Genomic DNA, 71,611 nt, shown 5'->3' with positions numbered 1-71,611 from the left:
AGCAGTGAGGGCCTGAATGCTCCGGTACCTCTTTCCAGAAGGCAGCAGGGTGAAGAGTGTGTGTGAGGGGTGTGTTTGGTCCTCCATAATGCTGGTGGCTTTGCAGATGTCTGTGATGGAGGGAAGAGAGGCTCCAATGATTTACTCAGCTGTTCTCACTATCCATTGTAGGGTATTGCGATCTGATACGGTGCCGTTACCATACCAGACAGTGATGCAGCTGCTCAGTGTCTCTGTAGAAGGTGATGAGAATGGGTGTTGGGAGATGGGCTTTTCTCAGCTTCCGCTGGAAGTAATGACACCTCTGGGCCTTCTTAGTTATGGAGCTGGGGTTGAGGGACCAGGAGAGGTTCTCCACCAGGTGGACACCAAGGGATTTGGTGCTCTTGACGACCTCCACAGAGCGTCCATCGATGTTAAGTAGACAGTGATCTCTCTGTGCTCTCCTGAAGTTGACAATCATCTCTTTTGTTTTGTCCACGTTCAGAGACAAATTGTTGAATCTATAATAGTCTGTGGTCCTCCATCAGTTCACCTCTCTGTATTCATCGCTCTTGCTGGTGAGACCCACCACAGTCGTCAGACTTGATCATGTGATTCGAACTGTGCATTGCTGCACAGTCATGAGTCAGCAGAATGAACAATTATACTGTCATAGTCTGCACATAATGACTGAGCAGTAGCAATGCCAAATTTGGTAGATAATTGAGAAAAACTTGCAAATTGTCCATCTGCATATAATTGCACAAAAGATTTGAGACCCTTAGAGTGCCAGAAGTGAGCCCGCAGACCAAGGCTCTTCCTAACCTGAGACCAAATTTTAAGAGTATGATGGCTATTATTACTATTACTATTATTATTACTAGGTAAAGAGAGCCTCGCCTCTGTCAGTGCGCCCCAGGGCAGCTGTGGCTACAATGTAGCTTGCCATCGCTAGTGTGTGAATGTGTGTGTGAATGGGTGAATGACTGAATGTAGTGTGAAGCGCTTTGGGGTCCTTAGGGACTAGAAAAGCGCTATACAAATGCAGGCCATTTACCATTTACCATAAAGACAAAGAAAGAGGAAGTGATGAGCCTGAAGTTGCAGGTAAATAAATCTTCCTGTTTGAATGAGACTAAATGGCAATGACGGTTCAAGGTAGTAGTGTCTCCATTACAACATACACCTGATATTTGTGGATTGGAGATCCAGCTTAAGTCTTTGAAGAAGAGCTCTTCTCAAAATTGATGTTTATCATTTCAAATAAATGAGGTTATTAAGGAAGCGAGAGATTTAAAAAAGGATTTGGGAATCAGGATGGGAAGGTAAATGGACTGATTCTTATACAGCGCTTTTCTACAGGGTGGGCCATTTATATGGATACACCGTAATAACATGGGAATGGTTGGTGATATTAAAGTCCTGTTTGTGGCACATTAGTATATGTGAGGGGGCAAACTCCTCAAGATGGGTGGTGACCATGGGGGCCATTTAGAAGTCGGCCATCTTGGATACAACTTTTGTTTTTTAAATAGGAAGAGGGCCATGTGACACATTAAACTTATTGGTAATGTCACAAGAAAAACAATGGTGTGCTTGGTTTCAACGTAACTTTATTCTTTCATAAATTATTTACAAGTTTCTGACCACTTATAAAATGTGTTCAATGTGCTGCCCATTAGGACTGGGCCATATCATACCGTTCACGGTAATACCGGTATAATGTTGGGCAACGACAAGAAAATTAAATATCGCGATAGAATTTGGGTAAAACGCCAGGCGCTGTGCCTTTGTTTTCATACGCACATGGCGGAAAAAGTGTGCCAGCGGCGACGGAGAATGAGGAGGGCGAAAGCGGATCGTTGAATGAAACGGATGAACCAGAAGTGGTTTGTAAAAATGCTGCAGCTTCAGTGGTGTGGAACTGGCAGAGGTGGGTAGTAACGAGCTACATTTACTCCGTTACATTTACTTGAGTAAGTTTTGGAAAAAAAATGTACTTTTAAAGTACCTTTTTTGCATGATACTTTTTACTTTTACTTGAGTACATTTGTGAAGAAGAAACGATACTTTTACTCCGCTACATTTGCAAAATTCGACTCGTTACTTTTTTTTAATAATTAATTTCACACATTGGATAATACTACTAATATAAATTATGGATCATGCCGCCACTGGAGCTACCGGTAACTCTTTCACCAATCAGACGTAGCCATGCGGTCACATGACCAGATATAAAATGGCAGGCCAAGTAGCCCAAGCCTTTCAACTTCCAAAGACGGACAGAAGAAATACATCAAAAAATGGCAACCGTCTCCGCTAACACTGAACAGGACAAACACCCTTGGCCGCATATGCAAAGCATGTTTCGCTTTAAAGGAGTACAAAAGGACAGCTATATAATGCGATGTCTTCTGTGTGAGCCAAAGCAAACCGACGTTTCAGTGTCGGTTTGCTCAACATCTAACTCAACATCTAACTCAACTCAACTCAAACCTGAGGAAACATGTTTTAAGTTTGCTTTAAATTCCTTTTTTAGCTGTGGTTAAGTGGATGTCAGTCTTACAGCTGCTGTGTCGAGCTTGATTCCTTGAGAGTCGGTGTACTACAACTTTTTGATGTGTCCATAGTCCAACACACATGAATTAAATGGCTGAATTTTGCCACCTCAGTATGCAGTCAAGTACCATAGAGTCTTGCTAATGTCCTAACAAGCAATAATTCGGCGTTTCGCGGTGAGGACATGTTTAATGGTTTCAGGACACTGGTCCTCGAAGACTGGAGCTTGACACCCGTGGGTTAAAGAACCACAGTCTTAGGTCTTGCCCATATTAAAAATGAGATGATTTAAAAAAAAAAAATATGCACATATCCAGAATCACTCCCTTTCTCCTAGAAACCACATTAGTAATGTTGAAATCTCCCAATTCTTTGAATCTTTGGGCTGAAGGAAGGACAATACTCGGTGTATTTATGCTCAATCAACAATCATTTATTTCCATACAATTCAACACTTAAGAGCATAAGGACCATCATGATGGGGAGACATGCCTGAAGAGGGTCACAGCAAGTCTCAAAATGGTGACGGGTTGCTCAGCTTTTTATAGTCTCTAGTGGCCCCCATCTAGTCGTAAAAGCCAAAACATCACATTCTTTCTCTGTTACAGCGCCTAAGTTATGACCTCGGCAGTTGTCTCTCTGCTTTCTGTAAGGTGGGGGTGTGGAATGTGGTCTGTCTATCTCCCCTATCTTAGACACAGATTCTCCTGCTTACAATCTTCTCTTCATGATTCAACAATTAAGCATGTAACACATTCACAGCAGATCAAGGATACAGAGTGATGCACACTTATCTAATAAACTAATAAGTGAATATGTTCTGTTAACTCAAAAGTATAACGAGAACTAAACTACATACAGCTCACACACTCTATATTAAAGGGTATAATATGATCTACAGCAGTATTCTAATTCAACTACTTTGATTACATATATAAGGTAACATATAATAACAGAATAATCTAATAATTCCCCCTTTTGATCTCTTAAAAGAGATCACTTATAACATGCACTCCAGGGTCGCAAGGTCCAGTTCTTCTTGGTCCTGAGGCCCTCTGTCCCCCTTTAACGGGTGGACCATATGTGGGATGACCTCTGTGTTCACGCAGTTCAGATGCAAGCAAAGTTAGATTTACGACCATAACAGCAGTTACAGATGACACTCCCATCACTCCCCAATTCTCCCACAGCTTTATTTTGGTGCTCCAGTTTTCCACCCCCTTTTTAAAGCCACCTTATACCTTTCAAACGTACTTAGACTAGAACCTCTGTCTAAGGAGCTTTTAACCTTTATTTTTATTGCTGCAGCTACCAGTGTCTTCCAGTTGGGTGATTCTCAGCTTCTTTCTTCAACCTCCGGGGTTAGACCACCCTTTAGTCATTGCACAGTTCTGGGGATTATTCTGCCCCGATTTCAAACAAGGATCTGTGTGTTTTGGGGTCACCACCGTGTCCCCCTTTTTGCCAAGAGGCTCTTGAACCTCGTTGGTCTGGTGTTCCTGGTTTTCGCCAACCCCTTCATGGTTATTGCTGTGTTTATGGGGCGATCGTGGCTCAAGAGTTGGGCGTTCGCCTTGTAATCGGAAGGTTGCCGGTTCGAGCCCCGGCTTGGACAGTCTCGGTCGTTGTGTCCTTGGGCAAGACACTTCACCCGTTGCCTACTGGTGGTGGTCAGAGGGCCCGGTGGCGCCAGTGTCCGGCAGCCTCGCCTCTGTCAGTGCGCCCCAGGGTGGCTGTGGCTACAATGTAGCTTGCCATCACCAGTGTGTGAATGTGTGTGTGAATGGGTGGATGACTGGATATGTAAAGCGCTTTGGGGTCCTTAGGGACTAGTAAAGCGCTATATAAATACAGGCCATTTACCATTTACCATTTTATGGGATCCATCTTCTCCAGGAGCCCAAACGCCATGACACTTGACCCCAGTTGCTGTCTCGGCAGTCCCTACATCTGTCTCTGCTGTGAAGGGTCCTCACATCTCCGTGTCCCCGTCTGGTGTCTGTTCCTTTCTCTGCAAGAGACAGAAAACCAAAACACCTCTCTCCCTAGCCTTGATAATCTAATATTGTTATCCATTGTTGTTCTAATGATTCAAATTTGGTTTAAAATATTATGTTCAGGACTCTTTGACCCAGGGACTTATTCTAATCATGATCTATGTGTGTGTAAAAGAAATCAAAAATTAGTGAACCATTTCTAAGTCTAACACATTATATGCTTAAGTTTTACCATAGCTAAATTATTAAACACTCAAATAACGTCATAAGATGTTCATAAAACCATTGTTTGATGTTCGGACTCAACTTCCCCCTTTTTGACACACTCCCATGTGTCAATTCATTGGAGCTAGACAATTAAAAGAGAAGGTTAGTGACATCATATCTCAGAAAGTATCAGAAATTCTTCTCTCGAGTACCGTTGCTCCAGCCTTGTCATCCCAGAGGATCCTCAATCCCGGAAATTTCCCTTCTCCTCATGTAATAAAGTCTGACATCCTTCCATGCCCTGGTAACTGGTCCATCCAGAGCTGTAACATTTTGAAATGTACATACAACAAGCCAAAACACACCTTGGTCACACCAACCCTTTTCTGCCCTGAAGATGTCCAACGCCATCTTAGTCTGGACCAGGGTTGTAATAGTTTTGCAATTTTCATTAGTTTTTATTTTTATTTAGCTTCGACTTCAGATTTTCAATTTTATATCAGTTTTAATCAGTTTTTACCACTTGTTTGCTAGTTTAGTTTAGTTTTGATTAGTTTCAGTTATAGTTTTAGTTGTGTCTGCAATAATTAAGTGTAGCAAAATCCCAGTCCCATCATATCAGTCATGCTCTTGTGCTTGTCCTTGGATATTGTGACTATTAACTCTTGCAGCACCGGGTGCTCCTAGTTTTGTTCAAGTGAATTTATAAACTTTGTGAAGGGAATTGACTCCTCTGCACACTGGAATAAACATAATCAACCTGATCCACATTTTACTGCGTGTTATTTCACCATCTTATTGATTCAAATGCTCCATCCTTATGTGGTTTGCGACATTATGTTTATCCACTCTGTCTCTAAATGTTTGAAGAATTTTCAAGTTTGGGGTCAAATTTTAAGAATTTGACCATAAGTGAAAGTTATGGTGTCATCACCCCCGTCAGGGCTTACCTTTCCCAGTTGTGATGATATTCCTCCCTATTCTTTGCAAATACCCCCTGTTGGTGGCGAGAAACTGTTGGTGTGGTCAAGTGGGTGCTATAGAAACAAAAGCTCAGGACAGAACAGTTATCAGTCATGTACTTCATACAAATTTTGCATATGTTTTATTTCATATTGATCCTCTGAGTGTAATGGTACATTTTAATTTGAATTTATCCAAACTAAACACAATATTTTCTTTATTTACTTTGCTCTTGTTCTTTTGCAGTACCACATCCTATCAAATGTCCCTGTCAATTATATTCTACATTTAATAACTTACTATTTCAAGTGAGAACCTAAATCACGTGGACCAATGTTCATTATTGCATATCTCTATTCTGAATGTGGCAAGTCATTCATAGGTATTGTTAAAGTTTTGGCGATTTTCCTCTATAAAATTTAATTGACTTTTTACAGTGGCCTGCTATGGTTAATAGTAACATATTCCAGTCATGAGTGATATCAATAGTTTTCTCCACTGTAGCATTTGGCATTCCCAATAATATAACATGATACCTTAATCAAAACACAGCTAATATAGCACAGTTTTCTTAATGCAAACAAGAGTAACTCAGCATTACGAACCCAAGAGTTAAGTCTGCAGTTCCACACTCTCATGTGAAGCCACAGTCTCCTCCTCCAGCCTCTCTTATCCTCCTGCTCCTGAAAAAACAAAACAAAGCGAAGCATCCACCCTTCTCTTGTCTGCTGGGTGAATTGTTTATTGGCATTTATTAATCCTAAAGTTGATGCAGTCATTGTCTCAGTATCAAGTCAGTCAAAACTTTTAGTCGTCAGTCCATCACAGTCCATTCACATGCATACCTCCACACCCATTCATACCAGATTTTGCTGATAATGGAGTCTCTCGCGCACCCTATTCGAGCATCCATCATCAGCAAGATGACGTCATCATTTTAAAAGGAAAACAATTCCTTGTTGTTGTTTTTTTTTTCTTTTTTGACCGGATTGACTCGGTGCAATCCTTTTAGATCAGTGTTCCCTATAAGTGAATTTCTCCCAAGCCAATTACAATCATGGAGAAGCACACTTTGCAACTGTTTACAGTAATAATATTTCATAGCGCTTTAAATTTCAATCTTTCAGGCCTGGTTTAAAGAGCGGATTGTTAAATCATGAACTCACAAAATATCAACATATCACCACCGGTGGATCACACCTCTCAGATGTTTTTTCTTCAGTGCACTGTAACAAAAACGAAAACAGACGTAACCAACAAAATACTAATAGAAATAACACAAACTAGGGCCCGTTGCAGACATGTCCAAGCATAAAACTATCCCTCTCTCGCTTACGAGAAAGAACACAAGCCAAAGCTCACTGATAACATCAAGCTAGCGCTAAGCAAAACCAAAAAATCAACCAGAAATTCACAGGAACGTTTTGCTTCCTGCCGGGACAATATTGTGTGGGGATGAGAAGCTCAGGTGCCGTAACACCTTTTGTTCCTCCTTGAATTAAATTTCAATCACAGAAAATGCCGTACTCCAACCTAAACTTACACTATTAATTCATCATTTTTCACTCTGTGCCACTGTTCCTCATCAGGGCTGTGTGAAGCACAGCAAAGAATTCAGTCAAGGCCTTGAGCCATAAACAGACATCACGCACAGACATTGTTTTCATAACCAAACCGTTTTAGACCTTATTCCTAAAATCTACATAAATGCCCTCTGAGTGACATATAACACATTCTAAGTAATCAATGGTAATCAATGGCTCCTCATAAAAATTATGCATTGGGATGTTTGTGTGCAGCATTTTGCATATCAGCATAAGCAAAGCATTCTTCATTGCATCAGCGTGTGCATGTGTATGTGTGTGCATCACTTCTCAGTGAATCAGCATTCCAATGTGTGTGTGTGTGTATGTGTGTGTGTGTCATTTCTCACTCACTCAACGAGTGCACGTGTTCATGTGTGTATTTCACTTCATTCTGAATCTGTGTGTTTGTAGACGTGTGTGTGTGTGTGTGTGTGTGTGTGTGTGTGTGTGTGTGTGTGTGTGTGTGTGTTCATCACTTTCCTGTTCTGGTGTTCTGGGTAAACCACGGCCTGAAGCGTGCCCTGGGGTCCTGCCCTCCTCCTTTTCAGTTTGTTTGCGACCATTGCTGCTGCTGCTGCTCAAAGTTCAGTCCGTCCTGGTTCTGACCCCAATTGGGGCAGTCCTTTTTCCAGTGTCCATGCTCACCGCAGGTGAAACCTGCATCTTCTTCTGTGTTTTTTGTCCATTCTGAGGTGCCTTCCGACCTCAGTTACTCCTCCGGTGTCGGTCACGCCCTTTTTGCTGCCCAATCATCCGTGTTGGTCCATCACTGTCCTGCACAGTGTAAATGCAGCGTTATCAAGGTCAGCATTCTTTTGCTCGGCCTTACTTTTCCTTCGGGCTTGGCGGGCGTCTTGTCACAGCTCTGTCAGCTGACGCAGTCTGGGAATTTTCCCCCGTGTAGTGAAACGGGCCTTAGGTTTAGTGCCCTCTGTCTCTGCTGCATGAGATCACATTCCTGCAGCACTGTTGACTTTTTCAGGTCGTTGTTGTGGGTCCAGCTGTTGCAGCATTTGGTCAGGGTCACGTATGGGGAGAGCAGGAGTCCAGTCAGCCTCGGCTTTCAGGGCCAGCAAAGCAGCCTGTAATTAAACATATATAGAGAAAAACAAAAAACAAAAACAGACAAAAACAAAAGCAAACGAACAGGAAAATGATGTTGTGTTGGCTGTATTACAACGAGAGGGGAGAAACAACGGGGCAGGCCCTGTGTCAGCCTTCTCTCCCCCTTTTTTTTTTTTTTTTTCTCACCATATAATCCACTCATGACCCACCAAGCTGACAGGACAACATGCACCTTGCTAAAATTCTTAAGATCATGTTTAAAAGCCCAAAAAGAAATTTTCTTTCATTCAGTAATCACTTGTATCAATCAATCAGCAGAAAACATGTCACAATTTGAATCTTTTAACCCCTAAATTTGTCATGTCTTCACTGGTTGGTCAGACCAGTGTCTTTTTCTTTGAAGTTAAATTGTTGTCCTGCAACCCAGAGAGTTTATTTGTCAGTAATGTATTTATCCTTTAACAACAGATGTATGTTAAGTTTCGCTGCTTTAGCCTTGGTGGAAAATCTTCACATGTTCATGAGTGTAAGCTGTTTCTTCATTGCATGTGTGTGCATTTGTAGGCAGGCAGGTTAATTTTATCTTTTCTCAAACTAGGCGTTACCTTAAAAGGAGCCTTTCTCTCAGATTTCTCTGCTTGTGTGTGTTTTTGTTTCACCTTTTTGTTGTGATGCTCCGGACGCCTTCCCAACCTCCACAAGTCCGTTGGCCCCAATTTTATGTGTTAAAAACTTCTCTTAATTCCTCCTCTAATTCTCTCCTTGCTGCTGTCTGTTTCACAGCTGCTGATTCGTGCTGGGTGTGGTTCCCATTACCTATAATTTTGCTTCGGCCGCTGTGCTTGTGGGGGCAGGTCCGCAGCTTCCTGTATTAACACACTAAGAGATTTATTTAATTTCATTTTCATCACTGTTAAACAGATAAGCAGGCAACACGCCTACCTTGACAGCGTCATAATTCTCCACTACACACCTCTTACTATCTCTCTTTTTTAATTTTTTTATTTTTATTACACCACAGAGTAATACACCCAATTATGCCCGTCTATCTCTATGTGGCTCCAAATTCCCTCTTTATTTAATTTCACACTCGTCAGGGGACAGGCACACAACAATTTCAACCACTGAAACGAGGAATTCAACCTTTTTATATTTCTTTACTAATCTAGACTCAACCTTTGTTCGCAAAATGTGTCTTGTTCTAGTCCGGAATAAATGTGAACCCGTGATTACACGGCTGTTCCAGTGTTATTTCCGTAGCTAATGCGGGAGTCCTCAGTTCCCAAGTTGCCACCTTGGCATCCAGACGCCGCTGGGCCTGGCCGCGCGTCCACGACCAGGAGGGTCGCCACACCTTGAACAAAATTATTTCCACAGGTACACTAGGCATCAACCTTTGATCCTAAAATGTGTCTTTGCTCTAGCGTCCTCCTAATCAAACACATCAACCGTCACTGTCACTGTGTTCAGACTTCACACACAGAAACACACTCAGCGCGCGCCTCACACACAGCCAGAGCGCGCCTTACACACACAGCGCGTTTCACCATCAGTGAGACACACAGAGAGCGCCTCTCATCAGCAGAAATTTGCACAGAAACCTCTGAGCTCAACTGTTAGATCTTCTTAAAGCACACTGCACCATAGACCAAAATACCCCTTTCTCTGCGCTTATGACCGCCACAACGGGGCAAAGTCGCATCATAAAAGTGATGCTTGCATCCCCGAAGTTATACCTGACATCATAAACCAGGTTTTGCTCTATGTACTTCTTGGCAAGTAAAATTTTACTTTGTTTTATGACCGCAGCCCTTAAAAAACTCGACTGACGCCACAAACCACCGTCAAACCTCTATTCAATGTACTAAAACTAGCACCAACCACTACTGCACTTCACGGCCGCACCACCGGAACACGGCCGTATCATAAACCAAACCTGTTTCGCTCTCGCGTTGCCAGCGTTCAACTGCACCGTGAGCCAGCATCTGCTTTTCCTTAAATCAACTTCTATTTCATAGCCGGCAAGAGCCAGGACGTAACTGACACCATAAACAAACTTCAAACCTCGACTTCAATGTACTGAACTAATGGCCGCGTCTTCAGAAGAAATTCTAATGTATTATTGCTACAGAAGCCAGTATTAGACAAAATTAAATGTGGAAGGTAAAGTGGCTGCAACTAGCTCAACGTAGTGTCTTATTAGTTTCTCGGTAGAAGCAGTTTACTGCAACTAGCTCAACGTAGTGTCTTATTAGTTTCTCGGTAGAAGCAGTTTATTTAACACACTGGAATTCAGCCTCAACTTATGTTGTTAGTATCTCGCGCCAAAAACCAGACACCGACAAATTTAATGTGAAAATACATGTGACTCAGTGAACAGATTAATTTGGAAAGCCCAATATGCACATTTGGTATTTAAAATACAACAGGCTGTACTTACCTTTTTATATTTGGACCGGTCCTCTGTTCACCTCGCCCCACGATCTCACCAAAAGCCAAATCTGCACTTCCTCAGCACACCAAAGATCCGGGTCACGGCACCAAGTTGTTGAAATCTCCCAATTCTTTGAATCTTTGGGCTGAAGGAAGGACAATACTCGGTGTATTTATGCTCAATCAACAATCATTTATTTCCATACAATTCAACACTTAAGAGCATAAGGACCATCATGATGGGGAGACATGCCTGAAGAGGGTCACAGCAAGTCTCAAAATGGTGACGGGTTGCTCAGCTTTTTATAGTCTCTAGTGGCCCCCATCTAGTCGTAAAAGCCAAAACATCACATTCTTTCTCTGTTACAGCGCCTAAGTTATGACCTCGGCAGTTGTCTCTCTGCTTTCTGTAAGGTGGGGGTGTGGAATGTGGTCTGTCTATCTCCCCTATCTTAGACACAGATTCTCCTGCTTACAATCTTCTCTTCATGATTCAACAATTAAGCATGTAACACATTCACAGCAGATCAAGGATACAGAGTGATGCACACTTATCTAATAAACTAATAAGTGAATATGTTCTGTTAACTCAAAAGTATAACGAGAACTAAACTACATACAGCTCACACACTCTATATTAAAGGGTATAATATGATCTACAGCAGTATTCTAATTCAACTACTTTGATTACATATATAAGGTAACATATAATAACAGAATAATCTAATAGTAATTAAGCCGTTTTTGTCATGGTCCGGAGTCTGTGACTCCGTGTTTATGTTTAGTCTATTAGTATTCTGTGGTTTTGGTTACCTTGGGTGTTTGTATTCTTTTGTTCATGTTCCTATGTTCTGTGTCCCCCAGTCTGTGTTAAGTTGGTGTGTTATGTCATTGCGTGTATGTGTTTCCTGTTTTATTGTGAAGGTCTGCGTCTTATGTGAGTGTTTTCAGTTTGCCTCCCTAGTCTCGTCATGATAATCACTCCCAGCTGTGTTCCCCACCTGCGTGTAATCTCCCTGTGTTCTCTGGGTGTATTTAAGTTGTGTCTTCTGTCATGGTAGTTGCTGGTTCGTCTGCGTTATTTTCCTCGCCGCCATTCTGTGTTTATTCCTCCAGCTTCATGGTCATTCTCCCTGCAAGGTACCCTCATTAGTGTTCTGGTTTCGTGTTTAGTTTAGTTTTCCCAGTTTAGAGTTATTACCGTTCTGTTTCTCGCCACCCCTTTTGTTGTTCTTATCCGGTTGTAAATAAAGCTCATCCTCCACTTAAGCAGTCTGCATTTTGGGTCCTATTTCATATTCCACACGGCTTGCCCCGGCAAACCGTGACAGTTTTAATATTTTTCTTTTCTCCACAATTGACTTTTTGTCCTGACTCTTACTTCAGAGAAGTACAGTTATAAGGTGTCGAAGTTTATGAGGGAAAGCTAAAGGTTTTTTCTTTTGTTTTGTTTTTTTTGAAGGAAAATCTATTGACTAGCACTGCTAAGCTTTGCATACATTCTTGTTTTGAACTTAATCTGGAATTTCTTTTTTAAGTGGAAACCCATGTAATGTAGGCATGACTTTGTTTCTCTTTCCTTCCTGTAGTCTTCCGGTCAAATCTATCCAATTCACAACTTAAAGCACTCATAAATATTGTGTTTTACATCTGATTGCATAATGATATCCTCTGCACTATGCACTTGAACATATAAAAGTAATGATCACCTCTTTCATTGAATTTTGAGTGTTTTAATCAGCATTGTTACACCTGTGGTGTTCCCGGACAAAAGTAACTGCCATAGGAAATAAACTGGAATCCACTCACTGAATGGCCCACTTATCCCTCCGGTCGCATTCACCCCCCCACTTTAGTGTTCCCTGTCAAAATTGACTGGTCTGTTTTAACAGCTCTTAAATTACCATAACAAACAGTTTTCACCACTAAATTCAGTTGTGTGGGTGCGTCAATGGGTCTTTCAGAGGGCCTTTCATTTGGTCGTCCAGTGGGTCGTTCAGGGGGCCTTTCATTTGGTCGTTCAGTCAATGGGTGGGGGGTTGAACATGACAGGAGGGTTAAAAATACGGGATCATCTTTTTTTCCCTCTTTTTTTTCTAAGAACTGTATAGAAATTGCTTAGTCACATGTCATTTCATGGTCTATTTTTTTCTGCCAACAGAGGGTTCACTCCAACAAATTGAGGATGTATACGGAATTAATGGACAGCCACAGAAAACGAAAGTCATCCTCTTCTACCGAGCTACCTATGAAGAACGCAAAACTTACAGACTCTTTCACTGGCTCTAGGCGAATAACACAAGCAGCATTTGACAAGCTTCTGCTTACGTTTGTATGTGAGGCCAACCAACCATTTTCTATAGTTGAGACATCATCCTTCAAGACTATGATGGAAACCTTGCAACCTCAGTGTACAGTAATGACAAGGAAAATGTGTTCAAAAATACAAGACGCTGTGAAGAACATGAAAAGCATAATCATCAAAAAACTGAGCACTGCATGAACTATGTTGCTACCACAAGAGACTGCTGGTCTGCCAGACAGTATAGCTACTTAGGAGTGACTTGTCACTAGTGTTACGGCCCTAGCAGGGCCTCTCTCCTCCTGAAGGTGCCTGTGTGGGCATGTCCCACCACCTCTTCTGCCTGAGGTGCCACCTTTCCCTGTTACACAGCTGACTCACATCAGTAATTAAAAGTATTTAAGCCCAGGGAAAGGTGAGCTCTGGGCCAGAGTGCCAGTAGTGTGGTTACAGCTAGTGAGCTGTGTTTTTGGTGGTTTTCAGCTAGTGAGCTGCGCTTTCTTTTTTGCTTACGTTTTACTTTATTGACCAACGCCTGAGTTTTGTTTGTTTCCTTAAATGGTAATAGCGGCTTGTCCGTCTCTTTTAGTTAGTATAAATTGAAACTTTAATAAAACTCTTTAATTTAACCCTTTTGCCTCCTTGACTCCTTTTTCTGACCCAGTCAATTCTGTTACTTCCCCCTCCCCGCCTAGACCGCTCAGGGGAACGTAACAAGTGGGGGCTCGTCCGGGATTGTTGAAAAGGAAGTTTTGAGTTGGAATTGGTTTTTGATTATCTTGTTTTTTTTCACCTTTAGACATTCAACTTCCCAGTTAAGTTAGGTGAGTGTCCAGCTGAGCTTATTAAGTTCTTCCTTCGGGCACTATTTTGTTATTTTGCCTTTTTTATTTTCGGAGTAATCCTGGGCGGGGATTAGTTCCCTGTTGGGGGTAGGCAATTCAGGGCTCCGGTCGCTGAAGTTCTGCCTTTCAAGTCGCCTCGAGCCCAGCACGCTCCAGAAGATAGGTAGGTAAAGGTTGTTGTGCTTAGGAACTGGGTAAGTTGTGTTTGTTTATTGTGTATGCTGTAAGAGGTCAGTTAAACTAAGTTGTGTAGTTTCTGAGTGAGTTGGCAGACGGGTGTCGTAGTGTCTTAATTAGGGTGTGTTTGCTAAGCCTTCTCCGGCCCCCAAAATGGCTGATGAAGCCATCAGTGCACAGGTGTCTAGAAGCTCGTTTGTAAGCAGTAACATCCACCTGGTTCCCGTTTTCTGTGAATCCAGTGTTGAGAGCTTCTTCAGTGTGTTTGAAAGCATAGCAACTGCATTACAGTGGCCTGAAGACGTGTGGGGGGTGATGTTGCTGTGTAAATTCACAGGTAAGGCTCAGCAAGCTTGCTCTGGTCTGTCTAGGCTGGACAGCCTAGTTTATGAAAAGATCAAAAGTGCCGTCCTCCAAGCCTATGAACTTGTGCCTGAGGCCTATAGGCAGAACTTTCGAGGTTTGGAGTTGGCACAGGGTCAGTCCTACCTTGACTTTGCTCGGGAGAAGGCAAAGCTTTTTGGTAGGTGGTGCTCTGCAAGCCAGGTTAACAGTTTGGGGTCGTTACGTGAGCTCATGCTTGTGGAGGATTTTAAAAACTCTGTTCCTGAGTGTATTGCTCTTTATTTAAGTGAACAGAGGGTTTCCACTTTACAGCAGGCTGCCATACTGGCCGATGAGTTTACCCCAACTCATAAAACAAATGCTGTAGAATGTGACATCCCTTCTCACTACAATACATCTTGGAGAGCTAGGAGGGAGCCAGCTAACGAGGCTGAAAAAGTGGTGGTTTCAAGTTCCAAAGCAAAACTGTGTTTCTTCTGCCACAAGCCTGGCCATGTGGTTGCTGGTTGTGTGAAACTTAAGCGGAAAGCGTATCGAAAGGGAAGAAGGCCTGATTTGAAAACAGTCACTCATGGTTCTCAAACTAACAAGGTTGTCAGGCCCAGCAAAGGACCACACTTGGGGCATAGTTGTGTAAGGGGCTCCTGTGGTCAGTGTAAGGGGTCAATTAACCCTGAACGGCCGCTGGTTGACAATTTCCCAGGTCCCCAAAATGACCTGCAGGGGAACAGACTGTGTATAAAACCACCAGTAAGACCCGCAACCCTGGCTAACAAACATGCCTGTACCGATGACTTGAGGAATCGTCTGCAAAGTGTTTCAATAAGGCCCACTAGCTGCCTGCTGGGTTCTCCACATATGATGGTTCCAAGCCCTGGCTATCACATGGGACACTCTTTCAAGGGTCTGGGGCCACTCTCTGTCAATGTTGTGAACCCACTGAGATGGGGTTGGCAGCTTCCGCAGGAAATGCCCAACCATTGCTATGGGGTTTGGTAGGTGGAAAGCCTGCAAGTAGGTGATGAAACGGTTATGGACTTGTTTTGGTTATCGTGATAGTTTGACAAACCACGGGTTTGTATTTATGGGAGGGGGTGTTACGGCCCTAGCAGGGCCTCTCTCCTCCTGAAGGTGCCTGTGTGGGCATGTCCCACCACCTCTTCTGCCTGAGGTGCCACCTTTCCCTGTTACACAGCTGACTCACATCAGTAATTAAAAGTATTTAAGCCCAGGGAAAGGTGAGCTCTGGGCCAGAGTGCCAGTAGTGTGGTTACAGCTAGTGAGCTGTGTTTTTGGTGGTTTTCAGCTAGTGAGCTGCGCTTTCTTTTTTGCTTACGTTTTACTTTATTGACCAACGCCTGAGTTTTGTTTGTTTCCTTAAATGGTAATAGCGGCTTGTCCGTCTCTTTTAGTTAGTATAAATTGAAACTTTAATAAAACTCTTTAATTTAACCCTTTTGCCTCCTTGACTCCTTTTTCTGACCCAGTCAATTCTGTTACTTCCCCCTCCCCGCCTAGACCGCTCAGGGGAACGTAACACTAGATAGATGATATCTCTTTAGAAAGGCATTCTGCTGCACTGGCTTGTAGACCTCTTAAAGGTTCACACACATTTGATGTTCTTGCTGCTCCATTAGAGGAAATCCATTCAGAGTATCACATCAGAGAAAAGGTCACCCGGACGACAACAGACAGTGGTTCAAACTTCTTGAAGGCCTTTCGATTATATGGTGAGGACAAAGAGGAAGGAACAACCAATTGGCAGGAGGATAGTGGGCCTATCCTTGATGATGCAGAAGACAGTGAGTTAGAGGTGGAGTATCAAGATGTGTTTGCCGTTTTGGATGATAACACAGGTCTGGAGTACCAGCTTCCAAGGCACCAAAAGTGTGCATGTCATCTACTCAATCTTATATCAACAGTTGATGCCACTGCTGCAGAAGCTACCAATGATACATACAAGAGACTGTCTCGGTCTGCTTTTGCAAAATGTCATGCTCTGTGGAATAAAACCAGCAGGTCAATCATGGCTTATGAAAGAGTGGAACGTGAGTGCAAGTTGCAGTTTCTTCGACCCAATCAAACTCGTTGGAGCTCCCTGTTCCTTGCTGTGGAAAGATTTGTGCGCATTCATAAAGAGCAAGGAGAGAAAACAATCCGCAATGTTTGCACGGCATTAAAGGTAAAGATGTAAGTTGATGGAACTTGTTTTTAAATATTAAATTGTGACTAATGTGTGAATCCACCCCTTTTTTTTAAGTGACTTTGACTGACACTGAAAAATGTAAATATTATCAATTACTTATAGTTTTACTGTCGCATTTTGCAATCATTTGCAAATTTTAAAGACAGTTATTACATTGCTGTAGAAATGGCTATGATCTATTTCTGTTTTTACACTTTTTTTTAGATTCAATCTGCTGAAATGGGATTTTTGGTTGCGTACACTGCTGTGATGAAGCCTGTTGCCATGGCCCTTAATATCCTCCAAGGGGAATCATCTGTGCACATGGGCTTCTTGCTGCCAACACTTTACCAGTTGCTGGAGAAGCTGAGGAAGCTGGAGTCATCTTGCAAAATGTGTAGACCTCTTGTTGATGCGCTGCGGGATGGAATCCAGAAGCGTTTTGGAGAAATGATGAAAGACCCTGAGCTCTTAAATTGTGAGCCACTAGATTTTGACTTATAATGACTTTTCTTGTTACTGTGATTTGGGATTATAGTGTTAGTTGGGGGGAAAAAAGGCTGACAAAAGTTAGGGGAAAAAAACATCTCCGGTGTGATAAAATTTTTCATGCCAAACATCAGCAGCTCGGCAGTCTATACAGCAGACTAATGCACAGACTTAACCATATATCTTTCCACAGGTCTGACCTTCATCAGACATCAACTAGACACAGAGTTGGGTGAGGCCAGCACAAACAGCAGCCTATCTGATGAAGATGACTTCTTTGGGTCCATGGGGTCAGGAAATCCAGAAGCAGTGGAGCTGGAGAGGTACCTTTCATGTCCATTCACTGGAGGTATGGATGTATTGCATGGCTTTCCTCAGATCAAGAAGCTGTCAGTCAAAGTCAATACAGCTCTTTGTAGTTGAGTGTAGTTTTTATTTGAAATATTTTCATTCTGATGTTTGTATTGCATGTTTTTAGTGTTTTCATATTACATTGTGTTAATCCACTGTCTATACTTCAGGGTATTTTAGTATACAAAGAACATTTTATAGTTTTGTTAGAATGTCTATTCCTGTGGAATTTTGGCACAGATGTGTTGTGTGTGTGTGTGTGTGTGTGTGTGTGTTTTTTTGTTTTTTGTTTTTTTTTAATTCCTGCTGTCCGCCTTGGGAATAAACTTTTCCTGACAGCAAATTCAAAAGTGTTAAATTTTTTGGTGTTAATAGTCTCCTTGCAAAAGTAGAGTTAATTTTACTCTAAGCAGAGTCACATTCTTTTAATGTAACTCTGAGGTGTAAAATGATAGTAGTTAAAATCGAGTGTTAAAAATGAGTGTTTCTCTGTCAAATCTGGAGGTGTTACAATGGAAACATTAACTCTTGACCTCTTAACTCTGAACTCCTAGAGGGGCTATGACACCAACAGAGTAAATTCGCAGACTCCGCCCTCAGCACGGCTCCAATCGAAGCTGAAGTGAAGCCGTTTCAGAACATTTTGCTCTACATATTTGAGTTGTTTGCCATGCTTGGTAAGTATTTTTTCAAAGATTGTTTCAATTGTTATTAGCTTTTACTTCTGTGGCTATTTGGAGTTGAGACAAAGCTGTGTGAAAGGCATTAGCCATGTTGCTCGCTGATAGCATAATATTCTGTTTTAGCTAGCTGAAAGGTATTGTTTGCGGGCAAATACCACAGCCTTGAAAAAAGCTTGCATGTGAATTTTCAGTCAAACGTTTGGTCAAATACACCTAAAACAATGTCTAGAATGTGAAATGTTGGTATAATGGTGCTACTTGAAGCCTGAAAACGATCGCCCATAAAAAAAAAACAAAAAACGAGCAAACAGCAGTAGCTGACGTCCTGACTCGATTCTACGGTAGCATTTAGATCCCTCCAGAGTTTTGTGCACACGGTTTAGGTAAAAATTAAAAAGGTTGAGGTTTTACATTTAGTTCAGTATTACCTGTTGCCTGTGTCCTTGTCTTTTGGGAAAATACTTTACACAAGTAATGGCTCAAAGAGGATTCCTTTTTTTTTTACTGTGCTGCAATTGTTTACTGGATTATTTGTGCCATTAATTAGTGTCAACTAATTTTTATTCGATCTCCGCACAGGATATGCTTGTGAAGATGGAATATGGGGGAGAGCAGAAGTGCGTTGAAGTTCCACATAGGGATGAATGAAGGACATGCATATTGTATTGAAGAAATAAGTGATGAGAATGCTGTTATTTGCATTTACCATGTCAGACCTTTTGATAAACAAAATTCTAATGAAAGTGAGAACATGTATACTTAGGGCTGCTCAATTAATCGAATTTTAATCACGATTACGATCTGGGCTTTCAACGATCATTAAAAATGACTGAGCCGATTATTAGCCCCTACCTCATTTCTCCGCGACACCTTAAAGGCCGGTCCGTGAAAATATTGTCGGGCATAAACCGGTCCGTGGCGCAAAAAAGGGTGGAGACCGCTGATTAAGAGGACCCGAGGGAAGCTCGGAAAGCTAAGCAGAAGTTATTTGGAGAGTGACTGCCGTTGGTTGAAAAGAGTTAAAAAAAAAAAAAAACTTCAGTGGTGTTGCACACTATTTTATATTATTTTTTTAAAGTCATTGTTAACCCTTTAAAGCCGGTCAGAGCAGCACGCTCCGTTTTGCATAACTATTTTTAAATCCCTGTAGAACCTGAACCGTGTAAGCTAGCGCAATAATTTGTTTTGCCGGAGGAGTTGTACTTACATCTGATGCCATCAGCTTGTCCTCGGTCACGGTTTCGTTCCACATATAGCTTTGCAAAAACTGCATAAAAAGCGCTTGCAGGAACAAAAACATAATATTCCAGAAACACGCTTTGCCGTTCCTATCAGCTGTTCGTAACACTTCCCACAGTGAAATGATGCACATGCTGTTTTCTTTGCAAATTTGCATCATAGGATTGTTTTTTGTTTTTCCTGCAGTATATAAAAATTGCTGTATCTCCAAAATAAAACTATGAAGACACTCAAAATAAATTTCCTGTGGTGGGAAACTATTTTTTGCAACTTTATTGTATTTAAAGTTTTGAGGGATAAACCTCTTAAACTTCTCCAAGTAGAAATATATGTAAACAAAACAAAAGCGATTTTCAATTTTTTTTGTAGTTTATTGCACTTTTTTGCAATTTATGTAATTACTATGCACTTAATGCATACATATTATTAAAATATGGGCTATAACAGTTGTATTGATGTATAGCAACTTGAAATGCTCCCACAAATGGCACTACAGCATGTAAAAAAAATAAATAAAAATAATATAAGCTCTGGTGGACTTGGTTCTATAGTAGGTCTTAAAGGGTTAAATAAATATCGTCAAATAATCGTGATCTCAATTTCAGTGAAAATAATCGTGATTATCATTTTTGCCATAATCGAGCAGCCCTATGTATACTGTTACATCTTTCAGAAAATGTTTTGAAATTGTGGTGCACAGTTCAGAATAAATGTTTTTCAAAAACCATTGCATCTTTTTAGTAAATGTTTATTTCCAAAAGAAATTTATAGAAGTTCAGAACAGTAAAATTCCCGCTTTTTAGAATGAATTAGAAGATAACTCTTACGTAGTTAAACTAAAATACTCTTTGAGAGTTAATATATAAACTCTTAACACCAAGTGTTAAATTGTCAACTCCAGACAGATTTGGTGTTTAACACTAAATCAGAGTTAACGTACCAACTCTCCAAAAAGAGTTAAATTAACACTCTCTGGTGTGGACCCATATAGACACTTTAATAGTGTTGAAATCAAATCTGACAGTGTTAATTTGGACATGCTGGATTTGCTGTGTACCTTTTGCATCTCTGTGTCATTTGTTTCTGATTTACTTAATCCCTCCTTGTATTTAAAAGAACCACCCCTAGTACAGGGACGTGCAGAGAGGTTTAAAGGGGCGGGTGCTCAAAGTTAAAAAGGGGCACATTGAACCATGCTGAAAAACAACAACACACATTCATCAAGAATCTAATATGGGAAGGGCAGGGCTGTGTTGATCTGAGACTGTAGACATTAAAAAGTCCACAGGAGAGATGGTAGCTGATTAAACAAGTGTCATGAGATAATAACAAAATGCAAAGATTGGTGACAGCGCTTGGAACCATAAGGCAACGAAAAACTGTGACATAAACTCGGCTCTGCCTGTGAATTAGGGCTGCTCAATTATGGCAAAAATGATAATCACGATTATTTTCACTGAAATTGAGATCACGATTATTTGACGATATTTATTTAACCCTTTAAGACCTACCATAGAACCAAGTCCACCAGAGCTTATATTATTATTTTTTTTACATGTTGTAGTGCCATTTGTGGGAGCATTTCAAGTTGCTATACATCAATACAACTGTTATAGCCCATATTTTAATAATATGTATGCATTAAGTCCATAGTAATTACATAAATTGCAAAAAAGTGCAATAAACTACAAAAAAAATTGAAAATCGCTTTTGTTTTGTTTACATATATTTCTACTTTGATATTAATGAGTTTTTTGGGTTCATTGAGAACATGGTTGTTCAATAATAAAATTATTCCTCAAAAATACAACTTGCCTAATAATTCTGCACTCCCTGTAGGTCTGTTGACAGAGCTCTGTACAGGTCTGCTCGAGCTGACCTGAAAAGGGGTCCCACCTGTCCAGCAACAACACATGGCATGGAATAATAGACATCATAAACCACAGAGGCAGAACTGTGAAAACAGAAAACCTGAGTGTGCAGCTAGCAGAGGACATAAACAGCTTCTTTGCCCGCTTTGAAACACCACAACAGCAGCATTCATCTGCCTCAGCCCTGCTCCCATCCTCATCCTCACCTGGTTCCTGCACCGCTCCATTCACTGTAACGGAGCACGATGTCAGATGAGTGTTCCTAGCAGTGAACCCCAGGAAGGCGTCCAGACGGAATACGTGGTAAAGTGCTAAGACCATGTGCCCACCAGCTCACCCTCATCTCCACCAGAATCTTCAACCTCTCACTGGATGAAGCAGCCATCCCATCCTGTCTAAAATCAGCCACAATCATCCCAGTACCAAAGAAGTCTCCCATCACCAATGCTTTGAGAGACTAGTCCTTCAGCACACCAAGGATTACCCCCCCCCCCCCCCCCCCCAGAATTCGACCCCCACCAGTTTGCATACCGTGCAAACAGATTCACAGAAGATGCCATCACCCTCCACTCGGTGCTGAGTCACCTAGAACAGCGGCAGAGCTACGCCAGAATGCTCTTTGTGGACTACAGCTCACCCTTCCACCACTCGCCCATTGAGAGCCTACTAACTTACTGCATCACAGTATGGTACAGCAGCTGCACTAAGGCGGATAGAGCCACCCTCCCAGCATGTTTGCAATGAGTAGGAGATGCTCTGTATCTCACTGTACAACTGTATAGTGACAAAGGTATTGGGTTCTTTTCTAAAAATTGCTATAAACAGAGGAACCCAAACTGATGAAAAGTGGCGAATATTTTTTTTCAAATGACTATTTTTAGTGGATTTTTGATATAGAAGCAGAATGACAGAATGTTAAAAGAAGTTACTTTTAGTCATTCTAAGCTGGGCATTGCGTTCTCTGGCTGTTCAAAGCCATGGAACTTTAGACTTTCCAAGCAAATAATGATGGCCATACTGATGTTCTTTTCAGTACATTTTACTTTATGTTCATTTTCATTTTTATGATGTTTCTATTTTTACATAATTCCTCCCACATAGCAAAATTGGTATGGCCTGGATCTGTCACACACAATGTGCTTACACATGGCCTGCGTACCGCAAAGAATGACGGCCCTATGGTGGCCCAGATCTGGTTTACCAGAGGTGGCCCACACATGAGCCAGCACAAGGCCAGTTGCAGACACACTGCTGGCCCTGTGCTGGCCCAGAACAGTTTCAGCTCTGGCCCCAGATGTCAGCCTAATGTGTACCTTAGCCATGTACGCCATGTAATAACAACATGTGCTGGAACATAATAGTGCAAAAGTAACATGACGAAACTCTGTTCAGACAGTGAATGGACTGATTCTTATACAGCACTTTTTTACTCACCCATATTACTCAAAGTGCTCTATACAACATGTCACATTCACCCAATCAGGCCAAATGTGGCATGCCATCACATAAACAGTGCCATCTTACCATGCCAGAAGTCAGCCAGCAGTGCCGGCTTGACACCAGATCCAGGCAAGACCCGTCTGCTATGTGGGATGACTTGTTCTTTTGGCATTTTAGTTGTGGATTATGTTTGGACTGTGTCTCTTGCCCTTTCAGTATTGTTTCCTTGTGCTTCTAAGTGTCCCTTTGTTTCTTTTTAGGTTATGTAGTATGGGTTAGAGATATTTTGTATGTTGTTTTTGTTTAATAAATCCGCCTTTTGGATTATTCCCTGATGTGCCTGAGTTCTGTTATTTAGTGTCACTTTGAAAGGACACACATCCAGCATTGACATATAATTGTTCTTTCAATTTTTGATAAAGATTACAGTGAATTTAGATGTAACTTGGCCCAGAGGTACGGTAGGACGCCCAGAGTAAGAAAGTGTTGAAAGTTGGACCTCAACTATTATGGATGATTTTTAATGAATTTTTGAAATTTCCATAATTGTAGTGTATTGGCTGTATTGAATTGCATATAAATATCCTTTAATTTCTGAGGAATTTTACAGTGAATCTGGATGAAACCTGGCACACAGGTACAGTAGGTGTCCCAGAGAAGGAATGTGTTGAAAGTTGGACATCAACTACTCAGGATGATTTTTAATGAATTTCTGAAAATTGACATAATTCTATTGTACTGACTGTATTAGATTGAATAAATGTTTCCATTAATTTCTGAGGAATTCTACAGTAAATCGGGCTGAAACCTGGCACACAGGTACAGTAGGTGTCCCAGAGGGGGGATGTGTTGAAAGTTGGACATCAACTACTCAGGATGATTTTTAATTAATTTCTGAAAATTTACATAATTATAGTGTATTGGCTGTATTGCACTGAATACAAGTACCCTTTAATTTCTGAGGAATTCTACAGTAAATCTGGCTGAAACCTGGCACACAGGTACAGTAGGTGTCCCAGAGAAGGAATCTGTTGAAAGTTGGACATCAACTACTCAGGATGATTTTTAATGAATTTTTGAAAATTGACATAATTGTAGTGCATTGGCTGTATTAGATTGAATAAATGTTTCCATTAATTTCTGAGGAATTCTACAGTAAATCTGGATGAAACTTGTCACACAGGTACAGTAGGTGTCCTAGAGGAGGGATGTGTTGAAAGTTGGACATCAACTACTCAGGATGATTTTAATGAATTTTTGAAAATTGACACAATTGTAGTGTATTGGCTGTATTAGATTGAATAAATGTTTCCATTAATTTCTGAGGAATTCTACAGTAAATCTGGATGAAACTTGGCACACAGGTACAGTAGGTGTCCCAGATGGGGGATGTGTTGAAAGTTGGACATCAACTACTCAGGATGATTTTTCATGAATTTTTGAAAATTGACATAATTATATTGTATTGGCTGACTGCATTGGATACAAGTACCCTTTAATTTCTGATGAATTCTACAGTAAATCGGGCTGAAACCTGGCACACAGGTACAGTAGGTGTCCCAGAGGGGGGATGTGTTGAAAGTTGTACATCAACTACTCAGGATGATTTTTAATGAATTTTTGAAAATTGACATAATTCTACTGTATTGGCCGACTGCATTGGATACAAGTACCCTTTCATTTCTGAGGAATTCTACAGTAAATCTGGCTGAAACCTGGCACACAGGTACAGTAGGTGTCCTAGAGGAGGGATGTGTTGAAAGTCGGACATCAACTACTCAGGATGATTTTTAATGAATTCTTGAAAATTGACATAATTGTAGTGTATTGGCCGACTGCATTGAATACAAGTACCCTTTAATTTCTGAGGAATTCTACAGTAAATCTGGATGAAACTTGGCACACAGGTACAGTAGGTGTCCTAGAGGAGGGATGTGTTGAAAGTTGGACATCAACTACTCAGGATGATTTTTAATGAATTTTTGAAAATTGACAAAATTGTAGTGTATTGGCTGTATTAGCTTGAATAAATGTTTCCATTAATTTCTGAGGAATTCTACAGTAAATCTGGATGAAACTTGGCACACAGGTACAGTAGGTGTCCCAGAGGGGGGATGTGTTGAAAGTTGGACATCAACTACTCAGGATGATTTTTAATGAATTTCTGAAAATTGACATAATTCTATTGTATTGACTGTATTGCATTGAATACAAGTACCCTTTAATTTCTGAGGAATTCTACAGTAAATCTGGATGAAACTTGGCACACAGGTACAGTAGGTGTCCCAGAGGAGGGATGTGTTGAAAGTTGGACCTCAACTATTCAGGATGACTTTTAATGAATTTTTGAAATAAACATAATTGTAGTGCATTGACTGTATTGCACTGAATATGAGTTTACTGTGATTTCTGAGTAATATTACAGTAAATCTGGGTAAAAACTGGCCCAGAGGTAAAGTAGGTGTCCGAGAAGAGGATTGTGTTGAAAGCTTGGCATCAACTTTTAAGAATGATTTTTAATGAATTTTTGAATATGCAACCAGACTGTCACGATGGCTGTATTGGCTGTTCCATTGTAATTTGTGTGCGCGAGTGCGTGTGACTGTTCACGCGCGTGCGTGTGTGCGCGAGTCTAGGCTTTCAATCAGGATATAAAGCGAAAAGGCGCTACCGTAAAGACTGGTGTAAAAGCGCAAGGAAATTTATGCGGCGGATAGGAGGCGGCTGGCTTGACCGCGGCTCACTTTACCGCGGTCAGTTGATTGTGAGGGCACAATAACTTCCCATTGTTTTGGAAGTTTTGAGCTGGGCCTTGCTTAAACGCTAGCTGCAAAAGCTGAAATGAGGGTGGGTTGTTGTTGTTGTTTTGTATTATTGTTTTCAGGAATTTTACTTTGAAAACTTTTGCCCGGATGTGCCGTGGCTTTATTATTTCCGTGTTCTTAACTGGTGACAAATACAAGCTCCTAAAGTTGCGATGGTAAAAGACTAGTAGGGATGTGGTTGGTAATAAACCAAATGTTCTGGGGATTTAATGGTTTGAACCAGTATCCAGAGGGCAGTAGTAACCGTAACACTGTGACGTGGCAATTTTGCTGAAGACCGAGCAGTTTTTTGGAGGCCTGGGGGTAAAGCTAACAGTCAAGCTAACGATAAATATCCATTATGTCTTGGGAAGAATTGCCTTGCTTTCTGGCCTCGCCTCTGCCCGGTTTCTTTGCTGTCTGATCTGCGTTGGGCAACAAAGGAAGCAGGTAACTTGAAACTCTACTGTCAATGCTGCGCGGGAGAAAAATATAAATTACTCAACACCAACGGGTTTACTGTAGCTTGTTAGCTTGTGGGCCATGGCGGACAGCTTTGGAGATGAGTCCAGCAGCAGTGCCCTAGGCTTAGACGTTACTACGGGACAGGGGAGCGGAGCCTCACAGCTTCCGATTTTGTCTAACTCTCTGTCGGTGGGAATGTCGGCAACTGGCGGTGTGCACTCCAGCTCCAACCCGACCTCTCCGCCTCTTGCTGTCGCCGCGCAGAGTGGCCTAACAGCTGTGGTGGCCCCTATGTCCGCTGTCACTGCTACCCCGGTCAGTTTTGGGAACACATTGACTCCCGGCTCTTCACCACCAGTCGTGGCCGTGTCTCCCACATTGCATGCCTCCTCGCCTCTCCCCGGTGTTGGGCTAGGGGCGGCAGGAGCGGGCCTCCTATCTCAAATCAATGCCACTTCCTGGGACCCAACTCTTAGCACGGATTGGGACAACGAAAAAGCTTCCCAGCAGTGCATCCTGAGGATAAAGAGGTAATTCTAGGAAACACAGAACTCTGACGGAGGTGGGCATATTTACGTAATCTAGACCTGCAATCGAAAGTGAAATCTTTCCGTAAAGTTTTTAACAGCATCTAAAACGTCACATTTGACGGAGACATTTGGGAAACTAGAGGTCTGTAATAAGAAGCGAGATTTCGTCTGACCCAGGTAACTACAGGGTTAACCTTGGCTCTTCTGTTCACTATCTGTTTTCGGGTTAACTTCGTACCAGAATTTGTCGCCATGGTAATTTATGATGTGAATTTAACCTCCCCCAGAGCAGGTCAAGTTCGAGATTAGAGACCAGCAGGTGTTAAATCGTTGCCTTCTGAGGAATCTGTTATCGAGAAAATTGACCATTCCCTAGAAGGTCACACAGAGGGTCTGAAGTTGTTGTTGTTTTGTTTTAATAGCGTGTAAAGTCTTTGGCTTTCACTGATGAGCATCAGTAATAAATATAGATTCTTAGATACAGCTTTATTCCATGGTTTTATTTTATTTTATTTTTTTATGTTAGAAGCAGAGAGTTTTACAGCAATTTTATTGTTCTAGAAGGATTAATGATCTTAACACTACTTAAACTGCTCTGCTTCAAACCCTTCAACACCCCTGTGTCTGTAGCTGAAAGAATAAAAACTAAAACTTTCTGAAACCACCACATTTTCACTCAGTCTTTTATTTGTGGCATGTTTTGCCGTTTTAAACTAAGCCTGGGTTTTTAAGTGGGACTAGTTCAAAGTTTCAGAGCTCTAATGTGTAGCCATCACCTCAGAAATAAACACCAGCACTGAGAGTGCACTCAGTGATAAATAATTAACTGTAATTTAAAAGTTTATTTATAGGGCTTTGTGTGTTAAATAACCAGATTAATAATTTTCTGCAGCATTAACCATGTGTCTTCTTCGCAGTTGTTGGTTACTGGTATAATTTCAATGCTTTTTATATATTTTTGTTATCACAATTTTATCATCATCTAATAATATTGTTGATTGAATTGGTGGCATTTATAGGGATTGTTTTCTGTGGAATAAGAGTCATATGGCCTTTGAAACTCCTGTTTTAGATAAGATGTTGCCAACACCACCTGGTTTACACAAACATGCAGGGAAAACTTTGGCTTAACTTTGCAAGTTGATAACCTGATTTTTGAGACGGCTTATTGCGATTACCAATCTTACGGTAAACAAATCCAGAAAACTGAGAGATACCCTGGGTATGTTGAAATCCCTTTGAGCAGTATTTTAGACGATAGTGCACTCAGCCTATGTTTAAAGATGTTGCTTTAGTTTGACCCACACATACATGAACACACTTCTTTGATTTTTAACATGTCATTAATTTGTTGCTTAATAAACAAAAAATAAAGTTATTGAGGAATCACTTGACCCAAATTAATGAAATGTACTATTTCACTTAATTTACCTGTTTAAGCAGCTGGATAGCTTGAACATTCTTGTTTCCTTTGAGTCTTTTTCTGGAAATTCTAGTATCATAACAACTCTGGTAAATAATTCCTGTCTAATATATAAATGTAAACAGATTGCCAACATGTTGGTATCAGTCTGAATGAGTCTTTGTTACAAGTCGAGAGGACTCGACTCAGCTGGTTGTATGATGCAGTTTATCGCTGTTAATTGCTGTATTATCAGAAACACACTGCATGTAATTGCCAACTTGACTATGGTAGTTTTTTGGGGTTTTTTTTTTAATGACTGCGTTAGTATGTTCGAAAAATTCACATTAGAGCAACTTTAGAGTTCAGTACTGTACTTAAATGTATTTTTTATAATAGATTTCTGAAAATATTAAGATCCTTCACCTCCAGGACATACTGTTTTACTAGTGGATTGCTGGAATGTTTAGGGGCATATTTCTTTGTGGGTTCTCTCTCCAGTTTTCAGTGTTTCACAAACCTCATCTGTTTATTTTGTCTGTAGGGATATCATGTCCATCTACAAGGAACCTCCACCAGGGATGTTCGTGGTCCCTGATCCTCAGGACATGACCAAGGTAAAAGGCAAAGTACAGTCTGAAAGATTTACCAACCTTTGACATCATTAACATGTTAACTTGATAGCCAATCAGATTTCACTAGGCTTCTTATTCCTGGGCTTGATGGAAATCAGGATCAGCACTGGACTTCCTCTGGAGTACTGAAAGCACATTGAGACGACTGTTGTTGTGATTTGGCGCTGTATATAAAAAATGAAAGAAGTGGTATAGCTGTAAAAAGTGCAAAACAGCGAAGTGAAGAGTCCTTTAAACTGTGACTACCTCAGTGGTGTTTTCCATTCAACTGGAGTTGTACCGGTGCTGACAGCAACCATTTACTAATGGAGAAAAACCTTTAGATCAGAGTCAAAAAAATTGATAATGACTCAGCACGAGTCATTTGTTTTCTAGATTAAATTTCTTTGCTAATTGGTCTGTTCTTTCCTAGCATTCCTCTCTGCCTATAGACATCGTTTTAGACCACCTTATGAATCCCCATCCTGTCTTTCTCTTATCCTTTAATCCCACTCCTGTGCCTCATGACTTCAGATCCATGCCCTGATCACAGGGCCATTTGACACGCCATATGAGGGTGGCTTCTTCCTCTTCCTGTTCCGCTGTCCCCCTGACTATCCAATTCATCCACCACGGGTCAAGCTCATCACCACTGGGCACAACACTGTCCGTTTCAATCCCAACTTCTACCGCAATGGCAAAGTATGCCTCAGCATCCTGGGGTGAGTCATGGTTTCTAACTTTAGTCTCCAAGGGAACTCATGAAGAATTACCATGTTCACTGCATACGTTTCTGTTCATCAGCTGGGCCATAAGCAGCCTATTTAAAAAAAAAAAAAAAAAAAAAAAAAGGAAAAAGTCTGGGTCAACATATTCAATTTGCACTCTACATGGGATACAATTTTTTTTTTTTTTTTTTTTTTTTTTTTTTTTTAAAAGATTGAGGAAAATAAGCAAAAATGCCCAAACAAAAACATTGCCCAATGCAGAGGTTATTTTTAGACCAGCAAGTGATCAGTGAGTAAACTAGCAAAACCTCGAATTAGTTATAGTTAAAACTCGATGTTCAAAGTAATATCTCAGAATGCCTTGTTTTGTCTAACTAGCAACCCAAAATCTAAAAGGAAAAGGAAAAACACTTAAAATACTTATTTGTAGGGATTGTTGTCTGTCGAATACTCGTACATTAGGCATGTGCTAGTCCAATATTATTGGTCAGACACTTGAGACAAAAAGCTGGATATTGTCTGTTTGTGACAGTGGACAAATCCTTGGTCTGAGCCATTAGATCATGGATGGGCAACTCCAGGCCTCGAGGGCCAGTGTCCTGCAGGTTTTAGATCTCACTCTGGGTCAACACACCTGAATCAAATGATTAGTTCATTACCAGGCCTCTAAAGAACTACAAAACATGTTGTGGACGTAATTTAGCCATTTGAATCAGCTGTGTTGGATCAAGGATACAGCTAAAACCTGCAGGACACCGGCCCTCGAGGCCTGGAGTTGCCCACCCCTGCATTAGATGGACTTTTTCTCTTTCTTTTAAAGTGTGACTGAAAACTGAAAAGATCCTACAAAGGAAATGCTTTCTCTCTCTCCCACTATTGGTCATGCAATTTCACTCTAATTATGTTCACCAGACATGGTGAACATAATTAGAACACTGACCTTTACACATTAATAATAAAAAGAAATAGATCCTCACAGTGAGGAATACATGTTATTAATTTAAAACTAGTCAGATGTCCACGGTTTGTTTGTAAATATATGTTATCAAAAATTTACAACTTTATTTGTGATTCATAATTTTTAGGTCTTAAAATAAGTCATTTTACATCAATGATTTAGATTATTTTTTTTAAATTATGCAAGAACCCATTGTAAGAATGCAACAAACTGTTTCTGTGATCTTTGCGTGTAGGACATGGACAGGGCCGGCATGGAGTCCAGCTCAGAGTATCTCATCTGTGCTCATCTCAATCCAGTCTCTGATGACGGAGAACCCCTATCACAATGAACCTGGCTTTGAACAGGTACAGTCAACAAAGAGATATAGATATATGAGAGTTTTATGTCGCCACCAATCCATCACACCTTGTCATTCTGTTTCACAGGAGCGTCACCCAGGGGACAGTAAGAATTACAATGAGTGCATCCGCCATGAAACCATGAGAGTGGCTGTGTGTGACATGCTGGAGGGAAAAGTTCTTTGTCCTGAAGCTTTGTTGTGAGATCCTTATTTTTATTTTTCTTCTTTCTATTTTCCTTTATCACTTGCATTCCATCTTTGTTTTCTAGCTTTTAACTAAATGTATCAAGCGTGTGAATGTGTTTATTTTTAGGAGTGTGATGGAGAAGTCCTTCCTTGAATACTATGATTTCTACGAGGGCGTTTGCAAAGAGAGATTGCATCTGCAGGGGCAGAACATGCAGGTGAGTATTTATTTTTTTTCTGTTGGATTATTTTTGTCTAATCAAACAGTGCTTTCAGTATAAAATCATTCTTAATGTCAATAATGCAATATCACATGACTTTGTGACAGCACTGTGTGAGCCGGGAAAGTAAAGATTATAAATGGCAATCTTTTCCTCTTCCAAACATGACGTTGCCTTTTTCCAGGACCCATTTGGGGAGAAGCGTGGCCGTTTCGACTACCAGGGCTTGTTGGCTCGTCTCGGCGCAACCCACAGACGACTGCGAGAGAAAAACCTGGCAGAGGATAACCACAATGACAACGACTCGGACTCAGACACCAGCTCTTCAGGGACAGACCCCGACAGTCAGGGCAGCTCACAGCCCTGACTTCTTGGACAGTGCTAGACTTGTAGCCGAAAACTAAAGACAAGAGAACTGTTTTTTTGTGTATCTTTGTTTCTTTTGCTGCATCGGAGCAACATCACGGAAGACGATGTGAGTCTTTCTTGGGAATACGATTGGAATCGAGTATCTATTGTATAAATAATACAGAAAACTAAAGAAGAGGTGGTTCCTTTTTGCTGAAAATAATTAAAAAAAAAAAAAAAAAACAGCAATCTGCAAGCCAAGTGCTGGAAAGCTTGACCTGCAGCTTTGGATTTGTGCTACTTGTAGCTAGCCAGTTACCATTTTGATCTGCGACTCTAAAAGCTCAATTTGACATTCTGGATACTTGTGAAAAGAAAAGGTTATAGTGACGGCTTGAACCTTCTATGATGTTCCACTTTGATCCCCAAGCACAAACATGTTTTCTATCTTTTCCACACCAATGAAATACTGTCTGTTAGGGACCTGTGAAGAGGAGGCCTGAAGCTTGGAGCTGGTTTAAGCAAAATCAAAGGACCTTATCCTGGGAATGTCAGGATGATTGGCCTGATTTGGTTGAAGCAGGGTAAGATCAAAGAAGGTGCTCCCCGTCTTTGATTTCAAGAGGGAAGGCAAAGTTATCCTGTGTAACGCGGAAGATGGAGAAAGTGACTGCAGTGGATTTGTGAGTCAGTGCCTTGTCTCCTCTAAGTGTAAAGCCATGCCAGACCTCTTCCAGACTTAACATCAATTGTTTCTTCAGTCAGGCCACAAAAAAAATAAATAAAAAAAATAAAATAAAATAAAAATTCAGCAGCTCTGGATTTCTACAATATTTCTTGTGTATTAGCCTCTACAAAAAGTTCTGTTTAGCTTTCAGCTCTAATTGTCCTGTTGAATTGGTGCTTAGAGAAGGAGACATTTTAATTTCATTAACATCATTATGCCTTTTTGTTATTTTTCTTTGCTGTAATCAGACATCAGACTAACAATACCTTAAAATATGTACGATGCATTATTTGTAATCCTAGCTGGGGTTTGGTTTTTTTTGTTTTTAATCAGTCAATTTTTCAAACCAAATTGTCTCACACTTTCACTAGATTAACTTTAATTCAGGGAAATTAATGGAAGGAATACAAAACTCTGTTCTTGTATGGACAGTGAATTAACCCAACCAGTTTGTTCTTCTCAGGCTTTTTCTATGCTTTGGTAGTTGTTTCTCCATTATCCAACCCTTGAAGGTAGCTGTCGCAGTGAACTAATATTCATTTGTTATTTCAGGTTTCTGCTTTTCACCAATAAATGACAGTCACGGCACCATTGGAGTTACACAATCACAAGGTACTAAAGTGACAGGTGTTGCTGCTTATGCTCTGAACTCAACGAGAGGGTTTTCTCTTGGGGAAACAAAGGGGCACAGAGAGAGGAGGAAAATGCTTGGTTGACATGCTGAGATTTTTCCTTCTGTCTTTATACAATACTCATATTTGCACTGAAAGAAATGTGTGTGTGGTGGCGGAAAAGCCTTCATTTCAGGACATCATTAGGTCAATGTAATGATGCTTCAGATGAGCACCTTCATCCTGGTAAACAGTTTATTGGTGTTTTTCTGTAGGCCATGTTTGTATCAGGACTTAGACCCACATTACAACTTGGCAAGAAAACAAACTATTGTAACATTAACGATACCCAGTTGTTTTTCACTTCAATGACTGCAGCTTGTAATAGCTTCAGTTTAACTCTTTAAGATCTGCTCTGAAGAAGAGGAATGATATTGATATCCTTTGTCATTGTGCCTGCTGCATATAAGTTGATGGCACTAAAAAAAATAAAATGCGATTTTTGAAAGTTCTTTGAGTTGAATGAGAAGGTGCATTGTGCTCTTAAGCTGTCCCATGAGTAAACTTGTGAAGTTGTTTTTCTGACTGTGGTAAATGTGTACTTTTACATCAACACGATTGCTACAAAGATGCTGTTTCATTTCATTGCTCAAATTCTTACCAAAACCTTTCCTTTGATAGCCATTTCCATTGTTCAATAAAGCAATATTTGCTTTAATCAAGTTTTTTTTTTTTTTTTTTTTCTTTTTCCCAACGATACTGACCATTTTTGTCACTGTGGAGGCAGCAACTACTGGTTAAAATGTAATGTTATAGTTAAATTCCAATGTTAGGGTGAAATTCACATGCAATACATGAACATGCATTAATGTGTCAAATACAACACATCCACAAGAATTAAAAATCACTTACACTTAAGCCACCTGCAGCTTAGCTTAACGGAAAAGTTGCAAGTCACACTTTCTTCGAGTGGAGATGTAATGACTAAAAGGTTATCAGCACTTCTGTAACTAAAAAAACTGTGTTTTCTAATTTAATTGCTACATAAACCTACATAAAATGTAGGTGGAACTATTTGTCACAATCAAGCTGCAGCCTTCAGGTTTTAAAAATGAACACAACTTGGAGCTGTGGCAAAGTGCTGGATTCTGTAGAAGCATGAAGTTAAGGGCATCTCTGAGGCATCACCTCTGCTAATGCTAGTCACTGGAGGCCTTGAGGCGACTTTTGTTGTCATTTGGCACTATATAAATAAAATTGAATTGAATTGGAACTTTCCCCTGCATTTGTCTTTTAGGGCTTGAAATTTATCTGACAAATAATATCACCTGCTTTGTGGGACAGGCCATCCAAGAAGTGGGTGTTTGAAATTCTAGTATTTTCTTTAAAACTTTGTTTTCTCGGGCTCTTATTTGGTACTAATAAGCATTGCACTTGCACAGGTTATGGATGCAGCTTGCTAAGCAGCTTGCTAGCTTTAATAATCTTATGCCCAAAACCAGTGGGTACCATCAGGGCAGCTGTGTCCACCTTTTATATGCAATGTATTCCCAACTGCATCTTACTGTCTGAGCAACTAAAATGTTGTGATTGGAATCCCCAAACCAGACTGCATTTGTACATTTTCATCATACAGAATGGTGGTAGGTAGGATATTTAGCTTGTAATCATAAGGAAGAAAAAACAAGTTCACCCATTAAGAGAATATCTAACTTTCATAAAATCCATTCATGGTTTATCTGGGCATTAATAGCTCTGAGTATACTGGATATGATATTGGGACAGAGCTATGCTACATGTTTCCTAGCTTGTGCTAAGCTAACAGACATTCATGATTGAGTCTCATCATCAAGGAGAAAGAAAATCATATGGCCATTCTCTCATATTCATCTCTCTAGACTAAAACATTATAGTGTTTTGACTATCTTCTGCCTTCCATTGTCCTACAGAGTTTGTGTTTAATTGCAGTGTTGATGGAGTCAGTTTCTGCCCTCAGCTTTGTGTCAGACTCTTGTTTGATTGCCATAATGGCATTTCTAACATAGGGCATTCCTTTTTGTTATCGAATGGTTATGAGAAGCTGCTTCTAGCAAAGTTTTGTGATTGCCAAAATGTTCAATTCAACATGCCCTGAAAGGAACAACAGGGATTATATCCTTGTTTGCTTGTGCTGTGCTTAAAGTGTTTTTTGTGGTTCAAAAATGCCTGGATTCACAACAGGTCTTGAGCATGGTGATATTGTGCAGAAGTGTTGGAAAAGCATAGAATAAAGTGCTGTTCAGTCCTGATGCATATGACTGGTCTTTTTTGTTGTTGTTCCCTAAATTTGGTTTTATTTTATTGTTTTAATGAATGTGGTTAGATGTGAACTCCCTGTTTTCTTACATAACTCGAGTTTGGACTCCAACACCATCTTTTTTGTCAAGGAAAAACCAAATCACAGAAGTTCGTAAAAGTAAAGGATCTCCATAATGTCTTAGTTCATTCAAAGGTAGAACTATCCACTGAAAACACCTGTGTTTACTCGATTTTTTAACTTATTCTTTGCATATAGCCATAGATGTCCTGTGCAGGAAAGAATATTCAGGTATGATGATATTTTGTGTGAATAAAATAATGTTACCAGTCACTTTGCAATATTTCCTAACCTGTAAAAGGTAAAAAACATTTACAACATAAATATTGATGTGATGAATTCATACAAATGAAACTTCCAGAGCATCAAGGCTTGCAATCTCACAGAAACTGCCTTTTTTAAGGAATGTTCTTAGCAAATTACACCTATGAACTGATTTGCAGGTCTTGGGTAGCTCAGATGTTAGAACATCAGGTTGAATCTGAGGGTCCAGGATTAAAGTCTTTTGCAATGACTGTAGAAAACATGGGTGCCCAACATTTTTTATCACCCATTGGTTTCTGGCTGTACAGGTCACAAACTTTGCCTCCTCCATGTTAGCACATGTAACAAGAACTATAACGGTGTGTTCACACCAAACGCGATAGACGCGACCAAAACGCGCCAGATGCCCCTAGCTTGACGCGTGCACATTCGCACCTCGATGCGCGTCCAAAGCGAATTATTACAAGCGGAAATGTGGGAGGAAGTAGTGCCAGCTGTCGATCTAGCGTTGGAAGAGAGCGTCTCCCTTCTCTATTTACTGTGGAGAGCAGAGCAGCGGCGTAAAGGACGTCCTCGCCGTACCTGGGTCCATCAGGTCCTCCAGAAGCGTGAGCAGTTTGGTGAGTTTCACCACTTGCTCCTGGAGCTGCATCTGGATGACGGCCACTTTCCCTCGCCCAATTTAAGGAACTGCTGTCCCGCGTTGGTCCAAGCATCGCCTGCCTAGACACCAACTACAGGAGCTCAATCCCACCTGCAGAGCACCTGTCCGTCTGCCTGAGGTTAGTAAAAGTGTTTAATACAGTAGTCCTTTATTGATGCCTGTGCTAATATATGTGAAACTATCCGTTTATACACTGAAAACATGGCTGTGGTATGCTATCAGTAAATGCCGTCGGTGTTTACTGATAGCAAACTGTGGTATGGAGACGACTGTTTATAATTTTTCTAGTGATACTCAGAAGGTCTCATCAAGTCCTGATTTAATTCGATTTATGCTATGTTATCAGTGTTTGCAATGATAGCATGGCTGTGGTGTCATATCAATGTATTTTCTCGGTGTTTGCTGATATCAAACTGTGGTGTGAGGACCACTGTTGGTAATCTTTGTAGTGATACTGAGAAGGTCTATCTTATAAAGACATTAATTTTTTTTTATTTAGACCTGGTTTAATTCTGGTATAGAATCAGTTGAATATTTGTATATAATCCCTGCAGCTGTCAGACTCTATAACAGGGGTCACCAGCAGAGATGGGCAGTAACGCGTTACAAGTAACGCGTTACTGTAATCTGATTGCTTTTTTCAAGTAACGAGTAAAGTAAGGGATTACTATTGCAAAAACGGTAATTAGATTACCGTTACTAACGCTGCGTTACTGCGTTACTAAAACCGTGATTTTTTGCGAGAATGTCTCACGACAGTGACGTAAGCGAGTGCGCCGTTAGTGACAACAGCTGTGTGCAGATCAATAATGGATCACATATCGATTGTGGGAGAGAGTATGAGCGTGCAGCGTTTAAAGCGTGGAAGTACTGACTAAAAACATTAGCGTCCATCGTGCATGGGAAGAAAACTTCTTTTTACAGCGAAAAAAACCCCTAAACTTCCAAGCAAGCACTGAGTGCGCTACCACGTAATGGGAAATTCATAGAGAAACTTGCGGATTCTTCAACTGACCACGGCACACCTGCACCAGGGTAAACCTCCGCCTACCGCAGTCCTGCTTTACAGGTGAAAATAGAGCAACAGGACCGCTGAGTCTTTGACTTTATTTATTTTCTGCTGTGTTTTACTTGCATCTATTTGAAAGACTGAGTGTAAACACAAAAAATATTTTATTTTATGTGCTGGAATGTGTAGAAAATAGGTTTAAATGTTAAACTAATTTATTCAAGTCAGAGAATGTTGCATATAATTAAATTTTTGCTTGATGCATAAAGTTAAAAGATTAAAACTGATAAAACAAGTTAAAAAAAAGTGACTTTTCCATTTGATTACATTTTGTATGATGGATTATGTAGAAAAAGTAGAATTGGGCTGAAAGATCTATCGCTTTATCACCTCTTCAGGTTGTAAATCGTGTTTTTAAAAAGCAACTAAGTAACTAAGTAACTAAGCAATTAATTACTTTTGAAAATAAGTAATCAGTAAAGTAACGGGATTACTTTTTTGGGGAAGTAATCAGTAATTAGTTACTGATTTTTAGATGATTTGTGTTCCACTAGTGTTATTTGAATATATGAGGTTTTTTCGTTTGTTTAAAACACCCCATTGCCTAGTGAGTTGGTTCACTAACGGTTTTCAGTTGTAGTAATAAATCTTCTGTTTTTCTTTTTATCTAACCCTCCTGCCTCTGAGCTCATTTATGTTATATCCTCTGTCGCCTAGCAGAGCCGGGCCGTAACAGTGTCGTACAGCTCCGGGTGGTCTGCAACCGCGTTTATTAGCCTTTCCTCCATATTGAATGAAGAATGAAGGGCTTTGGCTGGACCTGCCCCTTTGAACTAGGTCAGAGCCACGTCACCAGGCTCCTGATTGGTTGTCGCTGCGCGAATTGACGCTGGAGTTCAAATGTTTCCAACTCAAGCGGTAGATGCGATACGTGCGAATGCACAAAATTCACCACACAAACTGACGCGCATATTTTTATTCGCACGTTTTCGTGACGCAAATCTGCTTCTGAATTTTCGCGGGACCCCCAGTTGCGTGTCATCGCGCTTCTCCATTGACTTTACATGTAAACCTGACGCTCTGGTCACGTCTATCAGTGTGAACGCACCGTTAGGACCACTTTTTTTTTTTTTCGAAACATGGGCATTGTTTCTTCTTCTTCTTCTTCTTTTTTTTTAAATTTTATTTTCACTTGCTACACACAGGACAGACAAGGCTTGGGGAAAGAAAAACATCCAAAATGAAAACTGCAGTCGTGGTGCTTTCAATTGTACTCAGAACTCGGAAATTCTGCCTTCCGAGTAGGAAGATGTAGGTAACACTAGACTGCAGATGAACTGCATACAGGGCTGGACTGGGACAAAAAATCGGCCCGGGCATTTTGATTAGAGACTGGCCCGCCATTATAGGAAAAATCATAAAGCCTTTGAATGAAAACAAATGCTGTTGTGACAGTGATGTACACTGTTTTGATGGTATATATGCCATCAAAACAGTCTATCAATTGTTTGTTGTAAGATTCAGATAAGTATTTTTTAAAAGCTAGACATTTTAAATGAGAATAAGAAAGAAAAGTATTTCTTTGTGCCCCCCTTTCCCTGTTAATGCCCTACCTGGCCCCCCTGGCAAAACTTTGCCAGACCCGCCCCTTCTTGTTTTCAGTAGCAAGTGATGACCCGCCACAATATGAAACAGGAATGTACCGCCGTGTAATCCATTTATTTCAACAAAGTAAATGTATTCTAAATACCACCTTTTTAAACGGTACCTATAACGGAATACAGTTACTCATATTTAGTATTTTAAATACGTAACGGCGGTACATGTATTCCGTTACTCCCCAACACTGTATATAAGCCATGCTTTTTTTCTAAATACTGTAGCGGGTCAGGGCTGTTCGGGGTTTTGTTTTGACAGTTATGTTTTGTTGTTCTGTTGTCATGGTTACAGGTGACGCTCTCTCTGCGACTGTGTGTTTCCGGGTGAGAGAGCGCCTTTTTTTGTTGTTGTTGTGGTGTGCTGGTCTGCCTGTGTTAATAAACGGCTGTGCTCCCTGGCTAGCTCACGGGAAGCAAGACCAAACGATACCTCCGTCTCCTCCTTGTCTGAGCTCGCCACATTGGTGTCAGAAGTGGGATTGCTCACCCTCGCCGTAATGGAGAGAGACATTCCGAGACTGGAGCAAGCATTCGAGGAGAGCATTCACTGCTTGGGAAGCTGGTGATTGAAGAGAGAGGAAGCGAGCGGCCATGTAAATCCCCCGACGGGGGACAGACGCTAGGGCAATACTTCATGGGCTACCTCTGTCGACCCACACACCGTGTCCCCAACCGCGAGCAGTTATGCCTACCACGCCAGCTAAGGTACCGGGCTATACAACGGGCTAACCCCGCTAGAGCCCTACCTCTCACAAGTCCGGCTAGCCGTGAGACATAGTGGCTGGAGCGATGAAGAGGCTGCCACACACCTAGCACTAGCATTGGAAGGAGATGCACTGCAGGTACTCCTTGACCTAGCCCCGGCAGAGCAGCATGAGCTCCAGGCCCTCACCATGGCACTCGAGAGGCGATTCGGGCAGCGGCACTCCACTGATCAAAGCAGGGAGCAGCTGACCAACCGGAGCCATCGGCCGGGGGAGAGCCTGGGCGCCTTTGCTTGCTGTATGCTCGTCGTGGCTACCTGGAGTTCCCAGCAGCAGCCCATGAGGAGCTTAGCTTGCATGCTTTTCTGCGAGGACTTTTTCAATTCAATTAAATTCAATTTTATTTATATAGCGCCAAATCACAACAAAAGTCGCCTCAAGGCGCTTCATTTCCAGAGCGACTACGCCAACACGTCCGCCTGGCCATGCCTCAAACTCTCCGTGAGGTGCTCCTTGAGGCTGAAAGGACCGAGCTGGTGCTCACCTCGCGACCTAACCAGCAGGTGCCCCCCCAAATTACCCCCAAATCAGAGCTGCAGACTGCGACGGGGAGGGGGAGGTCGCGGAGATATGCCAGCTGCAACCCTCGGTGCCCCGGAGGCGTCCTCGTCGACCGACCAACCGCTGCTACCGGTGCGATGAGCCTGGCCATGTGGCGCGTGACTGCCCAGCACCTGCCCCGAAGACCAGAACTACGCAGCCTCAGGGAAACGGGGAGGGACCGGTGTAGCGAGGGGACCACCGCTCCAGCTTCCTGCCCCCCTCCAAGGACAATGCACGGTGGTGGGCCGAGTCGGGCACCTCAAGGGACTCTACCTGAGCTGCTGTGTTGAGGAACAGCCATGCTGGGCCCTGGTGGACACGGGGTCTACCATTTCCCTAATACGACCTGGTGTGCTCCCTGGAACGTCCGGGCTGCTTGTGAAGGGTTGGTCACCCACCGACACCCAGCTGATGACAGTGACGGGAGAGAGAACTGACATGCGGGGGAAGAAACCGTTGCGGATCCGAGTGAAGGATCTGGAGCTGGTGCACAACTTCTGGCTTGCTGACATTCAGGACCAGTGCATCATCGGCCTTGATCTGCTGACCCGCTGGGGGGCCTGCGTTGACACCGCAAAGCTGGCTATCACTCTTGGCGCAGAGACTTTTGCCCTCCAGCACAGCCAAAAGCAATGAGCGAAGGGGACCACACGAGACAGGCGTCGGGCAGCTGCCGCTCAGCAGATTTCGGATGCTGGTGGCTCCGGGTCATCTCCACTCGCCTCAGCCTCAGCCTCTCAGCCCAACAAACCTCACTCGACCGAGACCATCGAGGCTGTTGATGACCTTTGGCAGCGCAGCAGCGTAGGTCTCAACGTCGACCAGCGCCAGCGGTTGAGGTGCCTCATGGACGAGAATGTGGACATCTTTGCCGCCAGTGACAAAGACTGTAGGCAGACGAGTCTGGTCCAGCACACCATCGACACCGGCTCTGCTCAGCCCATCCGTCTAAGCCCACACCGGCTGCCCCTCACAAAATGGCAGGTAGCGGAAGAGAAGATCCATGAGATGGCTGCGGCTGGGTTGATCGAGCCGTCCAATAGCCCATGGGCGGCACCCGTGGTTCTGGTGGGGAAGAAGGATGGCAGCCCGAGGTTCTGCGTGGACTTTCGCTGTCTCAATGCAGTCACCAAGAAGGACTCGTACCCGCTTCCGCGGATCGACGAGGCCCTAGATTACGTTACCGGCTCCAGCTGGTTCAGCTCCCTCGACCTACGCAGCGGTTACTGGCAGGTGGAGCTAGCCCCCGAAGCAAGGCCTAAGACTGCATTCACCATTGGACAGGGGCTGTAACAGTTCAGGGTCATGCCATTTGGGCTCTGCAATGCGCCAGCGACGTTTGAGAGGCTGATGGAGAGGGTGCTCGTGAACATCCCTCGCAGCCGCTGTGTTGTGTACCTGGATGACCTGTTGGTGCACGGTGGTGACTTCGACAGTGCACTGTCTCACCTGAGCGAGGTCTTCAGTGCCATCCGACGAGCTGGGCTGCGGCTCAACCCTGCGAAGTGCCGGCTGTTGGCGAGAGAGACCACGTTCGTGGGCCATGTGATCAGCGCTCAAGGTATTGCCACCGACCCCGCAAAGGTGGCTGCGGTCCGGGACTGGCCAACTCCCTCGAACGTCAAAGAACTTCCTGGGCCTAGCCTCCTACTATCGTCGGTTCATCAAGGGGTTCGCGACGATGGCCAGCCCCCTCCACCGCCTGACTGACAAGGGACAGCTGTTTGGCTGGGGGGATGCCTGTGCTGCGGCTTTTGCACAGCTGAAGGAGGCTCTCACCAGAGCCCCAGTCCTGGCCTATCCCGACGCCCGGCAACCTTTCATTGTGGACACTGATGCTAGCAATGTAGGAGTCGGGGCGGTCCTTTCCCAGCAGGACGAGGCTGGAGAACGGGTGGTGGCGTACTTCAGTCGTGCTCTGGGGCGAGCCGAGAGGAACTACAGCATGACTCGGCGGGAGCTGCTGGCCGTAGTGCTGGCGGTGCGGCACTTCCGGCCATACCTGCACGGCTGCCAGTTTCTCCTGCGCACTGACCATGCATCTCTGACTTGGCTCCTGAACTTCAAACACCCAGAAGGTCAGATGGCCCGCTGGTTGCAGGTCCTTCAGGGCTACGACTTTGAGATCCAGCATCGGGCAGGTCGACAGCATGGCAACGCTGATGCCCTCTCCAGACGGCCCTGCATGGCCGTCGAGTGCCGCTACTGTCTGCGACAGGAGGAGCGGGCCCAGGAAGCGCTGGGGGTGGCTACTGCTCAGGCCGCGGTCAGCGGAGGTGGATGGCTCACATTGACCACGCAGCAGCTGAAGCGGGAGCAGGAGGCCACTGTGACGTTGGTTCAGGTGGGGGCCTGGCTGGAGGCGGCGCAACGCCCAGACTGGACGGGGGTGTCGGGACAGGAGCCCGAAGTGAAGGCCTACTACTCCCAGTACAACAACCTGGAGACCCACGACGGCCTCCTGTACCGGAGATGGCGGGCCCCTGGTCAGGGCAGAGATCTCCTGCAGCTGTTGGTGCCTCGGTCGCTGCGGTTGCAGGTGCTCGAGCTTGTCCACGGCTCGGTGGGGGTCGGCCACTATGGGAATGCCAAAACTCTCCGCCGTCTCAGGGGACGGTTCTACTGGCCTGGCTGTCGACGGGATGTGGAACTTCATGTGCACTGCTGTGACACCTGCACGGCACAGAAGGGCCCAACTCAATGCTCCACTGCCCCCCTTCAGCAGTATCTGGTGGGGGCCCCAATGGAAAGAGTGGGAGTGGCCGTCCTAGGGCCTTTCCCTGTCACAGAGTCAGGGAACCGGTATGTGTTGGTGGCTATGGACTATTTCACGAAGTGGCCAGAGGCCTAGGCGGTGCCGGACCAGAGCGCAGCGACGACGGCCAAGAAGCTGGTGGAGGAGATGTTCACCCGTTTTGGGGTCCCGGCTGAGCTCCACAGTGACCAGGGGCGTAACTTTGAATCGAAGGTCTTCGGGGAGATCTGCCGGCGGCTGGGGGTGGAGAAGATGAGAACCACACCGCTCCATATCCGTATCCATATAAATGGCCCACCTTACCATCACTTGGGCTCCAGGGGGCACACATTTTTTTGTTTTTTACCCTATTTAAGGAAGGCATTAGGGGCACAGCAAAATATGAAGAGCGGAAGGGTAGCTCAAAAAAAAAATAATACAAAAATGCACAAAAGAGAGACCTGTAGGACCTGATGGATACACTGGGTTGGCTAGGACCATTAAACAAAATGGAGGTGTTATTAGCAGAGAAGGCATTTGTGTCACACTGGCAGAGGAACTAATTGACAAGCCATGTATGTTGCCACTGGCACTGGCAGATGTTCCACTCGAGAAAGACTCCTTTTAATCAATAGTGACAACAACATTGTGAGGGTGTCCCCAGAGATGGAACATTCAACTTTGTAAACATCTTGGGTAACAACACACCAGATAATCTCATCACCAACATTCATGGAGCTGCGTCTTATCAGTGGGAATGGTTGAGATAACTTCTTTAGAAATTACAACTGTAAGAACAAAACTAACAGTAGTTTAACTTTTTGGTAACATCTTACAATTAAATATTAATCAAATACAGTAACACCCTGCCAAAGGTTTTCTTTCAACAAATAGAAATACATACTTTTAGTCTGTGTCATCTCTGTGCTTGTTCCAGTAGACCTCAGTGCAGCGTTCCATAATTTTGACCATAATACTTTATTAGAGAGATTATAGCATATCGTAGGTATTAAAGGTACTGTGCTTACATTGGTTTGAATCATAGGTTAATTATCGACTTCCACGGGGATCTGTGCTATATTTTATATTTTCTCATTTCAGATCATTCCCTGTAAACCCAAGTGTGTAAAATATTCCAGTCCACCTGACATCAACAATGTGGTGTGGTGTGCGATGTGTGATGTCACAGTGTTGGACTGGTGTGAATATTTTAGACACTATAATATAATTTTCAATTATTTTGTTCCTAATTCTGATGCCTGTTTAAACTTCAGCAGACTGTCTTGACCATGTCTGATGGATTGCCTGATTCTTATATTGCGTTTTTCTACTCTCCCGGAGCACTTAAAGCACTTTATACAACATAACTCATTCACCCATTCATACAAGTACTATTTTCTATGCTTAAGTGCTTTCGATCTAACATTCACACACATTCATACTATGATGGATGTATTGCATAGCAACTTCAATTCAATTCAATTTATTTATATAGCGCCAACAACAGTCGCCTCAACACGCTTTATATTGTAAGGTAGATTCTACAATAATAGATACAGAGAAAAACCCAGCAATCATTAGACCCTGTAGCCGTCGCATTGAAATGTAATTATTATGTGATTGCAATGTTCAAAATTTGGTGTTTAATCTGGATTCATGTTGTGTTGTCGCCGCCTACTGGTGGACCTGAGTGTGGCGCTTTGTGGTGCGCATGCTTTGGGGTGATGCTCAATTAAGCGCACATGTCACCAGAGACTGAAGGATTGAGTCAGAAAGAGAAGGCTGGCTTGTGTAAAGGTGGAAATATGGACGATATGGACTACAATTGCTCATGAATGTTCAGTAGAAAGGCGCACACGGTATGTCGGTGCATTTACTTTGTGTGTACGTTTTATTTGAATTGTAATTTTTGTTCTGCTGATGTAATATCTGTGTTTTTCATTGATCATTTCACCATAGTTTTTCACGGTGTTTGCTGGTGAAAAGAAGATTAAAATACTGGCTGAACATCAGTGCGAGCGTGGCTCTTTATTCTACTTCAAACATGAAAAACCTTCAGGAGCAGTTACAGACCCCCTATGAGCAAGCACTGTGGCAACAGTGGGAAGGAAAAACTCCCTTTTAACAGGAAGGAACCTCCGGCAGAACCAGGCTCAGGGAGGGACAGGGCCATCTGCTGCTACCGGTTGGGGTGAAAGAAAGAAGACAGGATAAAGACATGCTGTGGAAGAGAGACAGGAGGTTAATAACAGGTATGATTCAATGCAGAGAGGTCGATTAACACATAGTGAGTGAGAAAGGTGACTGGAAAGAAAAAACTCAATGCATCATGGGAATCCCCGGGAAGACTCCGTCTATTGCAGCATGACTAAGGGAGGATTCAGGGTCACCTGGTCCAGCCCTAACTATATGCTTTAGCAAAAAGAAAAGTTTGAAGCCTAATCTTAAAAGTAGAGATAGTGTCTGTCTCCTGAATCCAAACACAGAAGAGGGGCCTGAAAACTGAAGGCTCTCCCTTCCATTCTACTTTTAAATACTCTAGGAACAACAAGTAAGCCTGCAGTGTGAGAGCGAAGTGCTCTAATAGGGTGATATGGTACTACAAGGTCATTAAGATAAGATGGGGCCTGATTATTTAAGACCTTGTATGTGAGGAGCAGGATTTTGAATTCTATTCTGGATTTAACAGGGAGCCAATGAAGGGAAGCCAATACAGGAGAAATCTGCTCTCTCTTTCTAGTCCCTGGGACTGGTATCTTGCCCAAAGATATTTGGCATGAAGACTGGAAACCACCAACCTTCTGATTAATAGAAGGTTGGTGGGCTACAGGACATGTGGTGTCCTGTAGCTCACTTTACCTCCTGAGCTACAGGACACCACATGTCACTACATGTCTACATGCCTAAATGCTTTGAGTTGATGCTAATGTGAAAGGTTGATTAGATATTTGAGGAAAAAATCTAAATGTTTTTAATGACTAAGTTTTTAAAGATGGTGGGAAGGTTTTATTCATTCATCACAGAGTTTTATTGACTGATTATTCATCTTTTGAGAAATGTGAAAACACATTTTGATTTTTGTAATGTCTGTAGTACACATGACATCACATTGAAAAATGCCTTAACTGCTTTGAGACCTGCATTAAAAGTGGTGAGAATGGTTTTTATGATGTGAGAATTAAGCCAAGTATATTGAGATAATAATTCATTTATTTAAATGTAATTAAAAAAAATACAGAGCTCCAGTTTGTATAAACACAAACCTAACAGCTTCTCTCCCTAGCTGGGGTGTGCTCTAGCCCCCCCACAACCCTGATCTGGATACGTTGAAGAAAATGGATGGATGGATGGATGGAAGAAAGATGTATTGTAACAGTTGAATGATGTGCTTTGCTTTTATGCAATGTTAGCGGATGAAGCTTACGGAGTTTCAAGTATTAATAAATAGCCCATTTCCACAATTAAAAATGAGTAATTGTTGTTTACAGTTTAGTCTCCACAAACACATGCTTTCAGTCTAGCACACACTAACCCTCTCCATGATATTTTGTTTACTTCGCTTATTCCAGCAGTTGAAAAATTTCCACCAATAATTTCAATGCATTTCTGTTCGTATCTCTTTTGCCCTATTGAGTAAAAGTTCAGAGATTATAAATAGGAACTATTGTGGGGGATGCCTGTGATGTCGAAGGCATGTTAGATTGAAAAGCAGGAGTTGCATGAACCTGAGAGGTTTTTTTAGTCTTCCACAACAAAACAGTGAAAAGATTTCTTCATCGTTAGTGTGATATGGGACATTGTTACTGGCCAGAACATACATTTGCCAGGGTGTTGATTAGTTCCTCATTACTGTGGATTTCAGGAAGTGATCCTATGGGGAATGGCTCATAGTGCAACTTCTTGCAACTACATTATATGACTTAAACAGTAAAAACACTAGATGGTGCAAGAGCCTTAGTGACATCAATGTGTATTCAATATGTAATATATTCAATATATTCAAGTTTCATGTAAAATATTTAGCCTTTGGTTCAGTATATTCAAGATTTATTCAATATATTCAGACTTTACTCAGTATATTCACTTCTCATTCTATACATTCAGACTTTAATTCACTCAACGACTAAATATTTTTCACCCCCCTTTTAAAGACGAAGTCATCAAAATGTTTAGTTTTTTCCTCAAAACCTAACTGACTTTGGAGAGTTCTGCAACAAGGTAGGTCTAAGTTAGAGTAAAAATGTTCAGAAACAAAAATGAAAAGTGATGGATTTTATGGAAAATTTATCAAACAGCTGAAATTGAGAAAAGCTAAAATTATACTTTTAAACTCAGCATCAGAAAACAGACAAAGACGCTATATACAATCTGAGAACATCAAATACTGTATAGCAGCGGTCCCCAACCCCCGGGCCTCGGACCGGTACCGGTCCGTGAGTCGTTGAGAGTTGAGGCTCAGGTCTGAAATGTATGGTTTTCAGCGTTATTTTGTCATCGTTTTTATCGTTAACTTGGTTTTCCTGGGTCTTTTCACGTGTGTTATAAATAAATCTTCTTTTTTTTGGTACCGGTACTAGTTTTATTTTGTTGTATTTATCCGCAACACCTTAAAGGCCGGTCCATGAAAATATTGTCGGGCATAAACCGGTCCGTGGCTCAAAAAAGGTTGGGGACCGCTGCTGTATAGTCCAGTTAAGTCACGCTATATACGTCTAGCAACCACTTTATTAGGCTCACCTATTCCATAACTTGTTACAGTAACCCAAATATCAAATTAACCTTTCACATCAGCAATTTAGGCATATAGAAATTGCAAGTCTATATGCATAGACAGCCATATAGACATAATCAAGACAGCTTGCTTAAGTTCAAACGGAGTATCAGAGTAAGAATTTCAATTCAGTTCAATTTTATTTTATTTATATAGCGCCACATCACAACAACAGTCCCCTCAAGGCACAAAGAATGAAAGCTCAAGAATGACACATAGCATGGTTGATGATGTCAGACAGGCTGGTGTGAATATTTCAGACACTGTTATTTCAGACCATCACAGCTGTCTTGTGCCAGATGTTTTGTTGACATCAGCTCAGAAACATCAGGAGGACTGAAGCTCATGACAGGGATCAAACAGGATTCACAGTCTTCACCAGCGGCTCCCTCAGTAACAGTGACCTTTGTTTTGTGTGACGTTAGAAGCACTGTATCCTTTTCAGATAATGTAGAGAGGCTCTGGACCTTTACATAATCATGGAATAGTCATTCCTGTAGAAAGTTAAGCAAAGTATATATTGAAGATATATATTACCCTAACAAGTTACTCTGGTATGAATGACTCTGAAAACCTTATGGCAAATAACACAGAATTAGCAAAGGTTTTTAGTTCAGTCTATCTAATAGACTCCAACGTGCAGTCATATGACCAATTAAACCAAGATAGCAGAGGGCATTATACAGCAGTTGGTTTGTTTGACAGCCCTATTAAAGATTAAAAACCCTCCTGGGTTTTAAATGCACCTTAGAACACACATGCATCAACACTACAATGAGCGGGTGGAGGGAGGTTTGGAGTCTTCTCTCACCCCCGTTCTCTGCGACCTGCTGGAGCAGGGGGGCTAGGACTAGGAGGAGGAGTTGGCCGTCTGACTGCGGTCTGGAGTGTGGAGCCTTCCTGCTGCTGCGGAGTCGGGGCGGTCTGCCTCCCCCCACCGCAGGGAAAAGGGAAACACCACCTGGGTCTGGGTGCAGTTCCCCCCTCCAGGGGCGGGGGCACCTAGACCCGGTTTGTAGAGTACGCTTGGGGAGTGTGATCGTGTCTCCACGTTGGTTGAGTGTGGAGTAAGTGCATATGAGAGCATGAGGGTGGGAATGGATGTTTGTATCTGTGTGTGCCTGTATGTCTGTGTCTATATGTCAGGTTGGGTGTCAGGCGCCACCTCTCTGGGGACATCTCAGGCCCTCCAAGGTTTGGAGGCCTATCTCCCCCTACCACCACTTCCCCTGCCAGTGGCGGACCCCCTCAGACATCGGTGCGTTGGTGGTTCTTTGTGTCCGGGGATGGGCGTCCAGGTACACACCGGCTCACTCCTTGGCGGCCGCTTATCGGGGCCTGGAGCCTGGGGCTCGCTCGGGCCACTTCGGAGGTGGGGTGCCCCCGGCCTCTCGGCCTGGGGCTCGGTCACTCAGGCACGGCTGGCTGCCGGCGGAGCTCAAGGGCGCGTCACTGCAACTCCCCCTGGCTTCTGCTCTGCGGCTGCTGAGTGAGCCCTCATCTGGGACTCTCCTCAGCTCTTACTGGGACAGTGGCGCGGCTGCCCCTCTGTTGGTCTTCCTTGGTCTCTTGTGTTCTGGGGGCCTCTGGATGTCTGGAGTTTTGATCTCCTCCACACCTGCTTCACGCCCTGGAGGACGGGGCTGTGGCCCCCCCACACCCTCTAGCAGATTATTACATGAAGGAACCTTTTAAAAAAACAAAAAACAAGCGCGTCCATGCTCACAGGTGTACACACGGGTGATCACACCCACAAACTACACCCTTTTTGGCTCCTACCTCAAAGCACACTGTGTTCTGTTGATCTTATGTGCTGCACAATAATGTTTAACATTTAGTATTTACTGTCATATTCCCATATATCATTGTGATGTTGTTTATTCTATTACTCTTGTTCTCTTCTGCTTGCTTTCTTTTTTCTTTCTCAGCAGGTGATCCAGGTGATTGATATATGCATTTTTTTTCTCTGCCCGTTCTGTTGGTTTTTGTCTTTTGCCCTTCTCCCCCGTCCCTCTTCTCAGATGTTTCTCTTTCCCTCTTTCTTTCTCCCCTTCTTTCCCCCAGTCAAGTCTGTCCCGTATTCAGTAAGTGAAAATAAAATAAACAATAAAAGGTGAATCAAATGGACCATTACGGCAAGGCTGGGATGGTCAGTTTGGTAAAGTAAATCCGTTGGGCATCTTTCTTTGCCTTTAGACAACAATTCTGATGGCAAAAGAGCCAAACGGGACAGGCAAAAAAAAAAAAAAAAAAAAAAGATTAATATCAGTTTGTACACATAGCTTTTCTTCAAATTCTTTAACTCTCACTCACTTTTGCAACTTTGTACTTTTGTGTTACTCGCAGCAACAACTCCACCTCATTGTTAATCCATTTAAAAAACTCTGCTTTTCCTCAGCATTCTGCCGCAACGTTTCAAAGAGCCGGAAAGTAAATAAGCGGCAGACTAATGAGGCAGGTCGAATCTTCTTGCGTTTCACACATGCGCAGTACTGGAACGTAAGCCTTTTCTGTCGTTTCAATGTGGACGCGCAACACTGTGAAAACGACTGAAAACGCTAGTGTGGACGCGGAGCGTTTTCAGACGAAAACGCCGTTTTCAAATCTATCCCGGCTAGTGTGGACGTAGCCTAACAATGGGACGTGATGTCAGTTTCATTGTCATTAATATGCAAATTGTCATGACCATTGGTCATTGACCAATGACCAATGCCCAATCCTTGATTCAGAGATGGTCTTTCCTTTTTCATGTAAATTGACTCCCTGCTCAAACCAGTGTTCCTCCCTGTCCAGGGAAGTAGTGCTAAGCAACAGACTAATAAAATAAATAATAAAATATTGGAATTTTGCTCAGCAAAACTAAAGCACAAACTTAGATGGTCTAAAATATGATAATTACACTAAATCAATCAAATTAACCAAGTCCTGTTTGAATTCACAGAAAAAAATTACCCACCATGAAAATGAAAGGGGAAACTATCCACAGAGTCATAAAATGCTTTTTGCACGTTCTTTGTGCTACTGTTAGCTTGGGAGTGTGGAGCCAACTCCAAGTGGTCATCAGAAGACATTTTTGACACTTCCATGTTGGCCTCAATTTTAATTTGTTGAGATTTGTGTGTCCTTAAATTAAATCGTAGACTATGATTCCTGATGATGATTGTTCTCAATTGTCTTGATTGTTCTTGATTGTCTCTCAATTACATTTTCAATAACTGAGGGAAAAAAGTAGCCAGAAATGCATCAACAGTACTCAACAGATAAATCAAGATTTTCAAACTGCAGCTATCAGACATGTACAGTAGTTACATTTCTAGGCAGTTACACACCAGGTTATGCCATAGGTAATGGTTATGCTGTAGGTTATATTTCAGGGTTTTCGAGAGGTTTGCAGTTTTGACGTAGCTATAAAATAGAGTTTTCGCTGAAAGATAAATCCCCAGTAACCATTAAAAGGATTACACCCAACACACAAAAATACATATCTTATTGTTTGACATGAGTTAATTGTTTTGTTTCTGTATATAACTCTATATACTCTAGTAGGCTCTGGTATTTAAACAGTGCTCAGTTGGCCTTAAAGTATCCCTTTATTCGAATGTTGCCCAACAGCCTGTGCATGTTGTTCTGGCACATTCCTGAAGGGAGGAGGGAAAAGAGAAATGGAGGAGTGACGAGAGAGAAAACCAGTCATATTACGTCTCAAACCTGTCTAAAGTGTTGTCACAGAGACAGGATGGCAGATTGTTCTGGACAACTTTGCTTTAATCACAGACAACAAAACAGTCTGCATCTTTCAATTAAATCCAAATATGACTTCCATATTTGGCTTGCTTGGGCTGTGTAATGTTTCCCATACACATTATGGTTACGTCATGATGGACTCACACAATATTCACTCTCTGATAAATGCATCAGAGAACAACTTGGGGTTCAGTATCTTGCCTGAGGACACTTTAGCACAAAGCATCAAAATTCATAAAAGTGCCATAGGGATAATGTTATCACTCAAATCATTTTTCTACATTCCTTTTGGCAGTAGTTTCTCTGCAGAATTCAAACAGTAAGTTTTATCATTTATACCATGTAATTTCTTCTTCTCCAGTCAAGGTGAAATTCATAGGGTTTTTTTTTTAACATGTTTTTGGGGCTTTAGCACAGAAACTATACAAACTCTGGTTTAATGGTCAGACCACATACTTGACATAGTTGATCTGAAATCTTCCTCTGACCTTGTCATGACTCAAAATATAAGCATTATCCCTGGGTTATGACATCAGCTCTAAGGTTGTTTTTGTTGTGTTTTGTTGTGTTTTTTTGTGAGGACATGACGGTGTGGATATCTAGCAAACAAAGATGGGGAACAGGTACATGAGTTACTTCTTCAACAACCATGAGCTTTTCCTGAATGACAAAAATGTTTAATATAAGGTACGTGCTCTGTAATAGTGTCCTATACTGCTTTTATCTTCAGCTGGAAGGCAAGTAACATTGGTGGTAAGTAACATTCCTGCGTCACAACCAGTGTTGGGCAAGTTACTTTGAAAAAGTAATTAATTACAGTTACTAGTTACTTCTTCAAAAAAGTAACGGAGTTACAGTTTTCTAAAAGTAATTAATTACTTGAAAAGTAACTATTGCGTTACTTTAAAAAAAAAAACCCTCTGAGGTCCAGGGTATAATTGCCCATTTTTAACTACTTGTGATTTTCCCTGTACATTTCACCTTTAAAAACTATTTACTTTGCCTTGTTTGGTATCATTCTTTTCAGCTCAACCTCAAGTGTCTGAATTTACAGTTATGATTTCATTTTGACATACTGTATTAACACAATTGATCTAAAATCTGACAAGAAAACATAAAATCCGAGTAGAAAAAGTTATATTTTTTACTGTAACAACCACAAACATGTTAAATGAATCATATTTCACAACTTTAAATGCAAATATAAATTGTCAATTTTAAAATCATATGTACAAGTTTTGGAAACAACAAAGCTATTTGCAGCCATTTACCTTTTACATTCAATAAGATGCCACACAAATTATTTGTGCCACTCCAAATATTTCCGTCCACTATAAAGGAGAACATCACAGCCTGATGCCTGCAGGTCTGACAGCAGCAGGTGTATCACTCCTGTTCTCTACCTGGAGAAAGCAGTCGCCTCATTGTTCTGACACACAACACAAACTATCCACAACACTACACACTAACTACAAAAGACAACACATTAACTACACACTCCAAACACGCTAAATGTCATAAATCTCTCACATCTCAAAACGCCCTCTCTCTCTTTTTCTGCTCTCTCTCTCTCTCTCTCTCTCTCTCTCTCTCTCTCACTCTCACTCTTGCTGTCACTCCTAAAACTTCCCCCTCTTCCTAAACAACCAAATATCATGGCATGGTGCATTTTTCCACCAACAGGAAAGGGCAGGGTTTTTGTTTTTGTTTTTGTTTTGTTTTTTGGTCATAAGCAGAGAGTGCTTGCTAGCGCTGTCGTTAAACGTGACGAAACTATTCAGGAAAAAATGCAGCGTATATATTGTTTATCATGACTCTGGTTTTACATGGCCTATCAACACTGCCCAACACTATGGAGCCAAACTGGCATTTGCCAGAGAAGACCGGAAATGGCAGGCCCAGCACTGGTGCAGTGTTCTTGGATAGAGCGTGAAGAAACTATGGAGAATGTTATTTTGTCTGTAACTTTCCACCTCAGACAGTCTTGGTCCAGATTTGGGAGAAGATCTAGCAGGATATCATCTGTTATCTCATTAGGAGCATGCCACAATATTGTCAGGCATGCTTAAACGCACACGATGGCCATACAAAGTACCATTTTGAGCTGCACCAAATTTCAGCAATATGGACTAATCTGCCACATTTTATCACTTTCATTTTTGAGGCGCATTTCTAGTCCTCTGTAATGTTCATTTCCATCAAAAAAATATGGCATCCTTTCATTCCTAACATATTACTCAGTCCATTTCAACAATATATACCCAGCAAGATTTTTTTCCTTTAAGATCTGTGTTTTCTATGTGTTCCTTTATTTTTGTACCAGTGTCTTTAAGCTTATTTCTACATTTTTGACCTTGTATGTATCTTATAGAAAATCAAAAATAAAGTCAAACCTCTGCACTCAAATCTTGATAAAAAGAACAGTTCAAAGAAATCATTTATAACGTCCAAATACCACGACATCCATGATGAGTGTATGTAGACCGCAGTTGTAAGATAGAAATAATTTTCTGTTTCCAGTGGAGTTATTGCTGTCTTCCTCACTCTGTGTACAGGGGGGACACACACACCTACAAGCACACAAAACACTCAGGCATGTATGTTTACTTATCTTTGTGAGGACATTCAGTGATAAATATTAATCAGTACTCATAATCTTATGGCCCCCTTAACTCTACATTTGACCATCACAACAGAGTACCAAACCTAAATGTAACTCTGGCTTTAATCCTGAAGCCAAGTCTGCAGGGGGTTCCTTTTTGTTTCAGATTTACTGAGTAGTTTGGGGCAGCAAAATATGTGTGCATGTGTGTCTGCCTGTGTGTGTATGCATGCGAAGGAGCTTAAAAGAAAGCAACTGGACTTCTTTAAGTTTCTTGAAGAGTCACCTCCCATCCAAGTTGTGAAAAAGGGCTACCATGGTACCTGGTAGACTGAGAACCCATACAGACATTAAAGGAAAATGACTTTCTCACTGATGAAAACACTGACATTCACATTTTCAGCAGATTGCTTTCAGAAAACCACTCTGATATCAGACAGAATTGTCAGCTCATTACTCTCTTTAAGACCTTTGTAGGTCAGAGCTAATTACTGAAAGTAACTCAAGACTTTGGCATATCTGTTGATTGCAAATCTGTTCTAACGCATGCCATCTTTGAGATGACAAAGTTGGAAGGCCTGTTTGGTCAGGTCATGTTCCTTAGCTTTCAGCCCCGCCCAGATACCCACTGGCTTTGATTTACACCAGTCTAACAAGCACATCATCAGTCAGGTGTGGTATTGCTTTTTGTTTAACTCAGAGGACAAGAGCAGGGAGATCACACAGTGAAGGAACACCCTAGGAAAGTCTCTGTGCTGGGATTTTTCTCCACAGAAGACATTTTACAGCTCTACAATTGTTTCTGGGAGAAGGTATAAGGAACTGTCTGTGGAGTCCTGCTGCTGCAGCTTGTCAGTCCAACACAGGTGTGTTTCATTTACTATTTTGTCTCTGTGTCTTCCCACTATTTTATATGACTTTTATGTGCATTCTACATAGATACATAGTCACAAATATTACTGTTGATGTAGTTGTCTACTTTTTTACTGTTTGTTGTTGATTGTATGGATAAACTTTTATATTTTTGTTTACGATATACAATCCTGTATTTGCTGTCATATCACCCAAATGTAAGCCATGATTAGTTAGTAGTTAGTTTTAGTTTTGATGGAGGTTTTTCTATCCATATACTGAAAGTCAGACCTGAATCATCTGTAAACTAAGTAGATTGTGTCAGGCATTGATCACATTCTCTATAGTTGTAGTTGTCCCCAAGTAGGACATTAAGATTAATATGTGATTAATATTCCACAGAGAGAGAAGGGTAAAGGTGCAACTGTTCCACCCTGAAGAGAAAACATGCAGTCACATGCAAATCCAAATTTCCTTTAAGTACAGATTATGTGCTCAAGCTGCATGCCTTAAGCAATAAACGGACACCAGTCTCTGGTTAAGACTTCTTGGAATTTCAGACTGGAATTTTGTCAGTGATTCTTCCTCATGTAAGCTGATCTGTCTGAATGAGAAAAAACAAATGTAAGTGTTGGAATTGGGTGTAAGGGTCTTCCGACTTCCCTTCCAAATCGAGTAGGAAGAACCACTGTTGGCTCAGTGGACCATAAGACTGTTGGGTTTTTTTTTTTTTAAATTATGCATTTAATTGTCCACCTGCTTGACTTAACAGACTAGTAAGATCTAGACTTCTTTCATACCTCGTGATTTCAGTAGCAGGAAGTATGATATCTCACACACAAACATGGCAGTCAAATAAAACTCCCGAAGTCCCTTTAGCGGTCATTCCTTTCCTCTACAGGAAAATCCTGCTTTTGATTGCAGGTGCCCTTCCCTTTAAGGGAAAACATGGACACGGACCATTGGAGGAAAATGCTCCCCATAGCGTAAGGGCTACCAGATGGTCTGAGTATATGGTTGATGGCTTCATAATACCTTTAATTTGTCACCTCTATGTTCATAACAAATAATTTGTCTTGATCCTTAATCCACATTAAATTTTACGAGCCAATCTAAGATTAAAGTTCTAAAATGGTTTTAAAATGTTTGTTTTTTTTGTTTTTGTTTTTACGTTTGGTGAGACAATTATATCTTCTCAGTTCCTGACTTTAATGTTGTTAAAGTCAGGAACTTAATGGTGACATCATTACAGGCACAGATAAAATATTGCCTTATGCCTGCAGTTTAGACAAACAATGAGACTGTAGATTTGTTTCTGTTTGTACTGTAAAAGGACCACTTGTAACTCTTGGACAAACTAGAATCATGGTTCCACCCAGGCTTCTTTTGTTCTCAAACATATTACTTTAAAAGTCGAAAGTTGCATGTCTGTGGATACATTTGTTTCTTTTAGAAGAAGGTTTTTAAAACTCTGCTTGTGTCATTCCTGTTATCCACCTTTCCAACTCGGCTTTAATTTAGCTTTGACTGTGACTGTGATGTTGTACATTTGTATGTCATCTTTTTGACTTGTCATGAAGCTTTTTCTTGTCCCCCCAGCACTGTGTACATTGCCATGAGAAACAACTTGGGTTGAAGGTCATTTCTCTCCATGCAACGCTACTCTCATTACATTGCACCAATGGACCCTCAGGTTTGTCCACCACCTCTCAGTAGCAGCCAGTCAGTGATTAGTGGCCTTGACAAATCCCCAGCAAGCACTTTCAGACCTGGCCACTCACGGAGCAGCAGCACAGGTTCTGGCAAGCACTCAAAACAGGTAAAAAGAAAAAAAGACACTAATTATATTGTAAAGTAAAAGATAAAACTGTAACCCACTTGGTACAAATGGGCTTCCAGAGATTTTCTCCATTTCTGCCCCCTCTTGCAATCCATATCACAGAATTCCTCCAATTGACTGACACCTGAAACTAAAAGCTGTGTTTTCATAAATGTAATTTTAATGTGCTTTCTGTCTCTATCAGTCTCGTCACTGGGAGGTAGTGGATGACTTGCAGCATGCTGACAGGGGCTTGGTTCCAGGGTCATCTGGAGACCTCAGTATTCCTGGGATCTGTGAGGGCTACTTGATGAAAAGGAGAAAATATCCGCTCAAAGGCTGGCACAAAGTGAGAGAATTTAAACTATTTTGCTCTTCCAGTTTCTCAGTGAAACTGTAGTAAATCCTGCAGGGTTGAACAGTGAAGATTTTTATCCACAACTAATTTGCCAAACTCTCTTTTTAGAGGTACTTTCTGTTGGAGAAAGGCATTCTCAAGTACTCAAAGACCCAGCAAGATGTAAGTCCAACACAAAAACATCAAACAATAATGATACGCTCTGATGAAGAATAAAGTGTTAAATGTCCTCTGCCATTGTGTTTAGATTCAAAGAGGGAAGCTGCATGGCTCTCTGGACATCAGCATGGCTGTCATGTCTGTGAATAAGAAGACCAAACGCATAGACCTGGATGCTGGAGACAACCTGTATCACCTCAAGGTAACTTATTGGTTCCAGGATGAGTCAAGTGTTTACTGTGGCTAGAATCGGATGTATCCAAATTAAATAAGTTCTCTTCTCTCTGGTATTAGGCAAAAAGTCACGACATTTTCTACATCTGGTTGACCAAGCTGTGTGCCCATCGTGTGTTCAGAAAAAATGAGGCCATGAGTGTCCACCGTGGTGTGCTTCATGCGCTTTCTTTGGGACAGAGCACTCTCCCGGCTTTCTCTCAGCAAAGCAGAGCAACAGTCAGTATAACTTCCTGCTCCAGTAAACTGTCCACAGCTGAAAGGAAATTTACTTTGTGCTATAGGAATCCAATCAAATGGAGAATCGCAGATAGACTGGTGAACATTTTTGCGACCAAAAAATGTTTGAGTATTAATAATTTGGATGATAATACTTTAGACAGCTGACTATCAAAAAAATACAGAAAATGGTATTTATGTAATCCATGATCACTGTAGTCTGAAAAACAGCAGCTGCCCACAGATACTGTAATTGTGAAAGTGCTTTCTTTTAACCTTGATATATGATCCTGCAGATTCCTCACTATGCCAGCTCTGCATCGGTGTACCATCCAGAGATGGCAAGTCCTGCCCCAGCTGTTGCCAGTCAACCAGGTGTGACCAGCAAGGTATCAGCTTGGCTGCAGCAGACCCACGACATAGATGCAACCTCCAATGGTGAGAGCTGCATTAGAGATGGCGCCAGAAAGAGAGGCCTGATTCTTGATCATATGTCCTCCATATTTAACAATGAATACAGATTTGATCAGTAGGTGTGCCTGTCTCTTCGTTCCATTTCTAAACTGTGACCTTTAACCCACTGCCTATCAGAACTGGCTCGTTGTCAGGCAGATCTGACAGAACTGGCTCAACTTATCCAGAGACTGAATTGGCTGGAAGGAGGCTACCCTATCACTAACACAGACCTGGAGATGCGAATCAGCATGCAGGCAAGTATGCTGGTCCCAAATGTGAATGTGTGTCACTTGTCAAAGAATATTTAACAACCGGGGGGTGAGAAGTAATTTCACACAAAGTTTGATGTTTAATCTAAGCAAAAATCTGAAATGTTTTAAATGGGCTTTAAAATTTATGGTATCAAGCACAATAGGCATCCAGTAAAAAGGCTGTAACACTTCACCATAGTTTTTCTTTAGGAAATGCAAAAAGAAATTAAACAAAATACACCCATAATTGCTCATTCTGAAATATTTTTCCAGGTCATTCACTATCTTAACCAACTATATACCAGATTAGCCTTAACAGCACCATATATAAACTATAGGATGGAACTGTGATATAATGCTGTTGGGATTTCATTCTCAGCTTCAGAATTGCTCCACCCTAACCTGCAAAAGAAAATGGTCTGGAAAAAGAAGCTATAATTTTGTACTTCTGTGTTTAGAATCTCTCCCTGGAAAAACCCAAGAAAAAGAATGGGCGAATGCCGGGTCACTCCAGGACTCTGTCTCGTGCTGAGGCCATGGGGGGAATGGTAGGAATTTGTTACTTAATGTCTTGTTACAGTACCATCAGACAGCTCACCACTTTTTAGCCTCATCCAATTCTGTGACTCTTTTCCTTTTCTCTTCATCTCCAGCAGTTCACTTCCAGTCATCTGAGCACAAATTCCACTTCTGTACAGTCCATTCCAAACTACGTCTACTCTCAGCTGTCCAATCCTCAAGTCACCTCACCTGAAGCTAAGAAGCTCCACCAGGAGATCTGCACTGCTTCTCAGAGAGGTATGGCCTTGCTGCCACTTGGCTAAGTCTGACGCTCTCTGCATTAGCATTGACTTTTTTTCCCTTTACATATTCCCTGACACATTTTGACATATTGCTGAGAGTGTGAGAATCCTCATCTATCACTTACACTTTTGCTGTGTTGCAGTTCACAGTTCTCTGAAGTCCATTCATGAGGTTTTGACCTTGGAGCGTGAGAGACTGAGGCAAGCCTGGACCGGCCCAGACATGCGGCAGAACACCTCACAGCAGCTCGCTACCATCTGTAGCACATTGTCTGAGGTAACAGACACATATGTATACAAACATGGACACTTCTGGCCTATGTGGAAGCAAACTTAACCTGACTTCTAATTCTTGATGTCATAAACCAGATAAAAACACAGACTAGATCCTTCACCATACCCCAGTTAGTGTCTTTCCAACACTCTAAATCTTAGTGTAGCCCTGCAAACGGCAACAATGGGCCCAGCCCTAAGTGATACTGTTGAGCAGGTTTGGGCTGTTTTTAGGTAAGACGGGCACAAGTTAATACAGGTGGAACTTAAAGGAACACACCTCAAGTATTCCTTTCTTTTCACACACAAATATGCATATAAAACGACTGCCGCATACTGAAACAAAGCAGTCAGGTTAGGGACTTGTTGGCTCCTGCTGTCAGACTGACTGTGCTTATGCAACACTTCTTGCTTTCCCCTTGGCTTCTTACCATGGTGCATGTGACTGCATGTTTGAACATCAGCGGCTGTGACTTTGGGCTTTATTTTGTTAATAGTTGCTTGGCAACTGGCTATCAACTGATATCCACAGTGATGAACATATCCCATGGTTAATAAATGTATGTTATTACCCTGTTTATTTACTGTTATATCACTCTACTGGAAACTGGTGAGACTTTCACCCTCTTGTTCAAAATCGCTTTAGAGTCGTTTACTAACCATAATTTAGTGAGTTTAAAGGGTAAATAAAGTTTTTCTACGAAGAATTGATTGATAAAGATCCATTTTTTTTTATTTATTTATTTATTTTTTTTATTTTTTTGCAAGAGGGTGTTTTGTTAATAGTTATATCCACAGTGATGGATAATTCAGAAATACTAAATGTCTGAAGGGACCTTTCCTAACCTGTACTAAGTTCATTTACTAAAGTCCTACCTGGCCCACTAAAAAGCTCTGTCCTTGCTAAGATATTATACATAATTCAGTTTGATTGTGCTGGTATTTACTGTACTGGAGAGCAACTGCACTTGGCAACAAGTAATATTTGCCTCACCTCTGCTGTGTTTGTGCTTTGGAGTGTGCGTGATATTCGCTGCATGCATTTTTGATCCTGTGTGTTTCTTCTGCACTTCTCCTGCATGGCTTGTGTGCATGTGTGCCTGCGCGCATGCAGCTTGATATACAGTCCCATCTGACCAAAGTCCATTCGCTTTCCCTGTCCTCTGACTCTTCTGAAGAATCCTTCTGCACTGTCCGTCCAGACCAGGTGTGTAGTGTATGTGTGTAGCATTATTATTATTTATTTTTTTCTGGTGTCACTGATAATCATCCTGATTAACATTGAATTCTAGCTCAGGATCATGAAGAAATTTTATCTGACTGAAGCTATAAGATTGTGGGAAACTTTGGTCAAAAGAAGGAAAACATGGAATGATTTACAGTCTAGTGACGTGGGTGGTGGTGCTGCTGTTATTCACAGTTGGGACAGCTGCACCTACAATTGTTACAGAGCAAGTTGTGTGGGTAGCACCTGTTGGAAATAACTGTGCATGTCAGTCGTCACTGTTCTGAATTTACTTCGCAGCTTCGCAGCACTTACAGGTAGACTTGTTTATTGGACTTAAATGGTCAAACTATAGCTGGAACCATGTTTCATCCTTACAGAGAACGCCTTCCTTAAGTCGTCACAGTAACCGTCCACCTTCAGTGGCAGATTCTATGGCAGAGTATTTTGATGCTAGCGAGGTAATAGTGTGCGAGACTTCGTCAGAGGCCGAGGCTTCTGATGAATCGGGCCTGAGTGACATTACCACCACTAGCACATCAGAGCCTGAAGAAGGACATTGTGAGTATTTACTTTCAAATAAATCGCCACTGCACGATTTTCTGTGTCACAACAAAGGTTAACATGAAACAAAAACATCAAGTCATTGTTTCCTCTGTCCTCCACAGCTGCTGCTACTCTTAACTACAGAGAAAGTTTGAACAGCGCAAGTCACAAGCCACGGCCAGTGCCTCCTGATACTGGTAAAGTAATCTTCTGTTAAGCAAACCTGTAAATTTATATTTCAACATGGTAACCGCTAATATGAAAGGAATGATAACAGTAGGACAGACATGGCTGCTAATCGTGCTTCTGATTCACACAAAATTCAGACGTGAAGTAGCCTGTATACATTTGGAACCAAACTGTTGCTTTGTCAAAACCACTTAGAATTTGAGTTGCTTCACCTGTATATGGCTGCTGCTGCAAGCCGCTTTGCAAAGCATGCTCATCCGAGCTGAAACCTATGTCCCAAATGGCACTTGCCCATGGAAAAGGGCAGCAGGACAGCCATGAGCTTATCTGGGCTAATATGAGTTTATCTGGGCTAATGTGAGTTTCTGCCATAACTGGTGCTACCCATGACTCCAAAACCTACCTCAATTATGTTTAGTCCAGTAGAGCTTTGTTGGGTTGACAATAAAACTCTACAATATACACTCAAGTATACAGTGGGGCAAAATGATGTCCTCCTGGATCAAAGGTGCAAACTGTTTAAAAATAAAAAAAAAAAAAATAAAAAAAAAAAATCTCGCTGACCTGCTCCTGATGCTGCAGAGCCGTCTTCTGGATGGAGGAGGAGTAAACAGTTGGTGGGAGGGGTGATGCGGGTCAGCCATGATGCTAGTGGCTTTACGAATGCAGCATGAGGTGTAAATGTTCTGTAGACTGGGTAGAGAGCTGCCAATAATCCTCCGGAGGGCTCTGCATGTTGATGCGTGGCAGTTTCCATACTAGACTATTTAATTGTCATTTGGGAGACCTTCAACATTTCTAACCATGTATGGCCTGTAATTTAATAAGGATCTTAAGAATCTCGAAACATGCTATAAAACAGCAGTTCCCAACCTTTTTTGCGCCACGGACCAGTTTGTCTGACAACATTTTCACAGACCTGCCTTTAAGATGTCGTGGATACATACAACAAAATAAAACCAGTACCGGTACCAAAAAAAGAAGATTTATGCATAACACACAGGGAAAGACCCAGGGAAACAGAGTTTAAAAATAACGATTAAAACCATAAATTTCATACCCAAGCCTCAACTCACGGACCGGTACCGGTCCGTAGCCCGGGCATTGAGGACCGCTGCCATAAAAGGTTTTGGAAGCACCACCAGTGAGGCCTGGAACATGTGGATATTGTGATTATTCTTGGTTAGTTGACCAGGTTTATCTCATTTTGTGTGTGGTGGTGTTGTTGTTGTGTGTGTTGTATTTTTAATCATCCATTTTGTTTAATATGTTACGCTGTTTTGTGGTGTTACCATGCAGGTCGTCGCACTACCCTGCCTGCCCCCTGCGCAGACAACAGCCACATTGGCATTATGACCATCCTCTACAACAACATTGGCAAGGATCTGTCCAGAGTGTCTATGCCAGTTGCTCTCAATGAGCCACTCTCATTGCTGCAGAGGCTCAGTGAAGAACTGGAGTACTCTGAGCTGGTGGACATTGCCAGCAACATTGATGATCCATATGAGAGGATGGTGTGTTGGGATTGCTTATGATTTCTGACCCGCTGGGGGTCAAATCAAGTTGAATTTGGTGTAAGGCTTGTTCAGGATTTAGGAAAAAATTGTTTTTGTCTTGTTTGTTTTTAGGTTTATGTAGCAGCATTCTCCATCTCTGGTTATGCCTGGGCATCCTGGAGGAATCGTTACAAACCCTTCAACCCTGTCCTGGGTGAAACGTATGAGAATTACAGAGAAGACAAAGGATTCCAATACATTAGTGAACAGGTAACCTGAAGACATAATGATTCGGCTTATTGGTGTTTTAGAACAGACTTTAATGCTGTATTGTCTTATGTTTTCAGGTCAGTCACCATCCACCCATCTCTGCTTGCCATGCAGAGTCAGAAAACTTCACTTTCTGGCAAGGTGTGTTGTTTTTGTTTTTTGGTTTCTTAAGCAAGTCCCAGATATACAGCAATCAGACCTAACACTGCAGCTTTTCCTTCTTTAATTCTGCTCTCAGATCAGAGATGGAAGTACAAGTTTTGGGGCAAGTCTGTGGAGATCATCTCTTCTGGACTGGTTAATGTTACCCTACCCAGGTGATGATTTTATGCCACTTTTAACCACAAAAGATGTGAAACAAAGGGACAGTGTTTTAATATTAATAGTAGTATACAACACCATACACTAGTACAAGAGATGACAAAGAATCATTGCTCTATATCAAGATTGGTGAATAATTGAAACTTTTACATACAATAATGTTTTTATAAAAAAGGGACTGATCAAAAGCGTGTTTGTTTAGTTTTTTTTGGTTGTTTTTTTTTAAATAAATAACTGGCCTAATGTTGCTCCAAAGCTGGACAATTTCACCAAACTGTCCATTGAAGGAAGTGCAGTTTCTGGCACTTGCATGTTGGCTTAATTTTTCAAAGGCGTGATTTTTCCAGATAAAAAGGAGAAATGCAAACAGGCTAGAAGATTGATCGGATGAGTGGGAGACCTTGAAAATTATCTAGAGGCTTTTTGGATACAAATGCTGACACAGAAGTGACAATATTAAAAATGTTAATAAAAAGTAAACAAGATGGACTAAAGCAAAGGATGGCTGGTTTGCAGTTTGCTGTCACAAGGCACCAGCATTTCTAGAAATCCATATACAATTTGAGCCTGTACGATCTACGATCTCATCTACATTTAAAAACTGTTTCAATTTCATTATGCAATGATCACAGTATAATTTGTTTTTTGTTTAGTTATGGTGATCACTATGAATGGAATAAGGCCGTTACATGTATCCACAATGTCCTGAGTCAGCAACGCTCTTTGGAGCACTATGGTGAGGTGACCATCAGAAACACAAAGAGTGATGTGTGCACCTGCAAGATTACCTTTGTCAAGGTAAGGACATGCACATATGCATATTTTTTCTAATTTAGCCAGAGGTCCATGTAATGCATTGAAATTGTGCTAAGTGCCTTCATCTTTTCATCCCAGTCCCGCTACTGGAGCTCGGACAGCAGTAAGAATGAGGTGCAGGGTGTGGTTTTGGACCAGGCTGGGTCAGTGATTCATCGTTTCGGAGGTCTCTGGCATGAAGGCATTTTCTGTGATACACTACCTACACCAAAATGTATCTGGAAACCCAGTGAGTACCACTGTTCAGCGCTCAAATCCCTCACAAATTACTCCAATCCTATGACTCATGTAAAGACCACCGTCAACCTGAGCCAAGACTGACTCATTGATCTCTTCCACAAATGATTAAGCTAATCTACTTTATACACAAACGCTGAGTTTTGTCAACTATGTTCAAGTTTTAGATGAAAGATCTTTAAATATCCATGATATCCTTTTCTATACAGATGTACAGCCTGATGACTATGTCAAGTTCTATGGCTTCTCAAGTTATGCCAGGGAACTTAATGAACTGACTTCAGAATTGAAGGCTGTCCTTCCACCTACGGACACACGTTTCAGACCGGACCAGAGGTATCCACAAGATCTTGTTTAATTTAAACTATGGTAGACTGACAGACATTTCTGCACCATCTTCTGTGCGCTCCAATTCCTTACTCTTGTCTGCTCTATCAGGCTCCTGGAGGAGGGAAAAATAGCAGAAGCAGATAAAAGGAAGGATGAGGTGGAGGAGAACCAAAGGGAAAGGAGGAAAGAAATGACCAAGAAAGGGGAGGAACACATCCCCAGGTTCTTCAGGTGAGAAGCTTTCCTCGTTGCCTCGTTCTGGTTTTGTGGTGGACTGTCAAAAGTCTAGTTAATAATTCAAGCAGCAACACATCTGGTGTCCTTTTCTTCAGTATCAGCCTTTTTTCTGTAGGAAATGTATATAAATGTCATTTTCTAATCTGTTTACAAGATGTGGGGTTTGCTCAAGCGCATGCCTTTTAATATGGGAGTATTTGGATATTATTTTGAATGTAACAAAGACCACAAGATGGAAAGAGATTACTCTGTCCAACCAATAATGGTGGTAAAAGCTGGTATTTAAAGCACTAAATAATAAACATGATGGCAGTTTAAAAGGAGGGGGAGGGGGGCCCATTTAGTTAAAAAAAAAAAAAAAAAAAAAAAAAAAAAAAACACATCCAGGATTGTTTCCCAGACAGGGTATAGGATGGCCTTAATTTTAAGGTGGTTTTAAAGACCTAACTAAACTGTTAGGTCAGTGGCTAATGGCTATCTTTTTATTATTTTATTATATTTTCTTCTACTGTATCATGCTGCTGAGTGACTGCTGCTCGTCAAACACATTTCATTGCAATGTTGACCCTGTGCTAACTTGCATATGACAAATAAAACTGAAACTAATAAGAGCTTAAATAAAATGTTTGATGCCTAACATAGTTGGGTATCAGCAGCTTGTTCTGTTTTTTGTTTTGTGGTGATCGGCTGCCTCACTGATACTGTCAACAGAAGAGGTTCTTGGATGTGATTATAAACGTCACATTCTTTAGAGTGTTCTAAGAGTCTGTATTTTCCCACAGAAATCTATGTATTTTTATTTATTTAGGCTTATTAATGTTTCCAGGTTGAATGACATTCCAGTGTTGCATGTCACTAATTGGTCTGTTTTCCCAGAAAATCGGTGGATGAAGCTGGCAGAGAGGTGTGGCTGTACAATGGGACATACTGGATGCTCCGCAAAGACCCTGGCTTTGCCAATACTGAAAATCTGGATCTGTGGTAGAAATCTACACCCACCTGAACATGAGGCTGAATAAAAGCGGATTCATGTGAACACATAATGGCAGAATGAACACGTCGTCAATAAAAGTAATCAGCTATAACTATTTGTGATTATTAGCCTGGTGAAGAATAAACAGTATTGACCCAACAGCGGTGACCAAAGGGCCAAAATACTGCTACCAGTGGTGCAAGGGTATAGAGGGAAAGGGCTTTAAGAAGCATAAATGAACCTCTCATTAGTTTCATTTTGGTTCCAGTGTAGAGATGAGATGCTACTAAGGTACAAATGAAGACTGATTTAGATGAAGCCAGATGTCTTTCCTGCCTTTTTGCCTTTCTCTGCCATAAAGAAAATCTGAAATATTATCATTTATGTTTAAGAAGCAAAGCTTAACTTGAATTCTATTTTAAATTGCTTCCATTTAGGAAAAAATTGGGTAAAATGTTTTCTTGATGTAAATAGTAGTTGATTTATAACATTTTATGTCATGTGTTTGTAAATTTTAATATCAGGCTCAAAGTGTTAAATGCTTTCTTGTAGAGGGGCTTATGTGGTATTTTGCAGGTGAACTGGTGCTGTTCTCAGTGGGTCTTACTGTTTAAACAAAGTCTGTATGCATGTTGTGTTGGGTCACATTGGTGAATCCATATACCAGAATGAATCAAGCGCCATTTCAACCCAGCATTCTTCATTTCTCTGTCCTTGATGAGCTGAAACACCTCTTAGACATTTAGACTGTGAGTTGAATCAGTGAAGGGTTTTTATGTTTCAATAGTGGATTTTTTAATAAGGAAAAGAGATGGCTGTTAAATCATTGTGAATGTTTTCTTTCAGTGGTTTAGTTTCAAATAAAAGGTTCTAGATCAACATTAAACTTCTGTTCATTACTAAACTGCACTACAAAATTGCTGCCTAGAATCTGGACTTGTATTTATAAAGAAGTGAATATTTGCAACTGTGGTTGTTGTGAAATCCTCCAGTGCTGACTCATGCTCCTGTTTGGTTATCTTTCAAGGCTGTCATTATGTTGCACACACAAGCAACTGAAGCATGCTAACACGTAGACAGCAGGTGTACATGTTGTAACATTTGTTTTTGTTTTTTTCCCTTATTCACCAGGAAGTGAAACTCTTAATATTCTTGAGTAGCAGCATATTTAAATCTCTTATCATCCACCGAAGCGGTTTACTATACACAGTTGGCAAGATATGTGGCCTTGTCAGTTTTGTCATGAAAGTGAACTACTACTTTTTACCTGGCTAAATCACAACTTATGCTGAACACATGACCTGCTCCTGTCCAGAGGTCTTTACAACAAAACCGGCTTCTGGCTTATTCAGGTAATTTTTTTGTACTAATGCGGTTCACTTCTTATCGGGGTAAATCACCATGGTAACTTAAACTGTGAACGTAATCTGCTCCAGAGCAGGTTTGGTTCCAGATTAGAAATCAAGAGACATGCCGTCACCACCTGCTGACCTGACCTGCAGATCTCCAGAAAATGTGACACCATTTTCTGGAAGATTCCTCAGACCTGTGTGTGGGTGTAAAATTTTGTGGGTTTTGTCTTTTTGTTTTTCCTTTTGACAGTGAACAATGCAATGACTGTTTTATTCAAGCTGCTGAGAGAATTAAAAACTAAAGGCAGCAGGTTATGTTCAGAGTTTGGGTTTAAAATCAAGCACTCCATTTTCATAGATTCTTTTATGTAAAGTATGTTTTGAGTGCAACGTGGATTCTCTGCTGGTGCAGCTTGTTAAGGCACACCTTACTAAAACTGCTGAATGAAGCCTTGCATTGTTAATGGAATATCCATGTGTTTGTTATAAATGTTGTTGTGATTATTAGCCTGGTGAAAAATAAACAGTATTGACCCAATAGCAGTGACCAAAAGGCCAAAATCTGCCTATTTGTCTGTTTTTACACAGCTGGAAAGACAAATACACACCAAGAATACCTGTTCAGCCAATAAAATTAATTTCACTTTGATCTGCGACAAACAGACTATCGGGCTGTGAAACAGCAAGCTCTGTTTAAACTGATCCAGTTTAAAGTTTCAGAGCAGTAATGTGCAGCTATAGAGATAAACGGCACTGAGTGCGCAACCAGGTATTGAAACTATTAAGTGCAAGTAAATAATATTGTCTCATCCCCAGTGTTGGGCAGGTTACTTTGAAAAAGTAATTAATTACAGTACTAGTTACTACTTCAAAAAAGTTATTTATTTATCAACCTTTATTTAACCAGGAAGATCCCATTGAGATGAAAAACCTCTTTTTCAAGGGAGACCTGGCCAAGATAGGCAGCAGCAGATGTCTCACAGTTACAGAAATTACTCAAACACAGGCAGCAACAACACACATGCAACAATAAGTGAAAGAATACAAATAAAATAAAAAATAAAATTCAAATAAAATAAAAAGTCAGTTAAAATGACAATCTAATTGAAACAGTTGCATGTTATGGACTTGGCCTCAAGGATTCGTAGTTTAGATTTAAAATCACTTAATGAAATGAATTCAGTCATTTTCCATTCCTTCTGCAGTTTGTTCCAGGCCAAGGGTGCTAAATGGACAAAAGCTCTTTTACCAAGTTCAGTTCGGGCAAATGGAACAGAAAGCAACAAGTAACCATGCGGACGAAGAGAATACCGACCAGCATGTTTCATTACAAGCAGGGAACATATATAAGAAGGCAGCAACCCAAGTATCGCCTTATATATAAAACTGTATAAATGACAGTTCCTCCGACTTACCAAAGCAGGCCATCCTACCTGAGAGTATAACTCACAGTGGTGAGTCTGAAATTTACGGTTAGTGATGAACCTCAGAGAAGCATGATACACAGAATCAACCATTCGAAGACATTCCCGGTCCCCAAAAAGAACCGGCCCAATGAGCTGAATGACTTCCGACCGGTGGCACTGACGTCACATCTTATGAAGACTCTAGAGCGGCTCTTCCTCAACCTCCTCCGACCACAGGTACAACATGCCCAGGACCCACTACAGTTTGCATACAAGGCGGGTGTCGGAGTGGAGGATGCCATCCTGTACCTCCTACACAGAGCCCACTCACACCTGGATGGGGGAAAAGGCACGGTCAGGATCCTGTTTCTTGACTTTTCCAGTGCCTTTAATACCATCCGGCCCTGTATGCTTCAAGAAAAACTGAACAGGATGGAGGTGGACCCCTGCCTGGTGGCTTGGATCTCTGACTACCTCACCGACAGACCACAGTACGTCAGGCTGAAGGACATCACGTCTGACACAGTGGTCAGCAGCACAGGAGCACCACAGGGAACTGTGCTGTCCCCTCTTCTCTTCACCCTGTACACCTCTGACTTCTGCTACAACTCTGAATTATGCCACATTCAGAAGTTTGCAGACGACACAGCCATCATGGGGTGTATCTGGGATGATCAGGAAGAGGAGTACAGAAGTCTGGTGAGGAACTTTGTCGCATGGAGTCACACAAACCACCTGCAACTCAACACCTCAAAGACTAAGGAACTGGTTGTGGACTTCGGGAGGTCTAGAGCAGGTCCACTGCCGGTTCAGATAGAGGGGGAGGAGGTGGAGGTGGTCAACAAGTACAAGTACCTCGGGCTGTGGGTGGACAATAAACTGGACTGGTCATGCAACACAGAGCACCTGTATAAAAAAGCCCAAAGCCGACTGTACTTCCTCAGGAGGCTGAGGTCTTTTAACATCTGCAGGAAGCTCCTGAGGATGTTTTACCAGTCGGTGGTTGCTGGAGTACTTTTCTTTTTTTTTTTTTTCTTTTTTTTTTTTTTGGCCTGTCCCGTTTGGCTCTTTTGCCATCAGAATTGTTGTCTAAAGGCAAAGAAAGATGCCCAACGGATTTACTTTACCAAACTGACCATCCCAGCCTTGCCGTAATGGTCCATTTGATTCACCTTTTATTGTTTATTTTATTTTCACTTACTGAATACGGGACAGACTTGACTGGGGGAAAGAAGGGGAGAAAGAAAGAGGGAAAGAGAAACATCTGAGAAGAGGGACGGGGGAGAAGGGCAAAAGACAAAAACCAACAGAACGGGCAGAGAAAAAAAATGCATATATCAATCACCTGGATCACCTGCTGAGAAAGAAAAAAGAAAGCAAGCAGAAGAGAACAAGAGTAATAGAATAAACAACATCACAATGATATATGGGAATATGACAGTAAATACTAAATGTTAAACATTATTGTGCAGCACATAAGATCAACAGAACACAGTGTGCTTTGAGGTAGGAGCCAAAAAGGGTGTAGTTTGTGGGTGTGATCACCCGTGTGTACACCTGTGAGCATGGACGCGCTTGTTTTTTGTTTTTTTAAAAGGTTCCTTCATGTAATAATCTGCTAGAGGGTGTGGGGGGGCCACAGCCCCGTCCTCCAGGGCGTGAAGCAGGTGTGGAGGAGATCAAAACTCCAGACATCCAGAGGCCCCCAGAACACAAGAGACCAAGGAAGACCAACAGAGGGGCAGCTGCGCCACTGTCCCGGAAAGAGCTGAGGAGAGTCCCAGATGAGGGCTCACTCAGCAGCCGCGGAGCAGAAGCCAGGGGGAGTTGCAGTGACGCGCCCGTGAGCTCCGCCGGCAGCCAGCTGCGCCTGAGTGACCGAGCCCCAGGCCGAGAGGCCGGGGGCACCCCACCTCCGAAGTGGCCCGAGCGAGCCCCAGGCTCCAGGCCCCGATAAGCGGCCGCCAAGGAGTGAGCCGGTGTGTACCTGGACGCCCATCCCCGGACACAAAGAACCACCAACGCACCGATGTCTGAGGGGGTCCGCCACTGGCAGGGGAAGTGGTGGTAGGGGGAGATAGGCCTCCAAACCTTGGAGGGCCTGAGATGTCCCCAGAGAGGTGGCGCCTGACACCCAACCTGACATATAGACACAGACATACAGGCACACACAGATACAAACATCCATTCCCACCCTCATGCTCTCATATGCACTTACTCCACACTCAACCAACGTGGAGACAGACATAAAGAGACGTTGTACACACGATCACACTCCCCAAGCGTACTCTACAAACCGGGTCTAGGTGCCCCCGCCCCTGGAGGGGGGAACTGCACCCAGACCCAGGTGGTGTTTCCCTTTTCCCTGCGGTGGGGGGAGGCAGACCGCCCCGACTCCGCAGCAGCAGGAAGGCTCCACACTCCAGACCGCAGTCGGACGGCCAACTCCTCCTCCTAGTCCTAGCCCCCCTGCTCCAGCAGGTCGCAGAGAACGGGGGTGAGAGAAGACTCCGAACCTCCCTCCACCCGCTCATTGTAATGTTGATGTATGTGTGTTCTAAGGTGCATTTAAAACCCAGGAGGGCTTGGAGCTACCTGCCAGAGAGCAGCAGGTAAGCTGGAGTACTTTTCTATGCTGTGGTGTGCTGGGGGAGCAGCACAACAAAGAAGGACTCATCCAGGCTGGAGAAACTGATCAGGAGGGCTAGCTCTGTGGTCGGCATGAAGCTGGACACTCTGGTGACAGTGGCAGAGAAAAGGACATTAAAGAAACTGATGGACATTATGGACAATGCCAGACATCCTCTGCACACGGCCATTAACAACCAGAAGAGTCTGTTCAGTGACAGGTTGCTTCTCCCAAAGACAAGAACTAACAGACTTAAAAACTCCTTTGTCCCACACGCCATCAGACTGTTTAACTCCTCCCTGGAGGGGAGAGGGAGGGGAAACAGGAGGACAAAGGAGGGGGGAACAACTAAGCTGTAGTGCCTCTTCACCTCACTGTGCAATACCTTTTGTGCA

At 42.0% G+C, this 71,611-nt stretch overlaps 3 protein-coding genes across 5 annotated transcripts; all 3 read left to right on the top strand.

Annotated features, from left to right (window-relative positions):
* Positions 1–14,269: 14,269 nt before the first annotated feature.
* Positions 14,270–19,927, top strand: LOC308411795 (uncharacterized protein; the record flags this gene model as incomplete). The annotated part of the gene is made up of 6 exons (XM_080905821.1): positions 14,270–14,639; positions 16,024–16,643; positions 16,872–17,124; positions 17,329–17,484; positions 18,041–18,163; positions 18,749–19,927. The coding sequence occupies 5 exons, from the start codon at positions 14,270–14,272 to the stop codon at positions 18,049–18,051; spliced, it is 1,410 nt and encodes a 469-aa protein (XP_080761947.1). The 3' UTR covers positions 18,052–18,163; positions 18,749–19,927.
* Positions 19,928–25,607: 5,680 nt separating this feature from the next.
* On the top strand, positions 25,608–32,129 carry ube2z (ubiquitin-conjugating enzyme E2Z). Its single transcript, XM_080904276.1, has 7 exons — positions 25,608–26,518; positions 28,465–28,537; positions 29,069–29,256; positions 30,456–30,567; positions 30,649–30,761; positions 30,877–30,967; positions 31,155–32,129. The coding sequence occupies exons 1-7, from the start codon at positions 26,067–26,069 to the stop codon at positions 31,335–31,337; spliced, it is 1,212 nt and encodes a 403-aa protein (XP_080760402.1). The 5' UTR covers positions 25,608–26,066; the 3' UTR covers positions 31,338–32,129.
* Positions 32,130–54,425: 22,296 nt separating this feature from the next.
* LOC308411948 (oxysterol-binding protein-related protein 7-like) lies at positions 54,426–67,721 on the top strand. 3 transcript variants are annotated; one of them, XM_080906014.1, is made up of 23 exons: positions 54,426–54,631; positions 56,217–56,436; positions 56,642–56,785; positions 56,903–56,956; positions 57,042–57,155; positions 57,248–57,406; positions 57,703–57,844; positions 57,998–58,116; positions 58,572–58,661; positions 58,770–58,911; positions 59,060–59,193; positions 60,304–60,396; positions 60,795–60,975; positions 61,083–61,157; positions 62,449–62,663; positions 62,778–62,915; positions 62,993–63,056; positions 63,154–63,232; positions 63,890–64,034; positions 64,131–64,281; positions 64,499–64,625; positions 64,728–64,850; positions 65,733–67,721. In XM_080906014.1, exons 2-23 carry the CDS (start codon positions 56,269–56,271, stop codon positions 65,839–65,841), a joined length of 2,766 nt encoding a protein of 921 aa, XP_080762140.1. In that variant the 5' UTR covers positions 54,426–54,631; positions 56,217–56,268; the 3' UTR covers positions 65,842–67,721. The 3 variants fall into 3 exon arrangements, with proteins under 3 accessions (XP_080762140.1, XP_080762139.1, XP_080762141.1); XM_080906013.1 differs by having other exon boundaries at positions 58,767–58,911; XM_080906015.1 differs by lacking the exon at positions 60,304–60,396 and having other exon boundaries at positions 58,767–58,911; positions 65,733–67,720.
* The last annotated feature ends 3,890 nt before the right edge of the window (positions 67,722–71,611 follow it).

Source organism: Rhamphochromis sp. 'chilingali' (genome assembly GCF_963969265.1).
Source record: "Rhamphochromis sp. 'chilingali' genome assembly, chromosome: 15".
Classification (NCBI taxonomy): domain Eukaryota; kingdom Metazoa; phylum Chordata; class Actinopteri; order Cichliformes; family Cichlidae; genus Rhamphochromis; species Rhamphochromis sp. 'chilingali'.
This window is presented reverse-complemented; position numbering and strand designations above follow the sequence as displayed.

Excerpts from the sequence above, each read along its gene's own strand:
- ube2z (XM_080904276.1), top strand. The coding sequence starts at position 26,067 with ATGGCGGACAGCTTTGGAGATGAGTCCAGCAGCAGTGCCCTAGGCTTA. Across the intron at positions 26,519-28,464 it reads TGCATCCTGAGGATAAAGAG|GGATATCATGTCCATCTACA; the intron begins GTAATTCTAGGA and ends TTTTGTCTGTAG. Across the intron at positions 28,538-29,068 it reads ATCCTCAGGACATGACCAAG|ATCCATGCCCTGATCACAGG; the intron begins GTAAAAGGCAAA and ends TCATGACTTCAG.
- LOC308411948 (XM_080906013.1), top strand. The coding sequence starts at position 56,269 with ATGCAACGCTACTCTCATTACATTGCACCAATGGACCCTCAGGTTTGT. Across the intron at positions 57,845-57,997 it reads CATAGATGCAACCTCCAATG|AACTGGCTCGTTGTCAGGCA; the intron begins GTGAGAGCTGCA and ends ACTGCCTATCAG. Across the intron at positions 58,662-58,766 it reads CTGAGGCCATGGGGGGAATG|CAGTTCACTTCCAGTCATCT; the intron begins GTAGGAATTTGT and ends CTTCATCTCCAG.